Source organism: Marmota flaviventris, chromosome 5 (genome assembly GCF_047511675.1).
Source record: "Marmota flaviventris isolate mMarFla1 chromosome 5, mMarFla1.hap1, whole genome shotgun sequence".
NCBI classification, from domain to species: domain Eukaryota; kingdom Metazoa; phylum Chordata; class Mammalia; order Rodentia; family Sciuridae; genus Marmota; species Marmota flaviventris.
In genome coordinates, this window is record NC_092502.1 from 17,428,932 (window position 1) to 17,501,020 (window position 72,089).

General features: G+C 36.0%; 1 non-coding gene across 1 annotated transcript; it reads right to left on the reverse strand.

The window, feature by feature from the left end:
• Positions 1-24,234: 24,234 nt before the first annotated feature.
• Positions 24,235-24,341, reverse strand: LOC139705947 (U6 spliceosomal RNA). The gene has a single exon (XR_011707675.1). It is a non-coding gene; the product is annotated as a U6 spliceosomal RNA (small nuclear RNA).
• Between the last annotated feature and the right edge of the window lie 47,748 nt (positions 24,342-72,089).

The window sequence follows — 72,089 nt, forward strand, 5'->3', positions numbered from 1 at the left end:
ATTAACTTAATTTGCCCAGTCTCTGCTGAGATCCTGGGAAATCATTCTATTGTGGAAAAGCTTAAATTATAGGTGGCGGATTTTCCGTACAACGAACCTGAGTTATTAAAAGCACTAACTAATCTTATCAACCACCTATTGTTAGCCAAATTGTGAAATTCATTATAATATTTTCCCACAGAAAATTTGTTTTAAGCAATTCAACCAAATGAATTTATTTCAATTCACAAGCATTTATTGAGTGCCTATTTTTACTCTTACTGAAACATTATGGGGAATGCATGGTTGAATAAGATTTAGTCCTCCTAACCCGCCTTCAAGGAGTTTTCATCTAGGAGAGGGTCTTTCAATAGCAGCACAAAATACCTACAGTATCAGGCATAATAGGGAAAGGGCCATTATCTAAGCAGCTATGGGCTCCAGGACAAAGCCTTGGTCTCATACATCCATGTATTCTCTGCTCTAAGCAGAAGGCCCAACTTTTCTATTGAATGAATAAATAGAAAACTGAAGAAAAGATAGATAGATCAAAGGAGGGTATAAAATGACCAATGTCTCTAGGTGTGACTAGGGGAGACATTGTACAGAAGTTATTTGAGGCTGGGTTTTGAAGAAGGCAGAAAAATTTGACAGGCAGTTATTGAGGGAAAGAGTGTTTAAGTAACAGAATTCAACATGAGAAAATTCCTAAATAGGAGAAAGAACAAAATTACATTCAGTGAAGAGCAAGGGTCATCTTTGACTGAAAACACTTACAGTTATCTGCAAAGGTACTTCTGGACCTAACATGGGATGTTCATCTCAAAGAAGGCAAGGTAGCAAATATTTATTTGCTTTTGTTTCTATTCTTGTCTGACCATCCATTTACTTTATTCTGATGAGAGTTCTCCAATAAAATTAGAAATACTATCTTTTCTTTATATGTAAAATTGTTTGAGGTATAAGCTATGTTAAATATCGAGCTTAAGTGACAAGAAAATAAATTTTATATATAATTAAATGTGTATAAATATGTAATTATAAATATGCAATTACCAACTCGAACAAGATTTCTAGAACCTCAGAAGGCCCCTTGTACCATATGCCTATTGATATTCCATAAAAGTCGCTTAGATTCTCTTTTGCTGCCCTATATCAGTTTTGTCTGTTTTAGAGTATTGTATAAATACAATCTTGCTTCTTTAATTCAATCTCTTTTAATGAATTTCATCCATGTTGCTGAATATAGTGGTAATTTGTCATTCTGCACTCTCTCATTACGTACATGTACCACACTTATTTATCTATACCATGGGTGAAGAAAATTTTATCATTTCCACTTTGAATAAATCAAGCCAAACAGGAATTTTGTTATTAATACAATTTTATAAATCATAATACAGTGATCTTAATTTAGTAACAGGAATTTAGTTTTCTTAAATGCCAGTCTACAATAATTTTTCTCTTATAAATATTAATACTGTCCCCTTTACTCTTAAAAAGTAAAAAAAATTCAATATGACAAAATACATGGCAATCGTAGGCAAAAGTCTGATGATACAGTTAACAAATATATTTTTTAAAATAGAAGATCAGAATAGCCAACACTTATTTCAGGAACAATTGACTGGATCTATAAATTAATTAGAAGAGCCTCTCAGAGCTCCTTGGACTGTGTTTTTAAGTAAGTCATTGTTAATATGGATACTGGGTAGTAATTTATTTGAGAATAAATTCAGAACTTCATTAGTCATTTTATCTTACTAAAATTAGTGACTTAAGATAGTATGAGAATAGTAAAATGTATATTAAAACACAGCAAGAGCACAGAAGGCTTTCTTATCCAGAAACAGTTTTGGGGGCTCTGTGGAAGGATCCCATGTTTCACTTTATTTCTGTGTCCCGTTCATGTCCCACGTGCACACTCTGACACCAAAAGGACGGAGTCTACATCATGATATTCCATCAAAACCATGAACAACATTCACCTGTTTACTTTTTTCTGCACTTAAACTCTACTTAGAAACATCTCATGAATGGACTTGGTCATTTCTCTTTCATTCAGTAAATTTATTATTGATGATGTTTTAAACTATTAATGGTGCAGTTTATTTGATATTCTTAAGACTTTTCAATAAAAGGATTTTCCCCCTATCTCCATCTCTCCTCTAAGCACTAATTTAATCAATGATTTCCACACACATTATGCATTTCATTCATCACCAATAAACTTTACATTGAATACTTGTTTTTAATTTCTTCTTGAATATATTATATATCCTGGACCCCAAGCTTAAGTATTTATTATTTTCACTATTATTCAGCAGTGTCACGGATATAATTTGTTACCATTAAAATCATGTTACTAAGGATTACTTTTAAATCAGTTTGTGAAATTTAGCCCATACACACTAGAAGCCATGAAAAATTGGCAAATGGTAAAAGCCCGATGGTCTTATTTAACAAGGTGTTCAGGTGCATTCATAGCAAAGGTATTAAATGGATTTAGTGCCTCAAAGGGATGTCTGAAAGAGCCATAGATAAAAGCAGGAAGACTAGCTAGACAGAAAATTATAAATTATGTCTTCTTAACTGTTGTGTGATGAAAGAAAAAAAGAGAACTTGGAAGTGTCTCCTCAACAAGGGAGAGGGAAAAAATGCTTTTCTAATTTCAATAATACATTGTTGCAAAATTCACTGCATGAACTTGTAGAAATCCAAAAGAAAGACTTATAGGAAGATTTGCAAAATGTATACTCTTTGTTAGAGAGATCCTTTCCTAAAATGATCTGTCTTCTAAAGGCAGAATCTACCTTTTAACATAGTAATAGCAAAATACAATATGTATAGATACATGTAGATAATACCCCATATCATTCACTAAGACACTTTATTAAAATTATTTTGATATCATTTAAAATTATAATTTTTCTATTGCTGTTGCGCTCTTCTTTCTTAGAAAAATAATTACTTATCTTCCTAGAATCTTAAACTTTGAATCCAAATACACTATTTTGTCATTGACAGATTTCCATGCATCTAGTGTTAAAATTTTACTTTCCTTGTAGACTTTCACAAAATAAGCCGTGTGCCACTGTTCTACATTTTGAATATAATTAAGTGTGCCTCTGCTTAACACTCTTTTGAGTTAAACCTTGTGGTCAAGACCCCAACAAAGGATCTTGTGAATGAATTTGAGCACACATCCTATGCCATTCCCATTAAAAAATACAACACAGCACAATTATAAAAATTCTTTGAGTTTATGGAACACATTTTGAGGTCTTTCTTAAATATGTTTTTGTCGGCCCCATCTCTGCTTAACTTCAACCCAGTATTGCTAGGTTTGTTAATGGAAATTAAGAAAAGATACAAAACTTCAAGAGGATTTTTCATAGAAAATTTCCTGGCATAAGATAACTTAGGAAAACTATGTTGGAAAAGTGAAAATACCCTGGATAATCTTCATTCTTGAATTCTTATTTTTAATATAAGTTTATTTTACTTATAATTTATGTTTTTGTATGAGGTGCTAAAGATCAAACCCAGTAACTTACATTTGCTAGGCAGGCACTCTATTACCAACTCACAATCCCAGCCCTGTCCATGAATTCTTAACCTCAGCCATTCAAATATGACTTTGGGCTTTGTACAACCCTCCTTGGAAAAGATTTCAGTCATCCCTGATGTTGACTAACCTCAGAGGTCAAATCTTCTCTTGAAAAACCCACAACAAGTTCATTTTTCACCAAGAATGATTGTTCTTCCTTTAGGAACATCAGAAAAAATCTTCCTGAACTATTCCTAGCATTTCTAGAAAAGAACATACTTAATTATAACATTAGAACAACAGAAACAGAAAAGCATAATATATTGGTGGTGAGAACATGAAATCAGGCAGCCACTTTGGAAAGAGTCTTTCAGTTCCTCAAAAGTCTGAACACTGAGTTACCCCATGACTGAGCGAATCTAATCCAGATGTACACCCAAGAGAAATAAAGGCATGCATCTGTTGAGAGCCATAGCCGAAGGGGCCCCAGCAAACTTCCAGCTGCCAGCAAACTTCTAGCTGCTAGCTGATTGGCTCCTCTGTGGTGATGCTCATTGGGCTGTTTCCCTGCCCTTTCAGACCATGGAGCTGTTCATTGGGGGACTTTTTTTGGCTCCGCCCACATGACCCAGCCAATCGGCCTCAAGAGCAGGAGGAGTGGAGGGTTGAGAGGCTTGGGGGAAGCGGGTGGTGGCAGCTGGGCTCTGAGGGAATTCCTGAAGAGCTGTGTGGTGTGGCATGTGTGTTCTAAAAATAAAGTTCGTTTCTGTTTGATAAGTGGCTATTGAATTGTGCCCAGCCAGACTGCGGCATGTATCCATAAAAAAAACTTTTGTATTAAAGCAGTATGTATCATAATACCCCAAAAGGAGGAAGCAAGCCAAATATACAAAAAAAAAAAAAAAAACCCTGACAAATCAATAAATAGTACATCTACACAATAAACTCTTAGTTGGATATAAAAATGAAGTGCTAAGCATTCTGTAACTAGGATACCACTCACAAACATAATGCTAAGTGAAAGAAGTCTATCATAATAGATTACACATGTATGATTTCATTTGTATGAAGTATCCTCGTTATAATCCATTTTCAGAATACCTGAGACTTGGTAATTCATGAATAGACATTAAACCTCCCTCAACTGAAAAGGGTCCTGGCTCAGGAAATTGCCACCTGGACAGCAAAGACAACTAAATTATCTTCTAGAACATTTGGATGGGGTGGCGGGTATTTTTGACAATTGAAGCTTTTAAATTAAAAAAAATTAAATCAATGGAGAAAAGCTTTTAGAAATGAAATTAAAACCATTTCCTTAAATTCTAGATTCCATTTTTAAGAAATCTTTTTTCTCCGCAGCTTTATTGGGGACTAATTGATAAATGAGTGGGTCAAGAAAATGTTGCACACACATACATTCCATAAAATATTAATCAACCATGAAAGAGAAGGAAATTTTGTTATTTGTGATAATATAGATGACCTTGGAGGACATTATTCCATGTGAAATAAGCCAGACACAGAAAGATGGACACTGCTTGACCTCACTCATGTCGGAACTATCAAAATCAGAGAGGCAGAGAATAGAAGGGTAGTCACCAGGGGCTTGGAGGTATGGGAAATGAGAGGACTTTGGCAAAAGGGTTCAGAGTTTCTAAAATGGAGAATGAGTGAATTCTGGAGATTTAACATACAGCATGGTGATAAAGTCCATCTTACTGTGCTATATACTTGAAATTTACTAAAAAGACAGATATTAAGTATTCTTATCAAAACACAGAAAAAAATATGCGTCCCTTTAAAGATAGAAAATGGAAGAAATTCCTAACTGTACTCATCATGCTGTGCACAGTGCAGTAGAAAAAGTGAACCTCTTACCGAACTAGTGTCAAATTCGCAAATTCCATTTCTAATGTGTGTCTATAAACTGTGTTTTAAGATACTTTTTTTTCTATACTGATTAGTAATGAAGCAAATTTTCTTTGCCTCAAGTCTATTCATGTTTAATGATTGTTTTGGGGGTGTATTTTGTTTGTTTTTTTGTGTTTTGTTTTTGTGAAGCAACTTCATTTTCTACTTACAGAGCAGCACACTGACAGAATCACTACTCTTCATTTGCTGTTTGTTGAGTAGCACGGAGAAAGCAGTTCTGTGGAGTCAGACCTAGCACAGAGCCTGGGTCTGCCTTTTCTGTACCAGGTGATTCTGGTGAGTTACTTTATCTAAGCTAGTCTCATTGTTAGTGGTAGATGCTGAAAGCCATCTACTCAATATCCATTCTACTTTATCCCTGGCCATAAACCACAATTAATGTGCACATTTCCCTGCACATGGAGAAATAAAAGGAAGTTCCTCAGTGGGGCTTACAAGAAAGCTGTCAAAGAGGGGTGGTCCCCTGGTACCCATCATCACACTGTGCTCTTCAACCTTCTAGTTGGTTTGTTTGTTTGTTTGCTCATATAGAATGTAGATACTATTCCTGGGGGAACAGCAGCCACCCTGGGCATGAGAACATATACATACCACACATTAAGGAAATCAAATTGGGACGATCAAAAGATTTCTTAAGACACTTTGTGAAAAGCATGAACCCTGGACACTGTACCCATGAACAAAATCTTATATACTAAAACCTCTGTTTTCTGGTTTGCCTGGAACAGAACATGTTCTAATGGCTTCCCTTTCTGGTTTTACCTGAAGATAATGATGGTATCAATCCCTGTGTTTTTTGCTTAGCACATGGTAAGTACCAGTAAAGGTTAGCTACTGATGTTATAAGCAAAGATTCCATCATACACTCTAACAAATAGACAACTAATCGCAACACCTAATCTCTGATATAAGGCGGGGGTATGTGAACCAAACAAAGACTTTCATGATTATAGCTATTCAGTTTGATAGAATCCATTTGGTTCTCACTTACACCTTCATTCACCTAGAAAGGGCTTCTACACCACATGCTCAACCTGGGAGCTACTGCCATGTCCCATAGTCTCAAAGAAGTCAATAAGTAATTGATAAATTTTCTGTCACTCTGGGCAATTAATAGGAGTTACACAGCATTGGTTACATCAATTTTCTTGTGTCTGAGGAGCAAAAAAAAAATTGATTTCACAAACTTACTGGTGCATATTGATTCAATGCCTATCCCTAGGCCATTTCTATTTAACGCTTTTGTGCAGTCATTGAGAAAAGTCTTGGGTCTGTCAAATAAAATCTAGTTCTGTAGAGTTTTTATCTATGACACTGCTTTACAACTATTTCTAGTTTCAGTAATGCACTTTCATGCTGGAGGTTGTGCATATTTCTCTTAAAATGTTTTCTATCTGGAAAATAAGAATAGGATTCAGCTACTATTATTATTCATTTAAGTCTAAAATCTCAGATGACACATTTACAAAAGGTATCATGACTGTGTTTTGGAAAAAAAAAATAGGTTTTGTGAGTTTAAAGCCTCTCTCCTGGGTTTCAGTAGGTAGTCTAAGGTAAAAGAATAAAAATATATTTCTAGCATTTTATTGTTTTGGGTTACGCTGCTTTCTCATCTTCCTAGGGAGGGATGAAGTAAGGAAGACTAGCATTCAATGAAATGAAAGCCACCTGACTTTAGTGATACTAAAACTTAAAAGCAAATTAAAAATTTCTTTACTTCAATAATTCAATGTCTGTCAATACCTATGGACAAACTCTCAGTTCTGTATCAGATACGTTCTGGGTCCTAGGGATAAGGGAGTGATCAAGACAAATAGAAACCCTGCTCTCATGGCTTATATTTAAGAGAAGTGCAGATTAATAAGGAGACAAAAAAATAATAATTCCAGGTAGTGCTAATGCTGTTGGGAATAATCTACCAATAGATACAACAGATGATATGAGTGAGCATCTGCTAGCCAGGTTCACTGGCCAAAGGGTCTTTTTAAAGGAGGTGAAATCTGAGCTAAAACCTGAATAATAAGGAGGAGAAATCCATGCAATAAACTGGATGAAGAACAGTCTAGAAAGAAGGTAGAGCTTGTGCAAAGGTAGGAAAGCTTGAGGTAGTCAAGGAAGGCACAGTAAAGCTATTGGCAAGAGCAGGCTATGGAGAAATGGTGGAGAGTAAAGTGAGATCTTTCAACAGAGGCCAGATCATGAAAATCTACTGAAGAGACATCAATAAAGCTGTGCAGATTTTATTTGACACAGCATGAGTACCCATAACTGGGCTTTCGACATGGGAGTTTCTGAACATGGCTTGTATTTTGTTTCTTCAGTCCCTCTATCCCTAATTAATCTTCTACATCACAGAAATTAGTAAAGATTTTAAAAATTAAAGAACATAATTTTTATCATAATTCCTCAAATTTCAAAAAGTATTGAATTTTTTCCCCTACAAAAGAATAGGTTTCAACTGGGGGTGATTTTGCCTCCAAAGTTTGGCAATATCTGGAGACAATTTTGGTTTTCATGATCACAAGGTACAACTGACATCCAGTAGGTAGAATCCAGGGATGCTTTCGAACAATGCATAGCCACCCACCTACACACACACACACACACACACACACACACACATCTCATTAACCCCAATATCAGTAATGCTGAGGTTGTTAAATTCTATTTGTTATAAAAAAACATGAATAATAGATTTCAAAGTATGCAGCAACTTTACCTAATATACATAAGACGTGATTTTTGCTTGACTAGATGCTGGTTTCTTTATTTAATCAAAGTTTTGATGCCACCTTTGATGGAACATGCCAAGATTCACATATTGAAGGCCTAAATCCCAATTTGACCACCTGGAGACAGATCTTCAGGAAGTCACAAGGAACACGCTCTAATCTGAGAGGCTATGGTCTATTATGAAAGTCACCACCTATAAGACAGGAAGTGAGCCTGCACCAAAACCAAATTCTGCCCTTTTGACCTTGGACTTTACAGTCTCCAGAACTGTGAGAAAGTAACGTTGGTGTTAAGCCAGCCAGCCCATGGTATTTTGTTATAGCATTTCAAGCAGATAAGCACCCTTGAGCTTTCCAAACAGGAATCAATATAGAGAGACAAGAGAGCTTGAGAAAGTCACACTGACCCCTGGAATAGGTTTCAAAGTTATATGACTTTTAACCCAATGCTATGGCATTCAGTTTGATAGATGGATCAATCATTTTTCTAAACATTGGCCTGGAAATAGAAGATCTTCAGTGTTCCAACTCCCTTGACTTATTCATCACAGCACTCTCCTGAAACCAGTAATCTAGAAGATGACTAGCAAATATTCAAACAGGCTGTATTCAACGAAGTAGCAGTCATGCTATATGTATTTCCATTTTCAAACAACCACACTTGTGGTGTAGGATTTATTCTCTAATTGAAATTTATTATCACTTTATTCCCAGACATCTTTTTTCCTGAAGATGTAAAAGTATTTTGTTTCAGCAACTGCAACTTTATTCTTCATAATTAATAATCCAATTCCTCTGTATTTCTCATTTTTGATGCATTGCAAGTGTCTTAACAGCTGGAAGAATTTTCAAAATGCATTGTGCTGTATTGCTTTATTAAGTAGCTTCCTTATTAGGGGAAACTAACTTGTTTGTGAGGCAGTTCTGGTGGCTACATTACAGAGGGACGGTAGAAGGACAGTGGAAATAGGAAAAGGGTGTGTGAACTTACAAATATAAATAAGAGCCCCCCAAAAAGAGAATTTTAAGTTATTTCACAACTTACATGGTGATTGAGAATTCTGACCATCACAAGCATAAAACACAAGCACAAGGATGCATTCTTCTTCCTGTGAGATCTTTATAAACATCATCAAAGATTTTGATAGTCTTTGCCAGCCAGTATTATAAATAAATGCCACTAATATTTGTGAATATTACTCATTGACTTTTTTTACACTTATGTATCCCTAAAAATAAATAAGCAACTTAAATATTGTCAAGACTCTACCAGAACCTGTTCTCCTCTGTAAGAATAATGAAATAATCTTATTTCATTGTTATATATGACAGAGTAGAATGTTCATTGAATGACTAATACATAGCAGTCTTCTAGAAAATGTAGTCTAAGAAAATAAAGTGAGGGCAACAAAATATTGCTTGAGATATTCATTTATTTTTGGCTTTAAGATCAATTTTAATTTCTCTATTAATCTTTCTGTTCTTCCTACCATGTATGCATGTCTTTATTTTTAAATTTGTTCTAATTAGTTATACATGACAGTAGAATGCATTGAGATTCACTTTTACATTGAAATGTTAGCAAATTAAGCAAAGAATTTTCAGGCCAAAGGATACAAATCTTTCTGGTTCTCCAACAAATCCTTAGAGTGTTAAAGTCAATAAGTTTGGGTTTTGTTTTGTTTTGTTTTTGTTTTTTGAATGCTGCTGAGAAAACTTATCTTGTCATCTATACCCCTAAATAAAAAAAAAAAAAAAATTAGTTTCTTTTTCTCCTTCTCTCTCAAAAACACAGAGAAAAAAGAAAGAGGAAGAGGAGAAAAAAAGAAAAAAAAGGTGATGAGTAATAGGGAACTGGGAAAAACAACTTGGATATAGTTTAAAATTTGTCACTGAAAAAGAGAAACTAGGGGGCTGGGGATGTGGCTCAAGGGGTAACGCGCTCACCTGGCATGCGCCGGGCGCTGGGTTCGATCCTCAGCACGACATAAAATAAAATAAAGATGTTGTGTCCACCAAAAATTGAAAAAAATAAAATATTAAAAAATTCTCTCTCTTTAAAAGAGAGAGAGAAGAGAAGAGAGAGAGGAGAGAGAGAGAGAGAAATAGAGAGAGAAACTAGGGAAATTGTAAAGTCAGACTCTCCCTTTCAATAATAACCTCTGCACCAAATGGCTTGTCCAATTTTGCAACCCCTTGGAAGCAAAGATCCCATTAGCCATGATCAGATGTGTGTCCTACTGGGCCAATCTGCTTGCAGATCTGATAAACTGGGTCTCTGCACTTGGCTTCAGGGAGGTTGGGTAGCATAAGACTCAGCCTTCTTGCCACAGTAGCTTTTGAATCTCTTGCATTGCTGCACAATATGTCATTCTTTAAAGACACTATTCCCTCCAGCAATCATCTTTCATCTGCCCTTCAGGGCTCAGTAGAATTAGGTTCAAGTTGCCAGGGCCTGGTGTGAATGTTCCTTTGTAAGCATACCTTGGCTTCATGCTGTTTAATTATGTGGCTACTTGCATAATTTATAGCCCCCATACCTACCCAGAATTGTAGGCAATCTATGCCCACTTCTCACATTTTGCTTTTCCATTTGGCTGAGCATTTGCTTAAAAGAGATGATCTTAATAATACTCTATTTCCACTGTAAATTCCTTTTTTGAGCAAACAAATATTTAGTGCAAAAGGAAAGACTATTCTTTGTACATTTTGAGCACTACTCTTCTTTCCCTAGTCCTCTAGTCTAACAAAAATAAAAATTTCTCTTCTTCATGTCCTATGTTACAGGTGGAGTTTCGATCTTCATAGCACAGTCCCCTTAGCAAACAATGTGTGTCTTTGTATCGGAAATTACATTCCTGTTCACCTTCCATACATGTATTTCAAACTACGTGTTCTCTTGAAAAGTGCTGTGCCCTTTTGCCAACCCATTAAGAACTAGGGGAAGAAATTTCATATGTGGAGAATGAATAAATCTAGAGATCTAATGTACAGTATGAGGACTATGGTTTGTATTATTATTCTGACTACTGTAAATTTTTGTAAGAGATTAGATTTGAGATGCTCTTGTCACACACCTAAAAGGTAATTATGTGAGACAACAGATATATGAATAGAATTGACTGTGGAGATCATTTCACCATATTTATGCATATTAACAAATCCTGTTCTATCCCTTAAATATAGACATTAAAACAAGAAAAAAAGAGAGGAAGAACTCTAAAAATATATCCAGAAATTTCATTATGTTGAGGCATTCATTAAGTTGAGGCATTGCACACATACACAGTATACACGTATATATAACATTATTATATATGACAAATATGTTATTGGTATTATTATCTTGATTGTTATATATATATATATATATATATATATATATATATATATATATATGTATATGTATTGTGTGTATATATATATGTGTGTGTGTGTGTGTGTGTTTTATTCCAAGTACAGTTAGAAATATTGTCAAAACTATGAAATATCATTGATATCTTCCACCAAGCACAACATTTGTAATTTTGTTTCATGGGCTGTTTCCCTCCCATCTTAAAATGAATCTTTTTATGCATTTTATTGCTTTAATTATATTCTAAGAAACCACCTGAGAAAATGTTGAATAATGCAAATGTATGCATCTTTGATGGCAGAATGTCTGATATTCCCAAGATGCTAGTAGAAAAGAGAGTTCATATCAATAAGAACTCCATGTCTTCTCAAGAATAACTGTATCGTTTGAACATACATCAACAAATGTACCACTGATAACTGTATCATTTGAACATCCATCAACAAATGTACTGCTGAGTCAAGTTTTCAAAGTGCATTTACATATTATAAACTCTCATCTTGTATATTGTTCATGAGGCAGCTAAAATAAGTTATACAGCTATCAATATACCAATGAACATGAGTACATACTAATAAGCACTAATATAGGAGAATCCATTGTTCTTTTAGAAATTATTTTCCTATAAGATATAAAAGGTAGTAAACTACCTTAAAGACAAATTAATACGCAAAAAGTGCCACACTGTTAAACTTTCTCTAGACATTTACTACCGTGTCACTTTCACAGAAAAAAAAGTAACAATATAAGCATTGGCAAAATCTAACTTCTAAAACACCATTCCTGCAAAAGAAAGCTTTGCCATTACTTTCTTTCCCAGGTGAGGAAAACATCACCACTGCAGAATGTTCTGCAAGACGCCAGGTAAGCAGCAAAACTAGTTCTTACCCATAACTCCACAGCAGAGCAACTGATCACTTAGTATCCCCGTGAACATAGACTGGCACATGGTTTGATTTATTTTCACTACACCTGCTAGTCCCTTTGAAGAGCTGCACTTGACATGCAGTGACAAATCACCTTCCTTAAGACTCCTAAGTCACATATCACCTACTGCAGATGAGATTTAAGTCATGTGCCAGAAAACCACAATGCCAAAAACATGCTTTCCAAAAAGCCTCACAGCCTTCTGGAAATCCAAGCCCCTGTGTGACCAGATTCCTTGAGGGAGGCCTTTAGAACAGACAGAAAATAACTTTGACCTCCCATCTCACACACACACACACACACACACACAAAAAAAAAAAAAACCCTCAGTATAAAGTAGAATGCAAACTACATTCACTGGAGTGTTCTCGTAGTAGGAAAATATATATTAAGATGCTAATTTATACAAATAAAAAAAGATGCTAACTTATTATGTGTAAATTATTTTCCTTTGTAGGAAATGCATCCAAGTTAGTAAAAATCAAAGAATTTGATTTCTAGATAATTAATGTGAAATAAAACATCCAGGCAAATATATAATTCTAGGAAAGAAAAATCTTTTTGCATTTGTATGGTGGTGGAGGTGAAGGAAAAGCCATAACCTAAACTTATTCCTCTCTGTGGAAATTAGGGATGTATAGTTAGTGATGGAAATATGATCTTTCCAGGTTTTTTGTTATTGTTTTGGGTAGGAGCCTTCATAATGTTCCTCCTATTCTTCATAGTATGTGGGTCATTTGACATAGTATTTAAACAATTTTTATAAAAATATTCTGTCAGTCCAGGTATTCTTGGCTACATAGCACAGGTACCTTTTGAAATTTTGTGGATGGAGAAAAATGAGCCACCTACTATTTTTAGGTGAAATGGGCATTCATAGTGAGAGTCAGCCAGGTCTTTACAAACTGACAGCTAGGAGTTTCTGCCCTAGTGCTGACAGCCCCGCCTTCTCTGTAGGCAAGCTAGCTCACACTTGCAGGGTGGAGTTCCCCATTTCTGCACCCTAGGAGCATTTTATACCTGGCCTGATCATCTGTTATAACTTTCCCAAACCAATCTCTTTCTTATTTGTATGTGGTAGGAAGGCATTCCCTAAGGAAATATACAAAAATGAGGTGTTTTATGGGTGCAGTCAGCATGTAACAGATGACTTATGGCGATCATTGGAACTGTGGCAATTTTGCATTTTCTAAGTCCATTTACTATACCTCGGCTATACTCCAGAGACATACCTGAGACCCTAAATGTTTCATTGTGTCCGGAAGACACTAAGCGATGAACTTTTTTTATAAAGTAATAAGTTTCCTTGGGCATAGCTGTTGCTTCTGGGGACTTGTAACTATGATGGTCATTAATATAGGAGTTGGTATAAATGCCCTCCATGTCACAATTGCAATTAGAATAAATAAAAGGAACCCTCCTCAGCCTGGTATGTGTTTTGTGATATGTACCTCTGTCTTTGGTATGATAATTATATAAAGTAGGCAACTTTTTAAAATTAACTATTATTAACAAAATATAAAAATTGCACACATGTTTAACAGTAGGCAGAACATTAAAATAATGAAATAATACATTAAAATAATGAAATGCTATTTTGATCATGTCCTAGTTCATTCTTCTGCCTCCAATAGCATGAACCTGTTATTATTACTCTTCCTCCTGCGTGGAATCCTTTAGTGTTTCCTTACTCAACACTCCATCAGGTCCATTGTCCCTCACCCAGAAATCAAGATTTGACAAGTCTACCTGACCTCCCTCTCCAAATTTAACTCCCATTGTTCCACTGGATAAGTCCTCTCAGTCAAATTCTTGACTGTTCTTGACTTCAATACTCATTGTTGTTGTAAGGTCCAGCTGTAAATATTCCCTGGGGACTTTGCTCCTACCACTCTTCCTGCCTGCTTGTTCTGTATTTAGAAGCCCTGCCCATTCTTCAAGCCTTCTGTAGGTGCTGGCAGGGTTGCACAAGGAGGATGTAATCAGCTCCTCAATAAATACATAGAGCTATTCTTCTATGATGTGCTTGAAATATCTTCCTTTTCACCATTTCCACATTCAACATTAAGACACATTAAAAAGTCATTTCTAGTTTTCATAAGTTCTACTTACTTATCCAGTTCACATTTACTTATCAAGTGCCTATGGTACGATAATATAATGTTTACAGAGCAGGGACATGTGTGCTGCCCTTGAGGAAGGTATTCTGGGGCTGAGTAGGGATAATGGCTAAATGACAAAGCAGGTATTATGGTTAAATTTCAATGGTGGATAAACTGAGGCTTAGAAAAAAGAAACTTCACTGACTCTACACACTAACCACAAGTGGACTTCACTGTCCAGTTTCTTCCACTTGTTCAGCTTATTCTTTTGTCCATCATCTAAACTCAAATGGTACTATGTACATGCTACATTCATTCATGACTTACTATATGTTGTTTTGCATTGATATTTGAATTTAACATATGCATCCTTCCTTATCCAGTAAAGTATGAAAGCCCTTGAAAATAACAATCCACATTTGCATTCCTACCTGGAACCACCATTTGACCCAATTATCTCACTCCTAGGCATATATCCAAAGGATTTAAAATCAGCACACTTCATAACCCAGACACATCAATGTTTATAGCAGCACAATTCACAATAGCTAAGCTATGGAACCAACCTAAGTGCCCTTCAACAGATAGATAAAGAAATTGTGATGAATATACACGTGTGTGTGTGTGTGTGTGTGTGTGTGTGTGTAGTATTACACAATGGAGTATTACTCAGCCATGAAGAATGACTTTATGACATTTTCCAGTAAATGGATGGATCTGGAGACCATGATGCTAAATGAAATAAGTCAATACTCCCCAAAAAACAAAGGTTGGATGCTTTCTCTGATATGTAAAAGCTTAATCATAAAAAAGGGGGAAGGAGAAGAAGAGAATTTTAGCAATTACACAAAGGAGAACAAAGGGGTGAGGATAGAACTAGGAAAGACAGTAGAATAAATTTAACATAATTTTCCTATGTACAGATATGAAAATACCTAAGTGAATCCCATCATGGTGCCCACCAACAAGAATGGGATCCTAAGTAGAATGAGATATATTCCATTCTTGTATCAGTTTATCAAAATTGATTCTATTATCATGTATAACTAAGAAAAACTTAAAAATAATAATGCCATCAGATTTTTTTTGTATCCTTGAGAACCAGGGCAGCAGCCAATCTGCCTCATTTGGATTTGTGTGATGTTTTCCTATTATTAGGTTCCTTTTATGCATTTCTCGCAGGAACATCTCCAAGGGATGAGGTGATGTAAAGTTCCTTTCAAAGCATCACATCAGGAGGTATATGCTTTCAATTAGTACCCTAACTGGCACTGATTGGTTAAAATGGTGCCTGCCATGATTATCCACTGCAGAGTTATAATTTTGCCTTTTATAACTGATAAGAATCTTGTGAAGAGATAAATTGAGACTATTTATGTAAACATTTTGTTATTCTGTAAGCTTCCACCTACTGGTTTTTATATCTATTTATACTTTTTCATACATCAATTATGATGATAATGGCCAAATAGTAATTTTCTAATTTTTTCTACAGTGATTAGTGGCTTGAAGAAAACAAACTGTGAGGAATAGATTTCTCTTTAATTAATTTAGTTACATCCATTTGGATTTGCAGTATTGTAGTTAAAACTCTTTACTATTATTCTTTAATTTGGACAAATTATCCCATGTTGGGGCTCATGGGGCTCTCCTCAACCTTGCCCTGTGTTCTCTGCCAGTTCAGTAATTTTTGGAGAAGACCTTACCATTTGCCTCATGATACTGCAGATTCATATTGCATTTTCTCTGGTTGCCCAAACTCTGGAACCAGATGTTTCTCCAAAAAGCCCCAGTTCCTTTCAGTGGAGAATGGTATTTTTTTTAAACACCACTAATCCGGCTCTTTGAGACACCATATTGGCAAAGCCACTGGTCATTTCTCTTCCACAAAAATGCTCCAGCAAGAGCGTCTGTGTTGATCATCCCCTCGCTCAATTATCCACTCCCTCCATGGTGCTCAGAAGAGAACTTGAGTTCTCTTCTGACTTCACTGTTTCTTCTTGGTCTCCTCTTCGGGTTCTTCATTTCCCAGACCTTTATTTACTGAATCATCCTAGAGTGAAACCCTTAGGGTTCTTCTGTAAATATGCACCGTTGCAAGAGAATCGCATGGTGGGGGTGGGATGGGGTGGCACAGCAGCACAATTCTGGAAGTCTGTTGGCCTGAGTTCCCAACCCAACCCTACTACTTAATAAATGCAAGGAGATTGTGCAGAAGATACCTAACATGATATGCCTCACAGTGCTCACCTTGAAAATGGAAATCCTGATAATTCCTACTGTACAAGGCTGTTCTAAGCATTAAAACGTTCTGTGCCCCATAACATAACCCCTAAGTCATCACCGTCTACAAATCTCATATTTTAAACAGCATACTTGTATCTCTACAGCTGCAAACTCCCCTATACCCAGAAATACTTTATCTCTACTCAAAAGGTATACTTCATTATTCAAAATTAAATTTCAGTTTAACTCTGTCTCAACTACTTTCACAACTTCACATCTCTTCTTTGCCTCCCTCTATTCACTCAGGGACTCAGCAAGTCTCTGCATTCTGCCTAAAGTTCTCTCCCTGCCCAGATGCAAATATTTCATCCTCTCACAGGCTGGAAATTAGTCACAGTTCTCCAGAAAAACAGAGCTAGTAAGATATATGGGAAAATGTATAGATATACATGTATGTGCACACGGATGCTCCCCAACTTACAATGGAATTATGTCCTGGTAAACCTATCCTAAGCTGACAATATTCTACATTGAAAACATTCTTAATACACCTCACCTACTGAATACCATAGGACAATTTCTATTGAATGTGTACCACTTTCATACCATCAGAACTGAAGAATTAGAAATCAAAGGCCATTTGTTGGTATATGTGTGTGTTTGTGTGTGTATTAGCCTACTAATTAAAAGACAAATCTTATCCAAAACAGCCTCACAAAAATACCTAGAATGATGTGTGACCATACGTCTGGGCAACTCATGGCCCAATCAGGTTGGCATGTAAGTTTAACCATCAGGTACCAGGAGAAGAAATTTACCAAATTATGTTGTATGCATGTATAAATATGTAATAACAAATTCTACTGTTATGTATAGTTAAAATTCAGGAATGAAAATTTTAAAAATCCATCAAACGACCTTCCATGGGCTTGCTGAAACTTATATTAAATAGGACTTCTCTAACCATCTGTATAAAATCACAATCACCGTCTGTCTCCATTTCCCTTACTTTTTCTTTAGTTTTTGTTTTCAGACTTATCACCAAATGATACATTATGTGCTCTTTGTTGACTGTCTCTTCCTTTCTACCCCCTAACCAATGCATTTGATTATCATCTCCACCAAGTCAGGAACATTATTTCATTCACTCCTCTCTCAAGTACCTGGAACAAAAAAGGCAAAACACTTCCTGAATGGATGGCTGAATACCTTCCTTACCTGCCATATTCTCTCAAAGGTAAACTAGCCTGTTCTTTTATCACAAAGAGGAGTAATATTCCCAGAATTTAGTCACCCAGGTGTGAAGATAGAAAATGTTCTTCTATAAGGCAACCATTGGTGACATATAGAAATTGCTTTTTGTTTTAGAATATACACAGTATGTGGATTATCCTTATCACACTAAAAAAAATACATTTCTTTCTCAGCATTCAATGAGACGGTAGCAAAAGCTTTTGATGAGCTTTTAAGAGATTACCTAGTTCAGTGTAATTTGTCAAAACTGTAAAAGCATTGATTTGTATCTTAAAGTTTTTGCTCAACTTTTTAAAAAGAGAAATCTTTCAATGACTCAAATAACAGTTTACACCAAATAGTCCCCAACTGAACATTTGTAATGACTGCATTTCTAGATAAAATAAGCTAGCAGACTGACCAGCTAACAGGGAATAGACAAGATGCCGTTGACTCTGATTTTTGATGATTTCCTTCACAAGCATCTCCTTTCTGGTACTTATTCTTATTTTATAGATTAAAAAAATTATTATTTTCTTTCTTTCTTCTACTTGCACTTCTTATTTGATCTTATTCCATTTTTTTTCCGTTTGTTTGTTTCACCTCGGAAGTAGAATTTTCTGTATTCATTCTACAATACCCTGTTATCTTCATCAATTTTGACTTTATGATACACACATCTAGAAGCTTGTGACTGCAGCCTGTCAGAAGATAATTCCATAATAAGGAAGAAATTTCTATGGTTCATTTATACAGAAAGTTTCCTAATGAATTCATATATATATATATATATATATATATATATATATATATATATATATATATATATATATATTGTTCTTAGCATCAGTCTATTATTTTCATAAGCATTTTGGGGAAGGTATATCCACATGTGAAGATTTGATAACATCCTTTATTATGTTCTTAGCAAATGTAGAACTCGATTATTTCAAATCTGTTCAATTAATGCTCTGTTTCTTTTTCACGCTGGTCAGCCAGTCTTTTAAGCTCTTTGCAGAAATAACAGGAGCTTAAACCACGTAATGCTTCGTGTTTGAGGAGGGGGTATGCTTTGAAAGGCTCAATTCTCTACGTAAAGTAGTTCTGAAAACTGTTTTCATTTTCTTGATGATAATCCATCAATTTCTACAGTCCTTAAAATAATATAAAGCAGTTAAGCCATGGGGTTTCAAGACTTACCTGCCACTGGAAGTAAGCTTAAGTCCTGTTTGGAAGGCTGTAAAAACATTTTTATACAAAGAAAAATTAATAACCTCAAGCATTTGGGTAAGGACAAAATAATCCACATACACTAATGTTTTCGTTACTTGGAGAGACTTCAAATAGTGTCAAGATAGGCAAAAAGAAACCCAATATCCCAATGATACCTTGAAAGGAAAATTCTAAAAATGAAATTCTTTTCCTTCAGTTACCTTATCCATTCATTTACTGTGAAGATGCTTCCAAAAGAATTAGAATAAAAATGGACTGTCCCAGGACATGATCCCCAAAGAAACCTCTTGGTTTTATAATTATAAAAATGGTCCAGAAAGCTGAGTGACAGACACAATACTTATCTTTTTTTTTTCAAATATTCATTTCTTAGTTGTAGGTAGACACAATATCTTTTTTTTTTTTTTTTTTAAATTTTTATTGTGGGTTGTTCAAAACATTACAAATTTCTTGACATATCATATTCCACACTTTGATTCAAGTGGGTTATGAACTCCCACCTTCACCCCATACACAGATTGCAGAATCACATCAGTTACACATCCATTGATTTACAAATTGCCATACTAGTGTCTGTTGTGCTCCGCTGCCTTTCCCATCCTCCACCCTCCCCCCTCCCCACCTCTCCCCTCCCCTCCCCTCCTCTCTCTCTACCTCCTCCACTGTATAACCCTGAGGGTCTCCTTCCATTACCATGCAATTTCCCTTCTCTCTCCCTTTCCCTCCCACCTCTCATCCCTGTTAAATGTTAATCTTCTTCTCCTGTTCTTCGTCCCTACACTGTTCTTAGTTACTCTCCTTATATCAAAGAAGACATTTGGCATTTGTTTTTTAGGGATTGGCTAGCTTCACTTAGAATAATCTGCTCTAATGCCATCCATTTCCCTGTAAATTCTATGATTTTGTCATTTTTTAATGCAGAGTAATACTCCATTGTGTATAAATGCCACATTTTTTTTATCCATTCGTCTATTGAAGGGCATCTAGGTTGGTTCCACAGTCTTGCTATTGTGAACTGTGCTGCTATGAACATCGATGTAGCAGTGTCCCTGTAGCATGCTCTTTTTAGGTCTTTAGGGAATAGACCAAGAAGGGGAATAGCTGGGTCAAATGGTGGCTCCATTCCCAGCTTTCCAAGAAATCTCCATACTGCTTTCCAAATTGGCTGCACCAATCTGCAGTCCCACCAGCAATGTACAAGTGTACCCTTTTCCCCACATCCTCGCCAGCACTTGTTGTTGTTTGACTTCCTAATGGCTGCCAATCTTACTGGAGTGAGATGGTATCTTAGGGTGGTTTTGATTTGCATTTCTCTGACAGCTAGAGATGTTGAGCATTTTTTCATGTACTTGTTGATTGACTGTATGTCCTCCTCTGAGAAGTGTCTGTTCAGGTCCTTGGCCCATTTGTTGATTGGGTTGTTTGTTTTCTTATTGTCTAATTTTTTGAGTTCTTTGTATACTCTGGATATTAGGGCTCTATCTGAAGTGTGAGGAGTAAAGATTTGTTCCCAGGGTGTAGGCTCCCTATTTACCTCTCTTATTGTTTCTTTTGCTGAGAAAAAACTTTAGTTTGAGTAAGTCCCATTTGTTGATTCTAGTTATTAACTTTTGTGCTATGGGTGTCCTATTGAGGAATTTGGAGCCCGACCCCACAGTATGTAGATCGTAGCCAACTTTTTCTTCTATCAGACGGCGTGTCTCTGATTTGATATCAAGCTCCTTGATCCATTTTGAATTCACTTTTGTGCATGGCGAGAGAAAGGGATTCAGTTTCATTTTGTTGCATATGGATTTCCAGTTTTCCCAGCACCATTTGTTGAAGATGCTATCCTTCCTCCATTGCATGCTTTTAGACCCTTTATCAAATATAAGATAGTTGTAGTTTTGTGGATTGGTTTCTGTGTCCTCTATTCTGTACCATTGGTCCACCCGCCTGTTTTGGTACCAGTACCATGCTGTTTTTGTTACTATTGCTCTGTAGTATAGTTTGAAGTCTGGTATCGCTATACCGCCTGATTCACACTTCCTGCTTAGCATTGTTTTTGCTATTCTGGGTCTTTTATTTTTCCATATGAATTTCATGATTGCTTTCTCTATTTCTACAAGAAATGCCATTGGGATTTTGATTGGCATTGCATTAAACCTATAGAGAACTTTTGGTAATATCGCCATTTTGATGATGTTAGTTCTGCCTATCCATGAACAGGGTATATTTTTCCATCTTCTAAGATCTTCTTCTATTTCTCTCTTTAGGGTTCTGTAGTTTTCATTGTATAAGTCTTTCACCTCTTTTGTTAGGTTGATTCCCAAGTATTTTATTTTTTTTGAAGATATTTTGAATGGAGTGGTTGTCCTCATTTCCATTTCAGAGGATTTGTCGCTGATATACAGGAATGCCTTTGATTTATGCGTGTTGATTTTATATCCTGCCACTTTGCTGAATTCATTTATTAGCTCTAATAGTTTCTTTGTAGAGCCTTTTGGGTCTGCTAGGTATAGAATCATATCATCTGCAAATAGTGATAATTTAAGTTCTTCTTTTCCTATTTTGATGCCTTTAATTTCTTTCGTCTGTCTAATTGCTCTGGCCAGTGTTTCGAGAACTATGTTGAACAGAAGTGGAGAGAGAGGGCATCCCTGTCTAGTTCCAGATTTTAGAGGGAATGCCTTCAGTTTTTCTCCATTCAGAATGATGCTAGCCTGAGGCTTAGCATAGATTGCTTTTACAATATTGAGGTATGTTCCTGTTATCCCTAGTTTTTCTAGAGTTTTGAACATAAAGGGATGCTGTACTTTGTCAAATGCTTTTTCCGCATCTATCGAGATGATCATATGGTTCTTATTTTTAAGTCTATTGATGTGGTGAATAACATTTATTGATTTCCGTATATTGAACCAGCCTTGCATCCCTGGGATGAATCCTACTTGATCATGGTGTACAATTTTTTTGATATGTTTTTGTATCCGATTCGCCAGAATTTTATTGAGGATTTTTGCATCTAGGTTCATTAGAGATATTGGTCTGTAGTTTTCTTTCTTTGAAGTGTCTTTGTCTGGTTTAGGTATCAGGGTGATGTTGGCCTCATAGAATGAATTTGGAAGTTCTCCCTCCTTTTCTATTTCCTGAAGTAGCTTGAAAAGTATTGGTATTAGTTCTTCTTTAAAGGTTTTGTAAAATTCTGCTGTATACCCATCTGGACCTGGGCTTTTCTTAGTTGGAAGTCTTTTTATGGTTTCTTCTATTTCCTCAATTGATATTGGTCTGTTTAGGTTTTCTATATCCTCCTGACTCAATCTGGGCAGATCATATGACTTAAGAAATTTATCTATGCCTTCACTATCTTCTAATTTGTTGGAGTATAAGGATTCAAAATAGTTTTTGATTATCTTCTGTATTTCTGAAGTGTCTGTTGTGATATTGCCTTTTTCATCCCGTATGCTAGTAATTTGAGTTCTCTCTCTTCTTCTCTTCGCTAGCATCGCTAAGGGTCTGTCGATTTTGTTTATTTTTTCAAAGAACCAACTTTTAGTTTTGTCAATTTTTTCAATTGTTTCTTTTGTTTCGATTTCATTAATTTCAGCTCTGATTTTAATTATTTCTTGCCTTCTACTTCTTTTGCTGTTGTTTTGCTCTTCTTTTTCAAGGATTTTGAGATGAAGTATGAGATCATTTATTTGTTGGTTTTTTCTTTTTTTAAGGAATGAACTCCAAGCAATGAATTTTCCTCTTAGAACTGCTTTCAATGTGTCCCATAGATTCCGATATGTTGTGTCTGTGTTTTCATTTATCTCTAAGAATTTTTTAATTTCCTTCTTGATGTCTTCTATAACCCATTGATCATTCAGTAACCTATTGTTCATTCTCCAAGTGATGTATGCTTTTTCCTTCCTTCTTTTATCGTTGATTTTCAGTTTCATTCCATTATGATCAGATAAGATGCATGGTATTATCTCTACTCCTTTATATTGTCTAAGAGTTGCCCTGTGACATAATATATGATCTATTTTTGAGAAGGATCCATGTGCTGCTGAGAAAAAAGTGTAACTGCTTGATGTTGGGTGGTATATTCTATATATGTCAATTAGGTCTAGGTTATTAATAGTGTTATTGAGTTCTATAGTTTCCTTATTCAACTTTTGTTTGGAAGATCTGTCCAGTGGCGAGAGAGGTGTGTTGAAGTCTCCCATGATTATGGTATGGTGATCTATTAGACTCTTGAACTTGAGAAGAGTTTGTTTGACGAACATAGCTGCACCATTGTTTGGGGCATAAATATTTATGATTGTTATGTCTTGTTGTTGTATGGTTCCCTTAAGCAGTATGTAGTGTCCCTCTTTATCTCTTTTGATTAACTTTGGCTTGAAATCTATTTTATTTGATATGAGTATGGACACTCCTGCTTGTTTCCGAAGTCCATATGAGTGATATGATTTTTCCCAACCTTTCACCTTCAGCCTATGTATGTCTTTTCCTATCAAATGCGTCTCCTGTAGGCAGCATATTGTTGGGTCTTGTTTTGTGATCCATTCTACTAGCCTGTGTCTCTTAATTGGTGAGTTTAAGCCATTAACATTTAGGGTTATTATTGAGATATGGGTTGTTCTTCCAGCCATATTTGTTTATTTCTGTTACTAAACATGGTTTGTTTTCCTCTTTGATTATTCCCCCCCCCCTTTACTGTCCTACCTCCCACTGTTGGTTTTCATTGTTATTTTCCATTTCCTCTTCCTGTAATGCTTTGGCGAGGATGTTTTGAAGAGATGGTTTTCTAGCTGCGAATTCTTTAAACTTTTGTTTATCGTGGAAGGTTTTAATTTCATCTTCCATCCTGAAGCTTAATTTCGCTGGATACACAATTCTTGGTTGGAACCCATTTTCTTTCAGTGTTTGAAATATGTTATTCCAGGATCTTCTAGCTTTCAGAGTCTGTGTTGACAGATCAGCTGTTATCCTGATTGGCTTAAAAATATGGAACGCTTCACGAATTTGCGTGTCATCCTTGCGCAGGGGCCATGCTAATCTTCTCTGTATCGTTCCAATTTTAGTATATGTGCTGCCGAAGCGAGCACGACACAATATCTTTATTTCATTTTTATATGGTGCTGAAGTTTGAACCCAGTGCCTCTGATGTGCTAGGGGAACACTCTACCACTGAGCCACAACCCCAGCCCCAGACAATGCTTATCTTATTATCTCTAAGATGTTTCAACAAAAGTTTGTCTTAAGGCAATAATAATCACAAAGCTTTGTTAGCAGAGGCAAAGGTCAGAAGACACAGTCCTGAATTAAATCCAGCTATGAATGAGCTATACATTTTAAAGAGTTGGAAAAAAGGGAGAGGAAAGGGAGGGAGAAAAAGAGGAATATGCAACAGAAACTCTATGTAACCAGCAAAGACTAAACTAATTATTACCTACCACTTTATAGATAAAATTTATTGATCCTTGTTCTGAAGCATAAACTATAATTTTAATTAATTTAAAAAAATTTTTTTGTCAATGAACTCTATTTATTTATTTATATGTGGCACTGAGAAACAAATCCAGTGCCTCACACAACTTAGGGAAATGCTCTACCCCTGAACTACAACCCCAGCCCAGATTAAATTTAAAATTTATTTAAAATAAATTTAAAATTCATTTTTATTTCATCAGGAAAGAAACAAACCAGTACATACAGAACTAGAATAAGTGATAGGATAAGTGAAAAACTTCATTACACACACACACACACACACACAGGAATAGGTATTCAATTTAGTGGTTAGCATGCCCAAACCAGTTGTTAAATTTTCAGGAATTTTGTGAGTTAGCTGGTAAACCACTGATAGTTTGCAATCAGATATTTGTAAGAGGGTAGACACTGTGAAAATCAGTAAGCACTGTGAGAGTAGGACTATCGGCAGTTTTGTTTAATGCCTGCATAATAATGATTAAATGTCTTCCTTATATAAATTATGAATGGAAATGGCCTTGTTTAGCTCTCTGTATATTCCCAGTGAAGTTGCTGCCAGCCTTGCTTCTTGTAAGGTGACCATTCAATTTGAGATGGTGTAACCACCACCGTGAACTTCCATTTATATGGTTTTGTTGACTAAAAAATCTTCCTGCTACCAAAAAGCAATACCTTCTTTCTCAGATGAAACAAGGATATTTGGATGATTATTAAGTCAGTAAATGTAAATAAGTGCACCCAGAGGTTTAAGGATAAAAGAAGGAAAACTCAAGGTTGGATTCTGATTGGGAAAAAATCCGCTTCCATGAGAACGCTGATGCCTGGGGTTCAGATTTAAATCACCTGCTAGATCAACACATGTCCGAGATGGAAGGTGAAGGTGAAAGGAGTGGTAATAATCAGAAAAGGCATTTGGCAAAAGCAATTTCAAATCCCCAAAGAATATGCCTGAACGGAGAGAAAAAGGCTTCCTAGAGAAAAACCCAGGGAACACAAAGCCCTCAAAGAAACCACAGACCACAAGGGAAGTCAGCAGACCCCACAAACACAAACTTCAGATAAGAAGCTATCAGGTAAAGCAAGCTTGAGATGAGTGTGTTAAGAAAGGAAAGGGAACACCATGGGTTCTAATCCCAAAGACTAGCTCAAATTATAAAAAATATCTGAGAAATTAAGAAGAATCAAGCTAAACTTCTGGGGGTGGGGGAATGACTGAAGAGAGATTTAGTAAAATGTGTATGTGAAGAAAGGAGTGAGCATACATAGATAATTGGAAGAAAAGTTCGGAGACATTGATGATACAGTGAGAATTCATGTATTTTCAGTATTATGCAAACAAAAGAATTAAAAATGGGAAAAGTAATATATTAAAAATGGCTACAGTCCAAGAATTTCCCATAACTGAATAAATGCAAGAATCCTAAGATTCAGGAAATATTCAGAATATGATGGAAAAAAATAAAACACAACAAAACCCACAACTAGACACAATGAACATAGAGACAATGAACAGCAATAAATCCATGGCAAAGAAATAAGTTACTTTATTTATAAAGATAATTACATCTTTAATGAAACTTTAAGTAGCAACGGTGGTGTCTAGAATATACTAGAATAAAAAGCTAAGGTGTTGAAAGAAATCATTGATGATCAAAACTCAGTTAAACTTTTACTCTGAAACGAGGGGGCGGAGGATGAAGAATTTTCAGTCAAGAATAAAAGAGACAGTCTTGAGGGAAGTGTCTCTATAAGAACTACCCAAAAGTACGCTCCATGGAAGAAGTTAATCTCAGAAGGAAGGAATTTAAAATGAGAGGAGCTTGCAGACTGCTGAATTGAAGGAGCATCGACTGTATATATTAGTCTGTTCAGGTTGCTCTAACAAAACACCATACATTGGATGGCTATTTTAGATACCTTTTGCATTGCTGTGACCAAAAGACCTGACAAGAACAATCACAGGTGGGAAAGGGTATTTTGACCTCTGAAAATTCTTGCCTTGCCTAACACAAGAGCTCTGGGGGACACGGCATACCTAAACCGTAACAGTGGCTTCGCCAACAGACTTTTGGCGAATGATATAGACTTATCATAAGTCTAGAGGTTGAAAGCACCAGCTTCAGAGCCAGTAGGGCTGGTTCCTGGTGGGGCCTCTCTCCTGGTCTTGAAGATGGCCATCTTCTCCTGTCCCACACAGGGCCCTTTTTGTGGTGCATATGAGGGGCACATACATAACCGGGGATACTGATCCCATTGGATTGGAGCCTCACCCTGTGGTTTCATTTAACTGTAGCCACTTTTATGAAGGACTTATACCCCAGTCACATGGTGGTATTAGGGCTTCACCCTATGAACTTGTAGGGGACACAAATCAGTCCATGACCTTATGTTAGAACACAGGTGATTTCCGGTGGGAAGGAAAAACAAGGTAAAAATCAAAATATCCTCAAACAAATAATATGTAAAAGCTTTCATTTTTGAATCCTCCAGGAAGAGAGGAAGTAAATTGACTTTAGATCTCCTGTTAAATATGCATGTTAAAAGGTAGATGCAGTGTATAAAACTTTCAAACAAAGGAAGAAAAAGAAAACTGTTCAACCTACTAGAAAAAAAAAAGAAGATATAATCAGAGATAAAAGAACACATTTACATTTACCCTGAACAATCTAGAGAAAATTTTAAAATATTCTTCAGCCTATGGATGATTTCCAAGAAAGTAAGCACTATTTAAGCCAAAAACTCAGGAAAGGCAGGAGCCTAGACAGATAAAAAGAACACTGATGCTCACTTTTGCCTAGAAGGCTTTATGTTTTACATAAGCCGAATCAAGGGAATTTAAGCTTTGTTTTTTTTTTTTTTATTGCTACAGGAGACTCAAAGTAAAGAAGAATTGAAACTAGAAAGTGTGGAAGGGATGCCAGAAATCTAAAAATCACAATTTTGCAGTTCCAATATACTCGATTCAGACAGGGTTCATCCAGCACACTGGATGAAACATTGATGGAGAACAGGATGCTTCCATCTTGCCAAAGTATCATCCAACAGAGTTGTTCATTTCAAAATATAAAGTAAAATAAAGCAGAAATGAGCCTTAACAAATGCAGAACATGGTGATCACCACTGTTACCAAATGAGGCTTCATATTTACCTACCCTTTTGCTAGGACAGAGCAAGTTCACCCAGTGGAAACACAGTGATGGGTATAAAAGGGAGACTTTCTGACTGTCACTTCCAAAGGTCAGTATCATTTAAAAGAAAAAAAAAGTGCAGGGATCATTACATATTAGAACCAAAGGAGAGGGGGAATGAGAATAGAGCATATTTTGATGATATTAGAGAATAATTGTTTGTTTCTTAGATGTAGGGAAGTGTATTTATTTTTGAAGGATGTACACTATAATACTCAGGAATAAAGTTGTTTGATATCTATCTACAGCTTACTTGCAAATAGTTCAGCATGGATACATTAACATACAGATGAATGAAACAAATATGGAAAAATACTATCAATTGTTAAAGTTAGGAATGCAGGCTTTAAATTCACCTCTTCCTAGTCCTATGATCTTCAGAATTTTTAAAAATTACATAAGTATTTAATTTCCTCTTATGTAGAGAGAGGTTTATAATGATAGAAGTTTTACAGAATTGTTGAAAGAATGAAATAAGAAGTTTGTATTGATTATCAAGAATACAAGCAACAATAAATGTTGGCGAGGATGTGGGGGAAAAGGCACACTCATACATTGCTGGTGGGACTGAAAACTGGTGCAACCACTACGGAAAGCAGTATAGAGATTCCTCAGAAAACTTGGAATGGAACCATCATGTGATCCAGCTATCCCACTCCAAAGGACTTAAAATTAGCATACTATAGTGACACTGCCACATCAATATTTATAGCAGATCAATTCACAATAGCTAAATTATAGAATCAGCCTAGGTGTCCTTCAATAGATGAATGAATAAAGAAAATGTGGTATATATACACACAATGGAATATTACTCAGCCATGAAGAGAAATAAAATTTTGGCATTTTCCAGTAAATGGATGGAACTGGAGAACATCATGCTAAGTAAAACAAGCCAATCCTAAAACCCAAAGGCTGAATGTTTTCTCTGATAAGAGGATGCTAACTCACAATGCAGCAGTGGGGTGGGGGGGAGTAGAAACGAATAGAAGTTCATTGGATTAGAAAAAGGGGAATGAAGGGAAGGGCGGAGGAATGGGGATAGGAAAGATAACAGAATGAATCAGACATTACTTCCCTAAGTTTATATATGAATACGCAACCAATGTAATTTCATGTTATGTAAAAGGGGAGAACAGAGAGTTATACACCATTTATGTATAATATGTCAAAATACATTCTACCATAATATTTAACTAGAAAAGAATAAAAAAATAAGTTTGTATTAGAGTACTTGGATGGTACTGATCCATTTAATTTTACTAATAATGATTATTATTAACACTAATTTTTATTACTCTATGCACTAACAATAAAAATTGCTAAAGACATTAATTGAAGGCAATTTTATCAATGAAGAAATAAATAACCAACTTATACATATCCAATTAATTCACACATTTCAAAGGTTAAGGTACCAATACTAAATAAGAACAAATGACAATGTTCAATTACATAAAAACCACAGAAACCAATTAATATATCTTGAGCTTCTGGTGTCTGCCAGGAATGAATCACTAGGAATATAACACTGAACAAATCAGATGAAAATCCTCACCAACCAATACTCCAGCATATAGACACAGGCAAGGACTTTCTCAATAGCATGCCTACAGCTTGGGAAGTATTGACAAGAGTTAATAAATGGGGTGACATCAAATTAAATAGCTTCTGTAGAGTAAAGGAAGCAAGTAGGAATGTCAAGAGAAAACCTATACAATGGCGGAAAATCTTTGCTAGCAACTCTTCTCACAGAGGATTAATATCTAGAATATATTAAAAACTCAAAAAACTTCACACCTAAGAAAACAACCCAATTAATAGATGGGCAAGTGAATTAAACAGATACTTCTCAAAAGAAGAAATACAAACGGTCAACAAATATACATACAGAGGTTCAACATCATTAGCAATTAGGAATAATGCATATTAAAACTATAATGAGATTTTATGTCAGACAAGTCAGAATGGCAGTCATTAAGAATACAAACAATAACAAATTCTGGAGAGGGTGTGAAAGAAAAGGAACACTTTTATACTGTTGCTAGGATTGTAAATTAGTATAAGAATGGTGGAAATCAGTATAGAGGTTTCTCAAAAGGCTAGGCATGGAATCACCATATGACCCTGCTATAACACTCTTCAGTATTTATCCTAAGGAATTAAAGTCCGCTTACTAAGCGATCCATCCATGCATACCCATGTTTATAGCAGCACAATTCACAATGGCCAAACTATGGAGCCAGCCTAGGTGTCCATCAATGGATGAATGGATAAAGAGACTGTGGTATATACACACAATGGAGTTTTATTCATCTATGGGGAGGAATGAAATGGTGTCATTTGCAGGAAATGAATGGAACTTGAGAACATTATGTTCAGTGAAATAAGCCAAACTCATAAAGTCAAGGTTCATGTATTTTTTTCTCACAGGCAGATGCTAAAGAAGAAAAAGGAATGGTGGGGAGATATTATAAATATTGAAGGAAGACAATTAGAATACAGGAAACGAACAGAGAAAGGGATGAGAGAAGGGAAAGGGGAAATACTGGGGTATGATATTGGACAAATTATATTGTCATATTGTACGCTCATATGAATATGTAACAACAAATCCCACTATGATGTACAGCTGTAATGCACCAACAGATAATGTGGAAAAGAAAATCAGTGAATGATTAAAACAAAGAAAAGACAGAACAAAAATCTTTACCCTCAAATAATTTATAGTTTAATGGTAATTCACAGCCCTGCCTCAGTTGTTCTGGAAATGATCCGTCCTCCTCTCATTTCTCTCACACCTGGGTGTGCAGTCTGTTGTTCCTGTCCCCAGGTGCTCCTGACCAATGAGTTGAAGGATGAGGAAGTGTCTAATGCCAAACAACAGGTTGCAGCTTAACCCCAGAAAGGGGTTTGTGAGGGACACAAAGAAATGCACTCTTCATGGAGAGCAGGGCGAGAAAGAGGAGGGACGAGCTCTCTCCAGATAACTCCCTCCAGACGACTGAGGTGGGCAGGCAGGAGTCTCTCAGGCCTGAAATGTGGGAGCAGAAGAGGCCAATCCACAGTTCTGCTCTGGAGATGAGACAACGTTCAGTGAAAAGGGAAAGAGCCTGCGAGACTGGTTGAAGTGGAGAAATGAGGCTTTGGGGTGGAGGATGATTCAGTGGAATCTGTGGGCAGATGAGTTTAGTGAGAGGGGGCTTTCTAAGAGTGGGGTAGGGGTCAGGTAAGGACCACCTTCCCTTGACTATAAAAGCCCTAAGAGCTGGGGCTCAGTTCTCATGTTCTCCTCCTTAAATAACCCCCCAGAGCACTATTAGTTATAAACAATGTGACTGTCTGTCTAGAACTCTTCTGAGTTCTTTTTATTCTTTATGAATTAAAAAAAAATTCTATTCTTCCTTCTCATAAAACCTCAAATAATTGCTAAATGCTCTGCTGTTGATATTCCAGACCATACTCCTCTGCTGAGGACAGGCACAGAATCTCTCGGTTTGCATGAGGTCCATCACGTAGGATTCTGCTTCCTGAAGACAGCTCAGATTTTAGCATGTGATCACAGGCTTTCAGAGACTTGACTGCACTCTCCAGATCAGCCCTAAACCAGGGGCTGAGTCCAGAGACCCTTGACATGGGGAGCAAAAGGAATAGTAATTATTGTATGATTCTCTGCCCCAAAGACACATCTTACCTTCTCTTAATAGTCTGTTTCAAGGACACTGAGTCAGTGTTTGAAATTCTACCCTGAAATTTTCTGACATTCCCAAATTAATCTGTGATCATAGATAGAATCCTTCTGCCACTTCACCTGTTTCCTTAAAGGAAAATGTTCTCATTTTAGAGTTTTGTTTGTGGTAACAGTTGATTCAGAAAAATGGGAGAAGGAACTGAGAAAATAGGAGCCCATCTATGCCGAGGGTGTGAGTTAGGGTTTCTTTGTCTTGCTTGGGAAGACTTGGGCTCTGACCTCACCTTCTACTCCAACTGATAAGATGGGCTTGAGGACATGGAACTTACGCACGGGACCTGGAAGTTTCTCTGTATTTCTACAAATGGGAACATACAATTTTGTAGGTTCACCTCTCTGGAGAAATCATAAAAACAAAGTAAAAAAGGGCTGGGTCTTAGCAAACACTTAATTTTCCAGATTCAGATTCCCCTACTAATGCAAAAAAAAAAACAATCACCCACAGCTCTTGACCTCATGAAAGGCTGGAAGACTCAGGGGTACTTCTGTGAGAAGCACTGCTATTTTCTAACTTTATAAGTTTATATCACTTTTCTGTTTTTATTGAAAACACATTAAGAGTGAGTTTCTGGGCATGGACATTATTTCACTTTTAATGCTTTAGTAGAAGATAGTTTTTACCCTTTATTTAAAAAATTATTTTTAGGTGTGGTTAAAAAAACTAATATTTACCACTTTTATCATTTTTATGTGTACCTTTCATGTGTAAAGTGTTCATATTGGTGTGGAACAAACATATAGAATGTCACTACTCTCTATTCACCTTTCCCCAACCCCTGGCAACCAGTATTATACTTTATGAGGTAGACTACTTGAGACACCTCAGAAAAGTAGAATCGTATATTATTTGTCCTTTTGTGACTGGTTTATTTCACTTACTATATTTCCTCATGGTTTATGGGTGTTGTCCATGTGACATATTTTCTTCTTTTTAAAGTCTGAATGATGTTCTATTGCATGTATATATTAATTTCTTTATTGATTGGAAATTCGAGTTGCTTCTACCTCTTAGCTAATGTGCACAATATGGCAGCAAACAAATGTGAACAAATATCTGAGACCCTCATTTCAGTTCTTTTGGATATAAACCCCAAAAGTAGGTTTGCCAGATGGTTTTCTATCTTAATATTTTTGAGAAAACCTCCATATAGTTTTCAGTGCAGCTGTCTTATTTTAGATTCCCACCTATAGTGCTCCAGAACTCTGATTTCTCCACATCGTCTCCACCATTTTTTTTCTTTTCTTTCTCTGTTTTTTTAAACAGTGTCTATCCCAAGTAGCAGAAGGTGATATTGCATTGTGGTTTTTAATTGCATTTCTCTAATACTTAGTGATATTGAGCATTTCTTTTTCATATGTTTGTTGGTAATTTGTATACCTTCTTTGAAGAGATGCCTGTATAATCCTTTTGCTCATTTTTTTAAGAGTGTTATTCAGGCTTTTGGTCACTGAACCATTTTTTAATATATTCTGAATACTAAGCCCTCATCATATATGATTTGTAAAAACTTCCTTCTATTCTTTCACTATTCCTCCAAGACACAGAAGTGTTTAATATAGTCCTATTTGTCTAGTTATATTTTTATCGCTCATATACATACTTCTGATGTCATATACAAAAAATCATCAACAAATCCAATGTTTTGAAGCTTTCTCCCTATGCTTTCTATAAGGAGTTTTACAGTTTTCAGTTTTGTGCTTAGATCTTTATATTAATTTCAAGTTAATTTCCACTTAAGATAAAAATTAAACGTCCAATTTATTCTTTTGCATATGGATAACAAGTTTTTCTACCACCATTTATGGAAGAGTATCCTTTCTCTGTTGTATGGTCTTGGCCTTTTGCCAAAAATAATTTGACCATGTACATGAGGTCTTAGTTCTAACCTTTCTGTTCTCTTCCACTGGTCTCTATTTCAGACTTCATGATAATGCCACATTGCACATTGCAGTAGTTTTGCAATGTTTTGAAATCCAGCAAGTCTGAGACTCCCCAATTTCTTCTTTTAAAATATTTTTTTGATTATTTGGATTCCACTGAGATTTCAAATAAATTTTACATTTTTTTTCTATTTGTGCCCAAAGAAATGTTGATGGGATTTTGATGAATCAATAAACTCTTTTCAGTATGTTTAAACATGTCTCACAGTCAGTAAACATGCAGTGTCTTTTCATTTATTTGAATCTTCTTTCATTTCTCATACACTAGTTTCCAGTGTATAAATCTTTCATTTCCCAAATTGTTTATTTCTAAAGTATTTTTATGCTATTATAAATGGGATTTTTTTTCTTAATTTCTCTTGGAAAATAGCTATTTTGCAAATAAATAAATAAATCTGAGTTCCATGTGATTTATGTAACTATCTATGTAATTATCAAAGACCAGACTCAACAGTCCAAGAACAAGTGGTTTATTTGGGAGGGGACCATGAGAAGCACTGTCAGAGGAGTGGAAATGAGAAGTGTCCATGTCTTACAGAAGTTAAACACAGAAGGGAAATGTACACTGTTCTGTCAATTCACTGGGTTTTAGTCCCCACTGAGATGAAGCTGGGAGTCAGCGTGGACCCAATTCTCAGAGCATCTCACACCCACCAGAGAGACCATGGCCTTAGTTAGTCCCTAAAAGGATTAATTTTGCAGCCTCTCCAGGCTGCACTGAGCCTGGGGAGAGCAGATGTGGGCTGCTGGAGAGACTTTGCAGGGAGGGGGAAGCCAGCATTTTGCTTAACAATCACACTGCCTCTTTAGTGGTGGCAAGAATCTTCCCAAGAACATCAAATACCTTGAAGCTTTGTAAGGTAGTATTGCACTAACTTCTGCTGTTCCCAAGCTTCAAATACCTCTCCTTTCTCTGGGCCCTGATTGGTATACTCGTGATTGCTGTACCTAGTAAGAACTTTCAAAACTGTCTCTGGAAGGGGAATAAGGCCAGATACAGAACAGATGCTTCTTAGATGTGGCTGGAGTAGATTCCGCTTTTATTTGCCTACATTCTCAGGTTTTGAAAACATCCTAAATTTGTATTTGGGGAGCTACCTCCATGCTCCCCATACATACTCTCAGACCACATGAGTCAGGATATTAACATGCAGTTTAATTCAGATATTGAAATAAAAGAAAAAAAATCAACTAGAGCAAGCATCAGCAAAATTTCCTATAAAATATCAGCTAGTAAATATTCCCGACTTTGTAAACCAACAGGCAAAATGAAAGACATTATGTAAATAATTATATAACAATAGAAAACACATTTTTATTGACAAAGTTCAAAATATAATAGTTGAGCTTGTTTTTTTAATTGAGGTCTAGTAATGTCATAAATAAATTATTTTCTCCTTTTATTAGGGTAGGTATAATATGTTACTTAAATGGTATTAAAAATTAATATTCCTTATGGTCAAAATCAGCTGGAAATGTTTATTGGTTAATGGTCATCTGTAATGAGATTTTCTCTTTCATTTTTTAAAATGTATTTTCAGACAGATAGGTATTACCAAGTACATTAATTCATGAACATATAATTTTATTGCATATCTTCATCATTTGGAAAGCATTTATAAATTCTATTAAATTCTTCTCTTTGATATTTATCTTTGGCATGTCATAATGTATATTAATACTTAAAGATTATGTGGATGCTCAATTGTACAGTTACATGAATTTTCAAATGTGAAAATTCCCTTTTTGCTTATTTCGAGGGCTAAAAATACCGCTCGGACTGTATTTTGAGTTTGGAAAATAAATCCCCTACAAATGTGTTTGGGATTGGCAATTTCCTTATTTTAACTTTTAACAGAACAGGAAGTATGTGAAGAAGCTTGGCATTATTGTGATCTAAGCACAATAAATAAGTTTTTAGTAGTATAAATTTCATATAAAAATGCTGTTTTGCCTTGCAACTTTTAGGTTTAATTCATTATACAACATTACCAAGTATTCAATTAAAAATGAAATTAACGAACAAAGCATGCCATATTCCATAATAAAAGTTGCAATTTTTTTGCTGTTTAGAAAATCTTCAATCTTTGACATAAGATCAATTACATTAAAACTTTAGATTAAGTCATCGGATTTCTGTGATACGACAAGTTGGGATATTCAACAAGCATCTGTTCACAAAACTGATAATGATTAAGTCCAGAGACTGAATGGCATTTACCATTTAGACTTCCGATTTAATAACACATGATAAATTCGGTATTTTCTGTAAAGAACCAGTCAATTAATAATAAAAATGAATAACCCTGGTCTTAAAAATATCTCACATTTTTCAAGCATTCTAAATTTGTCTAATAAACTTATTTCTGCTACAAAATATATTTCCATCACTTTCATTTTTAACACATCTTAGAAGATTCCACTTCAAATTCTACTTCATGAGTTCCCTTAAATTCATTAAAAAAAATAATTCTTGCTTGCAAGTGTTCCACATAACGTGGGCCTGACTTATCAAATAAAAAACTAAGCAGTATGCAAAATAGTCAAGTCACTAATAACTAAAAATATCCATTCAAAGCCTTGCTTTTAATTTGACTTTTGGTATTGTTCCAGATATCATCAATTCTCCAAGAAGATGTTCCTCCAAAAGTCTGTAAGTGAGTTTATTTTTCCTAAACATATTTCTTTGGTTGTCACAATCAAACATGACTTAATTACCTCATCATCAGTAGGTAAATATTCTTGCTTAGTCATAAACTTAATCATTTGAAATTAGACATTGCTTGTACCTTCATCTTCAGTTTACCTTTTTTGAAGAATTTCTGTTGAGATGGTCTCTCTTAAAATTTTCTGATTTTACTATTTTCTGATGATTGCTTTCCTGTGCATTGGTAATATTTTAATATGTGCTGATTCTGATAATCTTATTATATGTTGCAGTTTTTTAATGTTTGTACAGTGGCACTGAATAAGAAAAACAATGTTTTGACATAAAAGTCAATTATAAAATAATTCATACTCCATCATGCCTTAAAAGTGTGGCATTCTGTATGAGATTCCTTTCGCTACTGTAACAAATTACCATACATGTAATAGCTTAGAATAATACACTTTTTTTATACTTATGGGAGTCATAGTCTTATTGAACTAATCCAAGACAGTAGCAGAGTCAGTTTCTATTGGAGGCTTCAAGAGACAACCTGTTCTACCCTAAACCATTTACACCGAAATCATTGAGTCTGGAGCCCAGATGTTAGTATTTAATGCATGCCTGATCATTTTAATGTAAAACCAGGTTTGAGAACCACCGAATAAGAGCAAAAGTATTATATCATGTTCTCTCATTCTGGGACTTATTCAGTCAAGCCAGTTTAGAGCTTTCAAACTGAAAACAAAACTAAACTAAAAACAAATGAACATACAGTAAACTAGTATTTATCTAGAATATTTAGAAATTTTTCATTTTCATTCAAGCAGAAGTTTTAAATCACCTACTATTTTTTATACACTATATTTGATTAGATAGTTACATATAATTACAATTTGTTTAGTTAATTCTCATTTGACCTGTGCATAATTCCTATTATATTAATAGCTACGTTTGCCTAGGTGGCTGATTTTGTGTCATGCATGCTCCATGAAGTTTTCAGTAAATTCCTATAGCAACATATGATTGTGTATATGTATGCACAGTTTTATTAGCTCTAGGATACACATGATGATGCTGAGGATAGATGGAGTTAGTCACTTCTCCATGGTTTCCTGACTAAAAATTTGTAAAGGATGGAATTTGAACTAAGATTCCAAAGCAAAACTCTAACACTGTTAACCTGCTCGATCATACGATAGACTATCACTCATACTGAATATAACATTTTGAATATTATAAAGCACCTTAGGTTCATGCAGTGCTTTAGGCTCAACTCTGAACAATAATTATCATTATTCATTGGGAGACTATATGTATGAGTTTGCTTGGAATACAATTGGTTCATGCCTACTGTCTGGGGAAAATATATTAGCAGACACACTAACCTTTCAAAATGTCCTGGTTTGGAGAATAAATTATATAGTCAACAGGTTTTGAAAGATTATACCCAAGTATAGTGCTTATAGAATATAGGCAGTCAAACTTTCTTTTGTTGTTGTTTAAAAAATAGATAAATTAAGACAATAACTTATCGTCTGTGGCCTGACAAGCTGTTTTTATTTCAGGAAAGCTATCCACAGTAGTGTGTTTCTTTTTCACATGCAGTTCTCAAAAAATTTCAGTTTAAGAACAATAAGTACTTGAACATTCAGAATAATAAAGTATTGCAATTAACACAGAAAAATTGCTTTACTTAATATGGCTACTATCCATGAAATAAAAGTTATTGACTAGCATTAAATTTTAAACATGATTTATTTTAGAATCATTTTGCCCTTTGGCTAGACTGATGCTGTTCTTAGAATTTCCCCATGTGAAACCACAGATTTAAAACCATCTCTTTCCTCTAGGAGCCAAAGAGACAAGTCAGTGGAGATGCAAGGTTTTCACTCAGCTGTGGCTTTCTGTCCTGGACCATACCTCATACTTCCATTCCCACCTTATTGTGTGAAAATGGGGTCAGGTCGAGGTATGAGTTCACCAATATAAGCAAAAGATATTTGCTATTAGTTACTTTAGTCACTCCTTATAATTTATCTTAGATGCTATTGGATCATTTGTTTAAAAAAATCACAAAAAAGTCTCATCAATGTATTCCTTTTTAAATTATAAGTAGGTTATGGTGGAAGGGAAATTGTATGTATCTATGTTTGTTCATGTTGTAGTTGTTTGTTATGCAATGAAATAAGCATATTTCAGAGTTCCAAGGGAGTCATCGATGCAAACATTTTCCCCATACTACATCTCTCCTAAAAAAAATATCCACACTCTCATTTGACTTGCATTTTCTACCCTGTGACTACTGTTACATATATATTAAAAAGTAATAGAAAATCATTCCCAATTGAAAAAAAAATACAAAAAGATAATGTTTCTCTCGTCACTTCTGATTAGCTCTAATCTGTCCCTCCAGAAGGTGAGGACATGACATTGAACATTGAGTCTCTATTCAGAAAGCTGATCCTTAATAGTGCTGAGGGGAAAAAAGGATTCTTTTGATCTTGTATTTTAATCTTAAATTTTAATTTGCACCATAAAATTTTAATAACTGTCCTCTAGGTTTCAAAGTGAATAGAATTAAGTATTTTGCCCACGCTGCACATTACACATGTAACTTCAGATTCTTTTGTATCTGCAAGAGCTTTGAAGACTGCTTATTAAATTAGTAATGACCACCAGTAAAGGGCTGTCAACCTTTTTGTACATTTGTGAGCCTTGACCACATATCAAAAATAGATGCTGAACTCCTTTATGTTCACAAGCATAATATAATGGTATGAACGTGATTAATAAACTCCATGTTTTACGTGGAATTGTAAATAATCATATCTCTTGCTTTTCCAGGCTCTGTATACTATATACAAATGAATCAATATATAACCAATTGATTATTCTTTGACAGATAAGATTCTAACAATACAAAATATAAAGTCTCTCCCTATCTGTGAGGAGTATGTACCACAGTCACTAATGGACACCTGAAGTCATGAATAGTACCAAACTCTTTGTATACTGTTTTTCTTATACATATGTACCTATAATAACGTTTTATTTGTAAAGTAGGTACAGAAAGAGACAAAAATAACAATTAATGATACAATAGAACAATTACAATAATACACTGTCAATAAAGTTTTATGAGTGTGGCTTTCTATCTTAAAATGGGTTACTTCACCTCAAACACTCTGACACAAGAGTTGATATGATAACAAAGGAAGCTAGTAAGTTACTAACAGGTGAGTAGTGTATACAACATGGATACATTGGACAAAAAGATAATTCAAATCCCAGATAGGACAGAGAGGTATGGCACGAGATTTCATCATACGACTGAGAAGGTGTGCAAGTTGCAACTCACAAATTATTTCTGGAATTTCTCATTTAATATTTTTAAGACTAGAGTTGATTGCATGTAACTGAAACTGTAAGAAGTGAAACTATATCAATTGAGGGATTAAAGTAGTATCTCTTCTGAGTAGCATAGCCCTATTCCAATTAAATTCCAATTTAAATTAATGTTCCTAAACATTATATCAGTATCTAAGCCTCTTTAGGTGGGGAATTTCACATTTCTTTTTTTAACCTAAAGATTAAGATTTAAAATTAATGAATGAATGTTTTAGACATTATGCCTTATATCCCTTCAGTCCATGTAATGGAAGGTAAGTCTGAGTGTATATATTTCCAGTTCAATTTGGAAGCACACACTAAAAACACATAACTGCATCAAATTTGGGCAATAGGTTTATATTTTCCTAAGAAAGTATATTTTTGTTCACTCATTCAAGCAAGAAAAATACACTGCCCCCATGCTATATGTTATTCACTGTATTAGGAGCTGAGGGGATAAAAATGTTATAAGACAAAGGGTTTTGTCCAGTGATCCAATATTTCCCAGGAAAGATTAACATGGAATCAAAGATTGACACCCAAGTTTGTTATGTGAAGAACAAGACCACAGAGCCAAGGTGACCGAGGAGGTACAAATGAGAAGGAGCTCACCTGGAAGATAGTGGAGCAAGGGCACCCTAAGTAAGTAAAAGACATAGAACATGGAATGTGGGGGTCACCAGAGTGTTTCTGAGTTATTGGCTACTGCTAGAAGACAAGTGGGAGAAATAGGAGATGAAGTCAGGATTCTCTGGGTGTTTGTCTGTGTCTGTGGACACTTGCCCATCTATGTGGGTAAGTTAGATTTTAATTGCAGAGAACCAGAATGGCTAAACTATTTATAAACATTTCAAACACAATCACATTGGGGGGGGATAAGATATTAGTATTATATCCTTTTTCTACCCTCAATGTGCCACTCTTCCTAACATACATATAAACTGATACATATAAACTGATCCATAATAAGGTATCTACTAATACTATGGTAAAATAAAAATTATAAGACTCAAGTTCTTATTAACATGATGATTGACACTAATAATTGATTGAACAAATTGCCTGGTATATTTTATTTTTAGAGTTATGATTTGCATGTAGTAAAATTAGGTCTTTTCAGTGTAAGGTTCTATGAGTTAGAAAAACATGTACAGCTGTATGGCTATGAAAACAAACCCTAACAACATTCCTATTTTCAAAACTTCTCTTGTGACCTTTGTAACCACTCCCATCCCCACTATTCCCCAACCTCTAGCCAGTGGCAACAATTGGTGTTTGACCAGTAGCCTTGCTTTCACCAGAATGTAACATAATTGGAATCATACTTTGTAGTGCTTTGATTCTAGCTTCTTTCATTTAGCTTAATGCATGTGAGATTTTCTACAAAAGATTTAACATAAATTCATACATCAAGAGTTCCTTCTTTTCAATTGCTGAGTATTTTTTCCACTGTATTGTTGTACCACAGTGTTTGTTTTACCCATTTCAATGCATTGGGTTTATTTCCAGATATTGTTATTTTTTTAAAATCCACTGCTAAAAACACCACCTAAAAGTTTGAGGATAAATATGTTTTCATTTTTTAGGTAATTATTTTGTGGTAAGAATGCTGAGCCATAAAGTCAGCATGATTTTAACTGATCAACTGACAATTTTCCAAAGTGGCTAAATCATTTTTAATTCTCATTTTAATTCTCAGCAAAGTTGGTGAGTTTTAATTATCCTACATTCTAACCATCATTAGGACCTGTCAGAATGGGATTGGCAAGGCCATTTCATCAGACACGTAGTGTCATACTATGGTTTTAATTTGTATTTCTAATCCTGTACTAATGATTACTGATGTTGAACATCTTTGTATGTCCATTTTGCCATCCTCACATTTTTGGGGGGTAAAGTTACTGTTGGAAATCTCTGCTAATAATTTTTAAATCTATATATAAAAACTGAACATAGTTATGGGGAACCATGTGCATGTTGGGTAATATTCTAATCAGGGTAAGCACATTATCTCCTCAAACATCTATTATCTCTTTGTGGTGAAAACATTTAAAAATTCTTTCCTCTGTTATAACTTCCTTGTTCAATGTAGCTCTCACCACAATAGCCAAGAAATCAAAACCTAAGAGACTATCAACTGATGAAGAGAAGAAAAAAAAGGTCTGTATACATAGTGACATACTATTTGGCTATAAAAAAGGAGGAAATTCTCTCATTTGTGACAATATGGATGATACTTGAGGTCATTATGTTAAGTGAAAAAAGTCAGGCATAGGAAGACAAATGTCATATGATCTCTCTCATATATGCCTGTATTTCTAAATAAGCTCTTTTGTTCAAAACCTGTCCATATCTTTAAAAGAGCTGTTTCTCTATTATTGTGCTTCGAAAGTCCTTCACATGTTCTCAATAAAAGTCTCCTTTTCCACATATGTAGTATACAAAGATTTCTCTCAGCCCATAGATGTTTACTTAAGTGTCTTTCATAAAGAAAGGTTTCTTATTTCGACAAAATACAATTTAACATTTTTTCTTTCATAATTGTGTTTTGATGCCATATCTAAGAAAGATTTGCCCAACTCAAGATAACAAATATTTTACCCTATATTTTCTTATGAAAGTTTCAGAGTTTAAAAGTTTTTAATTGGCCAGCAAACTAGGATTGTTTTCAAACTACTTAATATACTTTTTAAAAATGAAACTAAGAAAATGATGGAACTCATGAATACTGAAGTTCTACGAAGCAAGCTACCCAGAATACACATGGAGCATAAGAACCCCCAAATAAATGCTTGAAGACATTGGGAGAAAGAGGCTTCACAGAACCTGAAGTCTCCATAGTCATATGATACCCCAGGCACCCGATTTTGCTAAACCATTATTTCCAAGTACTTGAGCCACCTTTCTATTAGAAATGCTAGGGTCTCTAGAGGACTGGGGTTGTGGCTCAGCAATAGAGCGCTTGCCTAGCATATGTGAGGCACTGCCTTCGATTCTCAGCACCACATAAAATAAATAAAGGTCCACCAACAACTAATAAAATCTTAAAAAAAGAAATACTAGAGAAGATTTTTTTTTTTTTTTTTTTTTTTAACAATTCGATGGCTTAAGTTGAAGCTGGCACATTACCCAGGAAAACAGTGGACAGGAGGCTACGATGCAGGGTGGACAGATCCATTAGGAGGCAACATGCATCTCAGAACCCAGGATGAACCAAGAACAGCTTTTCACAGCCCTGTGCACAGAACCTGCAAGGTGATGCCGTGTTTTCACTTTGACTCACTTTACACACACACCTGTAACAGAGTCTCTCAAGGAGCACTCAACTGGAAGGAAGTTTCCAGATTTAGAGCTTTTGTTCTGAAGCCACTGTTTTTGATAGTTTAACTGTCCTTATCCAAATCCTCAGCCAGCTCCTGTCTGCACACCATGTTCTTTTGTGTGGTTAAGGACATAATTCATACAAAAATAATCTCCCTCTGTCACGTGCTATAATTCTTCTATAATTTAGATTGTAATTAAAACCAAATAAGGAAACATGCAGATGAATAACTTTGTTAAGTCACCCCTCCCCCCCAGAAATTTTTTTTTTATTAATAAAGCCTAAAATAGATTCAGAAAATGGTTTTGTGCATTTTGATACTAAAACGCAATTGTGTCTATGTGTTGTGTGTTCCCTAAAAAGCTCTCACACAGAGCATTTTAATTTTCCATGGTATTGCTATATTGACCTCTGAGACCTTGCAAAGTAAAGTATTTATGATCCTGGGCTTTTTTATGGTATTGTTTCAATATTTTTGTAACATTTGTATTTCTTGCTGATGTTTTTGGCATTAAAAATCACTCAAGCTGTGCTGAAATATAATGGTATTCACTGAACCATACCATGGCAGGATAATTCAGTTCAGTGAGGTTATTCTAGCTCATCATGTACACAAAGGATTGAAAGAAATTGTAGAAGATTCTCAGTTCTCTGCATTGTGCCTTTTTTTTTCACACTCTCTAATAACTTGACATAGAAAAACCTTGACTTGAATATAGAAATATCTAGCTTTAAGTCTTTGGAGAAAACCAAAGGGATAATACAACAGCCCAAGGTATAAGGAAACCAAGTAGTGGTGATCTGTTGTTCTGGATCACTAATACCCTTTACCTGTGACCCAGAGAAAAAAATCAAATCTCAATAAAGAGTGAGCTTTCACTCCTAATATCACCATATCCACATGAAAGTCCCCAAAATGATGTAGTCTTAAACCTGACTGGAGTAATAAAATGTACTATTACAGATACAAACCAGGGTGATTCAACTCCACATATTTAATGGATTCCTACTTATAGACATCCTAATACCTGAGTTTCACTGCTGTGTTTGTGCTATTTTTTATTTATCCTGCATTTCCTATGCCAAGAATAGACTGCCTGATATGTTAACTACATAATAGCACCCAATATTATTTGACCTTTGTTCTATTTTCTCTTTTCTTGGCTGACCACTCAAGTTTGGCCTTGATTATACCTTATAAACACCTAAGGGATAAAGTATGGTCAAAACACTAATATTTACATGGCTTAGATGTCTGTTCTTCAATTACATGGGCAAATATATCCTGAACTACAAATAATTAAGAAAGAACTTAAATGAATCAGCCTGATAAAAGTCCAAGGCTCCTACTGAAGATAAAAGCAGATATTGGAGATTTTTCTGTGTGTAGGTAAGTACAAGGAAATATTATTGCAATATTCAAACCAAAAGAATGCTTAACCCTACTAGCTCTGGACTCAGACACTCCTGGGTCAATGGAGTTACTGCTATTTAGTTGCTTGGTGACTTTGGGCGAGCTACTTACTTTCTCTAAAGCTCAACTGCGTCATCTACATAGTGGGATGTTGTCAGGTCAGTTGCCATAGCACAGATTATAAAATAATACAGATTAAAACAAATAGACGTTTACTTCTCACTCAGAATAACCCTGAGAATCACACTCTAATATCACAAACACATATGCTCAGCTAAAGCCAAAAGAATCTATCCCTTGACCTCAGCCCAAATTTCCAATTTGCATAAATGTGAACAAAAATAAATTGTTTCAACCACTAAATTTTGGTGTGGTTTGCTCGGTATCAAATGACAAAGGAAAAGGATTGATCATCCCACTTCTAAGAATGTGACCCAGCATCTGTACCTATCACTTCTGCTCTTGTGTTATTGATAAGAATGTAGCACGGCCATCCTAACTGGGAGGCAAGTCATAAGCATGCTGGTTGGCCACATGTGGTCCTGTGACTAAATTCCTATTACTAAAGGAAATAGAAGAATCTATATTTGGATGCAACTAGTGGTCTCTGTGGCCTCTGACTCTTTGGGTGGTTGTGACCATTAAGTGGGAAATAAGTGTAAAGGTCTTGGCATAACAGCTGGACCCACAAAGGGCCCCAAAATATTTGCTGTCATTTATGTTCAGAATCAAGAAGAGTCAACATTCATTTAAAGAGTCACCAAGAATAGTCAGAAGTACCCAATTCTCTGTACCTATCTGTGGCTTGTGGAGTCTCCCAAACTATAGTCAAGAAACTTTGGAAGAAAACCTACGGAGAGAACAGAGTAGAGCTGGACCGTTGTGCCCTGATGCGATGCAAGCCAACCCTCAGAGTCATTAGAGAAGATTCCCGAGGGTGATGGCATTGAACCAGGGGACAGGACAAAAGGACATCCTTTCAACCCTATCTTCTGTCATGGTATGATAAGTGTGTCACTGGGAAACTCAAAAATCAGGAGTGGAGGTGGATTTCTTTTTTCCTTTTTTTGGTCTATTTTTTTGGTACTAGAGTTTGTTAAATAAATATTCTTGAAGAAGCAGGATCTAGTAAACTCTCTTTGGTATTGAAGAGAGAAGGCATAGGGGGAAAAAAAGTTTCCCATTTCCTATAGCCAATTTATGTGTCTTTCCCAGTGTTAAAGTACAAGCAAGGAAAGACAAGAGAAGAATAGGAGAAGGGCTATGGGAAATTGACAGAAAAGAAATGTGAAAAGACAGCTTGGAAAACAGGTTGGTGGATATGTATAATGCCCCCCCAATAAAAGATGACCACTGCTTACCACCCAGGTAGATATCACCTAACAGTAATGCAAATCTAAGTTGGCAGTCATTGAACAAGCCTCAGTCGGGAGCACATGTTGCCCTGTATTTTGAAATCTGATGTTTCAAGTTATCCCCTAGACTACTGGATGGCCTTGCATTTGGAAAACAGTTATTACTGTAGAAATCCATGTGAATCATCTCTCTCTTTCCCGAGTTGCTACCAATTCAGAATTTGCTATTACAAGTCAAATCCTGAAACCACCTGAGAAAGTATAACTTTGCAGGACCCTGGATGGAGGAAAGATTAAATAATCAATAACTAAAGTGACACACGCACAAAAGAAAGAGACAGGAGTGAGAGGCAGGGCAGGTGTGGGCCATCTTGTGAGTGGCAGCATTTACAGGATATGTCCAATTGAGAAGCAAAGAAGGGCTCAAGGTCAACAACAACTAGAAAAACAACCATAAGAAAGAGTGCTTTGTCAGGAGTCACCGATAGGTAAAGCCTGAAAGCTGACAGCGGGGTGCTCAAAGGTGAGCCAGAGAATCCAAATGACTTCCCAAAGGAGAAAGAATTCAACAGTGGGAGAAGGACCATCAACCAGGATGGCAGCATTACAGCAGCACCTTGGGAAACACTGCTTTTATCCCAATTTATTAAGCAACAAACACCTGAACCACACATAGTAGTTATAAATTGTGTGCGTGTGCACGCGTGGGTGCATTTTGAGGACTAAATCTAGGGTCTTGCTTATGCTAATCATGTGTGAGCTGCCTACCCCTAAACCCATAATAGTTATTTTCAAATCTGAGAAATTATCAGGATGATCCTTTCAAAGAATTAGGACATAGTAATGTAGAACATAGGAAGAATCAGATTAAAGATTAAAGATTGATATTCAGGAACTAGATCATCATTTCCAGAGGGCACTCAAAGATCTAGTGGTTTACCTTCAGGATAATATAAACAGTTAAAAACAAAATAAGTGAAATGAATTGGAACTGGAGGTCATTCTATTTACCGAAATAAGCCAGGCACAGAAAAAGTAGTAGTATGAGATCTCAATCATGCGTGGAATCCATACAAGCTGACCACATAGAAGTCAGCAGCACCATGGTGGATACTAGAAGCTGGGTAGAGTGAGGGCCAAGGAGGGTTGGGAGGAGTTGGTCAAGTGAGTTAGCTAGGATTCAAAAGTGCTGGGGTTCTACCACACAAATTTCCAAAAAAGCCATAAAAGTACTTTGAATGTTTTCACCATAAAATATAAATGTGTATATATATATGATAAGTGTTTGACGAGCTACATATGTTGACCCTGATTTGAACATTGTGTGATGTGTACATGTGCTAAATCATCACATGATAGCCCAGGAATATGGAGAATTTTTGTTTTAATTAAAAAATAAACTATGAAAAAGGCTAGGTTAAATGATATGTTTCTATGCCCAAAACAACGTTCAGAACCAGTGAGCAGGGTGCTGTTCCTAAGGAGAGGGCAGTGGAGCTTTCCTGTTGTCTTCCCCCCTCATTACTCCTTCTCTTGTGTGAAACCACATGCTGCTTGCATTGGGGTTTTCCATCTCAGTGCTCTGGTTGATTCCCCTCAAACTAGTGAACGTCTGACTCCACGCAGGCCAGTGAGGTTCTCCCCCCAAGAACATACCACATTTTAGCAGATGGACACATTTTTAAAAGATCAGTGCCATGAAGCATCTCTGCTTTATTGCTATCGGGTTTCCCCTCCTTCCTAGGGCCTAGTGGTTCAGGTGTTTTTTTCCATGTCCCAAACTACTTCACAGTCTTCCACTGAATTCCACTCAGGCAGGGTAGCCAGAGTTCTTTTGTTTGTAAATAGCTTTGAGTTTGTAGCATTTTACAAACACATTTGCCTGTGTGTGTGTATATGTGTGTGTGTGTATGTGTGTGTTGGCAAAATAACCCACGACATGTGGTATTTGCAGAGCACATACTGCTCTGGATATTAATGGTGGACCTTTGGAATATATTAAGGGGAATATAAACTGCACTCAATGTTCATATTCACTAACTGGAAACCAAATAAGAGCATTATTACATTCCTCTCTGCATGTTCACAGCACAAAGGATATTAACATGGCTTTGATAAGGATGGTGAAGTCACCTCACAATGGTGACTGGCATTAAGACCATCGAGGGTCTGATGACTCTTAGTCCAGGAAGAAATATAATGTTCTCAGCAAAGAATTGGGTTTACCAAGGCATTTTATTTCAAAATGACGACAAAAGACAACCTCGAGCTTACCACAAGGCAGGAAGCTCAATGGAGGGTCATCACCTTGGTCAACTGGCAACTTCCTCCACCCTAGCAGACTGTGAAGGGGTAGGGAGATTCTTCTCCTGAAACCTTAAAAGGAGGCTTGTTTAGTTTTGAAGAAAAGCTCTTACAGTATATTTAATTAAGAGAAATAAAATTAGCCTAATATACAAGCACAAAAAAGAAGTATCATTTCATAGGAAAATGGGGGTAGGGGGTAACCTGCCTGGAAAGAAGGATTCAAAGATTGCTAAATCCACCCCACTTCTGGTCCTATTAACACCGTCCTCTGTGCCCTACATAAAATACAATGTAATACAAGGGCTGGGGTTGTGGCTCAGTGGTAGAGTGCTTGCCTAGCATGTGTGAGGCACAGGGTTTGATCCTCAGCACCAAATAAAAATAAATAAATAAAATAAAGATCCATTGACAACTAAAAAAATATTTTTAAAAATGCAGTATGATACCATCTACAGTAACAGTGGTGATGCAAGGGAACTGTGAATAGATTACGTATATATGCATGCCCACATGCTCCTGCCCACACATATTCAAAAGGCTGCAGGAAAAGGAATGACTAATGAAGGAATGAACTATCAATGGAGCGAGGTCCTGCAGGGGATGGAAGTGAGAGAGGAAGAACAGACTTGAGGAACACTCAGGAACATTTCTTTCTCTAAGCCAACAAAATGGGAAAAATAGGCAAAAATATGTTTTGTGGTAGGTATCAGGAATTTTGAGGTAATTCAAGCCTGAAAGCAGTTCTTGGAGACACAATTCAAGAACAGCTATATAAAACAAAACCAAAAACATGTTTTTTTGTTTGTTTTAAATTTTATTTATTTATTTTATTTGTTGATGGATCTTTATTTTTTATTTGTATGCCGTGTTGAAAATCTAAGCCAATTCTAGGCAAGTGCTCTACCACTGAGCCACAACCCCAGCCTAAAAAAAGTGGCTTCCTTTCCCCAAAAGTTCATCTAATATCCAAGTAGGATATGGATATTTGCTGAATATGGACATTAAATGGATGTACACAAAGCAGATCAGTTATAAGTACTATGCTTACACATATTCTAACAGCTTTCACAGCAATACTGTTTACAAGTTTTACAGTTTTATTATGAACGTTCAATTGGTTCAGGCTATGTCAAGAGTTCCAATGTCATTCTTTTACTTTCCTATTGTAAAGTCCTGAAGAATGTTTCCAAATTAGAAGTCACCTGAGGCAAGGGACCCAAACTCAGATGATCCCAGATTGAAGCAAAAAGCAGAAATGAATGAGGTAGTCTGTGAAAGAAATGGGATGGCCATCTTGGCCTCCCTCTCAGGTGCCCACTTTTCATAAGGGCATGGGTGATAAAAATAGTCTCCTAAGAAAAGGTACAAAGTGCAATAATGACAGACCCACACTGGTCTTAGTCTCACAGAGGTATGAGAAAAGGGTAGCATTGTCACAAATTGGCAAATGCACGATCACCTTTATCGAGCAACTGCTACCCAGCTCACCTATTAGTGCCATACCCAAAATATGATTCTCAAATTGTCAAATAGTCTTGTTCCTATCACCTGTGTTGGTCAACAGAATAATTAACGTACAAGTGATGGTGTGCCAGTTCTAAGCCTAGCACTCAGGAAGTGCACCATGTTTGCGCATGCTCTCTTCTCCTTCCATCAGTAGGCAGACACACAACTAGCCTGATGAGTGTAAGAGATGAGGACATGGAGAAAGGACACACTGACCCAGTGGTCAGCCAGATGTGTGAGCCAAAGTTGGGAAAACTAGAGAGCTCACCAGACACATAAGCAACAATCATGCTTTTATATACCCCCAAATCTTTCAAGTTTTATGTAATGCAATATTATCATGGTAATAAAGACCTTATACCAAAATCCATGTTCTTAAGTGAAATTTGATTTTAAAAGTTAATAAGTAATTCATGTTTTTAAATCCATTTTGTCCTATCATCTCAGAGTGGAACACCTACAAAAAATTAAATTGAGTAACAAATATAGCACATACGATAATGTTAAAATAAGTATGTTTTTAGAAGTCTATCCTTTTGAGGAAAGTAATAGGTGAAAAAATTAGATCATTTAAAAATATAGATGTGTATTTTCATTTAAAAAATACAAAGGATTCATAAGCTCTAGATTATGATTTCCACCCTATTTTAAATTGAAATTGAAACAGTTTCATTGAAATAGTCACAGAATTGAAAAAACTTAGGTCTTTATGTGTTAAAAACCACAACATTATTGAAACACAATCATTTGTATGGTTCTGATCTAGATCCTAGGTCACTATTTGCTATTCTCCATCCCAATCTAATCCCTTATTTTATAATTAGAAAAAGACTTTCAAAGAGAGAATGTTTCTTTCCAAAAGCTAAGGAATTGGATGTCAATTTGTTCATCTGTCTAATTCAACCCATTTTATAAAAATTTCTTAGTGTCCTCATTTGGGCATGTGGCTATTTCTAAGTCACCTGGTCCTTCCTCCCCATTCTTCCTGTCACTTTAATTTTGAGCATAAACTAGATTCCCATGAAGAAAGTGCTGGATTCTTCTCTCCAAACCTCCTCTGAGCTCCGACAGTTACCACCTTTTCAGCAGGAAATTTGAATTCTATTCTTCTTGGAAAAGGTAATACTTCTAAAAATATGCTTGAGGCCACAAACTTGGTATATATTTTCTGCATTAAACTCACACCTCTTCCCTCCACAAAACAAATGAATAAATGATGCTTCTACTTTAAAATGGAATAATTTTTTTTTTTTACAGTGCTGACTAAGGCAAAAATCCCGCCCCCCCCCCCCCCCCCCGAAACCCAAATAATGTTGGACTTGGACAAATAAAAACAACCTGAGATAAAAGCAGACAGGCGAATCCTAGCAGGGCATGTGTCACTTCATTTAGAGAAAGCACAGTTTCTCTTTCACAGAATTGCTGAAGGAGAACCCATATTGAAAGTTGTGATTATTGTTTTAGCTGGGATTCATAAAGAGACTGAACAGCTGCACACTTTATTAGATCTAATCTAAATACCTGCTCCTTGTATTTTTGTGCTGGGAGATATTTATGTTATCAATTCAAGTTTATACTAACCATCAGGAGGAATACTCCCTGTAGCTCTGCTGACTCAAAATAATGACTTGTAAGGGAGCTCTAATGACAGAACAAGGGGCAATTATAGACACAGTGTGAGACTTGGAATAACTGTGTGATGTATTCTGTGCACTTGATTGACCTCATGTTCAAGTTCGTTTGTGCCTCACTGTTGTAGATATAGCCTATGCCTCAGGGTATATGCCTTGTTAATTTCAATATAAGAAGACAGAATGGATTAGATCAGATGGCTCAGACAAAAAACACAAAGCTGTACCCAGCCTTGGCAGCGAAGTGACAACACATTGGGTTCTACCAGAAGGAACCATCAAATTTCTTTCAGGGAAGGATGAAAAGTTCGAATAATCAATGTGGAACATTAATTCACTCCTACTCTGGGGTAACGAAAACAATGTGCATGTCCTTTGTGTCTTTATGTAATGGTGGTGGCGGCTGGGGAGATTTGGAATTCATTATAAAGTGAGAGAGGCACAGGAAAAACAAGGAAAGGATAAGAACTTCTTATAAAATAAGGTGACTGTGAGATGTTCATCCATTGCATAGCTTTGGAGTAAAACCATTTGGCAGTCTCCTCCCTACATGTCACTTGGAAGTGCACCCTGCTGTGCCGTAATTCACTGACTGAGAAATCAGGGAGATGACTTCTCTGATGGATTGTCTATAATCCCAAAGCCACACAGGCTTCCTTTAAGGATGTGGGTAAAGGAAGGGGAGTATAGGAGAGAAACTGTTGTTTATGTTTTTATCAATGTTAGTGTTTACAAAAAAAAAATGAATTCTCTTGTTTCGTTGTGTACAAAATGATAGAGGGAGTTCAAGCACATAACGATATTTGAGACTGCCTTGGAAACAACATGGAACAACTGATACTTATGCAATTTCTCAGAAATATAGCTTTGATGCTAAATTGGATGAAAAGAGGCGTTCCAAAACCGTCATTTCATCAGCCTTGGTTGTTGGCTAATAGTACCATCTAGTCAACTCCACCTACCCTTCCCAAGTGGTTGTTAGAGAAGCCCACAAAAGCCTTAGTAAAAACTCAAAATCAATGTTTTCTAAATGATACTGGGAAGCACATCTTTGCTCTTCTATTGTTAGCCGTATAATCTTTGAAAAACTGCATAAGTAATATGTAATATTGAATGAGGAAGTTTCTTCCTCAGAATACACAGATAAAGTGCCAACAGAGCAAAGAAGATAGGCAAACACAGCCAAGTGATGGAAAGCTGGAATGTGGGAATCTATCCCATATTTATCTGTCCTGAAAACTTTAGGCTGAAGACGGATCACAAAACTGAGACCACATGAATGTAAGAGCTATTGTAGGAAGGAATACGATTTTGATGTTTTCTAACCCTATTTTTGCCTCAGATGTAAGGGAAAGAGTGAGATATATATGCTCAAGCATGGAGCACTTTTAAAAGCATTGATTTTCAATAAGTTGTTGGAAAAAAAACTGAATATTTTTAAGTTCTCTTTAAGATACTAGTCAGAAAAAAATACATTGATTTTAAACTATGTAGAATAGTCAACATGTGAATTTCAGATTTCTTTGAAATAATAGATTTCTGGCTGAAAGCTCTTGATGCAACAAAGATTCTCTCTCTGACATCTTTCAGTAACTTAAGATACACAATCTGACACAGACAATTCTAGCCAAACAAGCACGGCACAGGGGACTAACCAATGCTAAGTCACCACTTTCTAATTCTATTTTAATCACACAGCCATCACTTTTCTTCAAATTAAACGAAGAGGGAACTCTCAGAAATAAGATAATGGTATTATTTTATTACTGTATGTTTTTAAGAAGTAAAAATTCACTGATTTTTTTTAAAGTCAATAAATTAGACAAAGGAAGCTGTTCTCATGGAAATTAGACATCAGAGGATCCAGGTAGAGGTTCTGTCACATCCTTCAATTCAAACTGTTTCAGCATTTTATCCATGTAAAGTTGAGGTTTGCTGGATTAAAAAAAAAAAAAAGCCTATGATTCTAACATGTTTAGGCTAAAAAGCTTCTATTCATCCTTTCTCCAGTGAGGCCATTCCTCTGGACGTACCTACCAAACTTCCAACTCATGCATTTGGGGCTGTTCTCAATCCCATCCTGGCATGTGACTCAGGTCTGGACAGTTACCATCTCCTTATTTTGTACAGGAGTATCACTGTTTCAAAGCAGAGTGTCTGACATCATAAGATTCATGAGTGAGTCACACTTGAAAATTCTCCTTCATTATTGAGAGAGGCCACGGACTTACCACTGGAAGATTTTTGGCCCGGAGCTCTTTGCAGCCATCCAACATTAAACAGGCCTGAGAATGACTCCATCAAAATAGAAGACAGCGCCACAGCATCAAGTGAAGGGAAATTCCCATGCATCTGTGTAGTTATGAGTTTATTTTTTTCCACAAATATTTTTTGAGCATTTATTATGTCTGGGCTATTTGTGGTAGGGATAAGAGTAATAAAATTTTGGAGAACAATTTCAGAGTGAGATGGATTCTTGAAACAACTAAAGCTAAGTAGACAGTTGAGGTGGGTGTGCTTCATTATCAGAAACAGGGGACAACAAACTGTGTCCAAGAACCAGATCTGCATTTTTCTTTTTTGTAAAATTTTTTATTGTTGGTTGTTCAAAACATTACATAGTTCTTGATATATCATATTTCACACTTTGATTCAAGTGGGTTATGAGCTCCCATTTTTACCCCATATACAGATTGCAGAATCACATCAGTTACACATCCATTGATTTACATATTGCCATACTAGTGTCTGTTGTATTCTGCTGCCTTTCCTATCCTCTACTATCCCCCCTCCCCTCCCCTCCCCTCCCCTCTTCTCTCTCTACCCCATCTACTGTCATTCATTTCTCCCCCTTGTATTATTTTTCCCTTTCCCCTCACTTCCTCTTGTATGTACTTTTGTATAACCCTGAGGGTCTCCTTCCATTTCCATGCAATTTCCCTTCTCTCTCCCTTTCCCTCCCACCTCTCATCCCTGTTTAATGTTAATCTTCTTCTCATGCTCTTCGTCCCTACTCTGTTCCCAGTTACTCTCCTTATATCAAAGAAGACATTTGGCATTTGTTTTTTAGGGATTGGCTAGCTTCACTTAGCATAAGCTGCTCTAATGCCATCCATTTCCCTGCAAATTCTATGATTTTGTCATTTTTTAATGCAGAGTAATACTCCATTGTGTATAAATGCCACATTTTTTTTATCCATTCATCTATTGAAGGGCATCTAGGTTGGTTCCACAGTCTTGCTATTGTGAATGCATTTTTCATTTTTAAAGAACTGTTTAAAAGAGAAGGAGAGGGCTGGGGATGTGGCTCAAGCGGTAGCGCGCTCACCTGGCATGCGTGCAGCCCGGGTTCGATCCTCAGCACCACATACAAACAAAGATGTTGTGTCCACCGAAAAACTAAAAAATAAATATTAAAAAAATTCTCTCTCTCTCTCTCTCTCTCTCTCTCTCTCTCTCTCTCTCTCTCTTTAAAAAAAGAGAGGGAGAGAATGTACAACAGAGATGGCATGTAGCTATCAAAGCCTAAAAATCATGCTGGTCTACAAAGGCAGCTGCCAAGAATTCCACCTGCCACTCTACAAGCATGCCACTCATTCCACCAAAAAGTTTACATGTTTGCCCCTTGTTTTTTGGCTGAGTTTGTGAATATTTCGGCCAATAGAAGTGACATTCTGAGTTTCTAGGCTTAGATCTTAAGAGATCTTGTAACTTTCACTCTTGAAAACCAGACTCTATGTAAAAAGATCTAGGCTACACAGCTAGACAAGTAAGGCTGTAACAACAATTTAAAATATAAAGCATCACCTTTGCAATTGTGCAGCAGGCAGAAGGTTGATAGGAGAAGGGGACATGACAGTTTGGAAAGCACTGAAAAATATTCTACTAAAAACAGAAGAAAGAGGACCCATGTTGCATAGTGGTGCAATATTCAATGACACTTGTGAATCTAGCAACTGGCTTCTTAACACTTGTATATAATAAAGTATGAGAGAGAAAGAGAGAAAAAAAAACAGACATACTCCATTTTAAAGCAGAATTTAGAGTAAACAGAATAGACCAGGGCAGTTTTATTCTTAAAGTAAATGATGGGCTCCAATTAAAGAAGAAAAAGGGAGTACAGCCATATGACCTACTGTTAAGAACTCAGAGGATGCAAAGTGGTGTTCATTACCCCTTTGGATAAATTAAGACAAGAAAGTGTGAGACTCTTAACACATTGTCTCACAGCAACCTGACATATTTGAATTAAAGAAAGGTTTGTTTCAAAATAAAAGTTATCATTGTATATTGGTGGGGGTAGCAGGGTGGATAGAATAAGCCCTACAAAGATGTGAAAAGTCCTCAAATATTTTAAGGGAGGTATACTGGCAGAAGCACTGCCAACTTGGATTAAATGAAAGTGAAATAGTTGAAAATAAAGAGTCCTCTGAGCCTCCAACTTTCTATGAGTCAGAAGCAGAGGGAAGAAGTGGCTAAATTGCAAACGTAGATATTTTCAGTGCATGCAGCCACAAGTGAAAGAAGGGAAACAGTGTAGTGGAGAACCCCATTAAGTTGCAGAGCCAGGCCCTGATGAAGAAGCCTTCTGTTGAACAGGGGAAATGTTACGGACATGTGTCCACATGGATTTTAGAATTGCTGTGGACCACTGGTGACCACTGGTTACCACTGTTGAAATGCGAGCATCCATCTATGGCAGCTGGCCTGTCACCCTCTCACCACTGTATGTCTTGAATTTTAATCAACAAATCTGTAGATAAGGAAAAACTACATTCAAGGAAACTTATCCTCTCCATAGCCAAGTGATTATGAGACAAAATGTTGGACTTGATCCTATATTTTTGGATAGGATTTTAGGGCCTTGAAGAAATGAATTTATTTTGCATATGAAAAAGCATAGTTTTCCCAGCAGCTCGGGAGACTGAGGCAGGAGGATCATGAGTTCAAAGCCAACCTCAGATAAAGCGAGGCACTAAGCAATTCAGTGAGACCTTTTCTCTAAATAAAATACAAAATAGGGTTGGGGATGTGACTCAGTGGTCAAGTGCCCTGATTTCATTCTCTAGTACAAAAAAAAAAAAAAAAAAGAAAGAGAAAGAGGGGGGGTGGAATAAGAAAGAGAATCATAGTAGGTAGACTTTGATAGATTATCTGTATAAATATCCATCATCAACTGCCTAATACGTATACTCACATGTCCCACCTCCCATCAAGAGGAAGAGTCTATTTCCCATCCTCCTGAAACCATGGTGGTCTTGGGACTTGTTTTGACCAATAGAATGTGGTGCAAATGATGTTCAAGAGCTCCCAAACATAGGCCTTTAAGTGCCCTACAACTTCAACTTTTGCTCTTGAAAGGCACAGTACATTTTTTGATAGACCACCTCAACAAGCTCTGTCTTAATCAACTCAGATTGCCATAACAAAACAACACTCTGGGTTTTAAACAAAGGGTATTCATTTCTTATAATCCAGGAAGCTGGAAAATCCAAGATTACCATGCCAGTAGTTTCAGTCCTAGGCGACGACCTGCTTCCCGGTTCATAGATAGCAGCCTTCTTGCTGTGTGCTCATGTGGCCGCTGGTAAGTGCATGCAAAGACCGAGACAGAGGCAGAGATGCCTTTGTTTCTTTTCTCATAAGGGTGCAAATCTTATCATGAGAGTCCTACACACGACAAGTCTAAACCTGATGACCTTCCAAAAGTTCAGCTTTTAATAGTTACCACATGGAGGGTGAGGGCTCACTTAGTACATTTAGGGGGAATGCAAGCATTGATCCTCAATAAGCTCTGAGATAGTGGCATGTGAGCAGAGATCATAATGACACAGAATAAGGAACTATGTTCTAACTACTTTTACCTGTGTCTCTTGCTTAAAATATTTTTGAACTTTTCACATATCTCACTAAAATTAAAGAAACTACTCTACCACCTGGAGACAAAATTATACACTATTAAAAGACCAATAGAGAGCATAAGAAATCAAGGGAGAAATTTTTAAAAATACTTAGAGGTAAATGAGAATAGCAACACAACATATCAAAATCTCTGGGACACTGTGAAGGCGGTACCAAGAGGAAAGTTCATTGCACTGAGTTCATTCATTAAAATAATAGAAAGTCACCAAATATATAACCTAACATTACATCTTAAAGCCCTAGAAAAAAAGAAGAACAAATCAACACCAAAAGCAGTATAAGACAGGGAATAATTAAAATCAGAGTCGATATCAATGAAATTGTAAGAAAAAATTTCAAAAAAATTATTTGAAAAAAATAAATAAAATTGATAAACACTTAGCCAAGCCAACCAAGATCAAAAAGAAAAAAACTCAAGTAATTAAAATCCATGATGAAAAAGGAAATGTCATGACAGACACCACCAAAATACAATAATAACCAGAAACTATTTTAAAATGTTATATTCCAATAAAATCTTGAAGATATTAATAGATTTCTATAGACATATGACCTACCAAAATTAAATCAGGAGGACATAGAAAATTTAAACAGATTAAGCAATGAAATTGAAGATGCCACCCAGAGCCTAACAATAAAGAAAAACCCAGGACCAGATGAATTCTCAGTAAAGCTCTACCAGACTTTCAAAGATGAACACCAATCCTCCTCAAATTATTCTATGAAAAATAAAAAAGGTAACCCTTCCAAACTCTTTCTATGAAGCTAGTATCACCTTGATATCAAAACCAGACAAAGACACATCAAGGAAAGAAAACTTCAAACCAATATCCCTGATGAACATAGATGCAAAAATTCTTAATAAAATACTGTCAAATTGCATATAAAAACATATTAAAGAAAAATATAGTGCACCACAATCAAGTGGGGTCAAGATATCCAATGTTCTTGGAAATGCAAAATTAATATTATCAAAATAGCCATGCTATCAAAAGTGCTAAACAGATTTAATGTGATTCCTATTAAAATCCCAATGATGTTCTTCATAGAAATAGAAAAAGCAGTCATGAAATTCATTTGGAAAAATAAGAGACCTAGAATAACCAAAGCAATCCTTAGTGAGCAAAGTGAAAACAGAAGTTTTACAGTACCAGACTTTTAATTATACTACAGAGCTATAGATACAAAAATGGCATGGTATTGGCACCAAAACAGACATGAAGACCAATGAACCAGAAAGGAAGACACAAAAACAAACCTACATAAATATAGTTATCTCATACAAGACAAAGGCACCAAAAACATACACTGGACAAAAGATAGCCTCTTCAACAAATGGTACTGGGAAACCTGGATACCCATATGTAACAGAATGAAATTGAACCCCTATCTCTCACCATGTCAAAACTCAAAGAGGATCAAGGACCTAGGCATTAAACCAGAGACCCTGCACTTACTAGAAGAAAATGCAGGCCCAACACTCCATCAGCTTAAAAACTGACTTCGTCAACAAGACTCCTGAAGCTTAAGAAGTAAAATCAAGAATCAATAAATGGGATGGTATCAAACAAAAAAGCTTATTCACAACAAAGAAAATAATCAATAGCATAAAGAGAGTGCTAAAAAATGGCAGAAAACTTGAATGGGTATATAACTCAGTTGCTGGAGTGCTTGCCTCACATGCACAAGGCCCTAGGTTCAATACCCAGCACCACACACACACACACACACAAAAAAAAAAAGGCAGAATATCTTTTCTACCTACACCTTAGATAGAGCATTAATGTCCAGGACATATAAAGACATCCAGGACATCTAAAAACTTGCTGCCAAAAACAGAAAAAGAAAAAAAAATCACTATACAGGCACTACACAAAGAATTGGTCAACAAATGCATGAAAAAATATTCAACATCACTAGCAATTAGAGAAATGCAAATTAAAACTACACTGAGATTTCCTCTCACTCCAGTCAGAATGGCAATTATCAAGAATACAACTAACAATAAATTTTGATGAGGATGTGAGGAAAAAGGTTCAGGCATATATTGTGGTGGGACTGCAAATTGGTGCAACCACTATGGAAAGCAGTGTGGAGAGTCCTCAGAAAATTTGGAATGGAGCCACCATTTGACCCAGCTATCCTGATCCTTAATTTATACCCAAGGGACTTAAAATCAGCATACTACAGTGATGCAGCCACATCAATGTTCATAGCAGCTCAATTCACAAGAGCCACGCTGGAACCAATCTAGGTATCCTTCAACAGATGAATGGATAAATGAAATGTGATATATAGATATACACAATAGAATATTACCCAGACAAAAAGAAGAATTAAATTATGGCATTTGCCAGTACAGGGATGGAACTAGAGACAATGATGCTAAGTAAAACAAGCCAATCCCCCAAAACCAAAGGCCAATTGTTCTATCTGATAGGTGAGACAACATACAATAAAGGAGTGAAGGTGGGAAGAATAGCAGTTCATTGGATTAGACAAAAGGGGATGAAGGGAAGGGAGTTAGGATGTGAAGAGGAAAGACAGTAGAATGAATCTGACATAACTTCTCTATGTTCACATATGAATGAATACACCACCAGTAAAACTCCACATCATGTACACCACAAGAATGGGATCCTAATTAGGATAAGCTATACTTCATATATGTATAATATGTCAAAATACATTTTATTCTCATGTATTCTAAAAAATCCAGATAAAAGACATACCAGGATATTCTCATGTCCAGACAAATCAACATAACTATAAAGTTTAAATGACATAATCTATTCTAGTAACTTTCAAAAATTTCCCGAAGCTACTACAGTGGTGTTAATAAAATGAGGACTGGAAAAACATGAAAACAGGCTTGGGGATGTGGCTCAAGCAGTAGCGCGCTCACCTGGCATGCGTGCGGCCCGGGTTCGATCCTCAGCACCACATACAAACAAAGATGTTGTGTCCGTCGAAAACTAAAATAAAAAAAAATAAATATTAAAAAATTCTCTCTCTCTCTCTCTTTAAAAAAAAAAAAGAAAAGAAAAGAAAGAAAGACAAGAAAAACATGAAAACAGGGAACAACAGTCCAGACCTCACAGGAGCTGAAAAGTATTAAGAAAGGAATTGGAATCTGATCCTAAGCATGAGTTCAAGGGTTTCTGAACTAAGAACACTACTCAAAAACTTTTAGTCTTATGAAGAAATTTTATCTAAGTTGGTTTAATTTGCATTTGAAAGACACCTAACTAAACAATTAGATTCACTGAGATGATTAGTTACCCAGTAGCAATATTTTAATACCTTACATTGAAATTCTAGGATAGTCTTCCGTTGAACATAAAAAGCAAGATCAACTTTATCCAAATATCTAAGCTCTGCAAAAAACTAGGATCCAATAAAAGGAAAAATAAAATAGTGGTCCCCAGTGTGTTCAGATTTGTTATATTATGTATTTAAGTATATCCACACTTTAATTGCAGTTTTAACAAATATTTCTATTAGCATCTGTGGCTCCTATAACAGATTGTCACAAATTCGGTGTTTTTTGAAGAAACAGAAACTTAGTCTCTCACCTCCCAAGGCCAAAATTTCAAAATTATGTTTCTGGCAGGACAGTGCTCCCTCCCTACTGCTCAAGGAGAAAGTCATCCCTTGTCAGGCACAACTTTTGGTGTCCCAGGCCCTCTGTGTGGCTCCATGCCTCTGACTTAGTCTCCATCCAAATAGCCTTCTCTCCTTTTTTAAAAATTACTATTTATTTAAATTAGGTATATATGACAGCAGAATGCCTTTTGATTCATTGTACATAACTGCAGCACAACTTTACATTTCTATGTTTGTACACGATGGAAAAAATTGAGGAACTTTGGGCAAAGTAGGGGGAAAGGAGGAAAGGTGTAGCGGGGGCAGGAAAGCTGGTGGAATGAGATGGACATCATTATCCTTTCTGTCCTTTTAAATGATGTTTGTCATAGGACTTAGGATTCAACCCTGTAATTCAAGATCATCTCATCTAGAGATCCTTAATTATAATTATCTGCAAATACCAATTTCTTAAATAAGATCACATGTCACATTCACAGGCACCAGAGGGTTTTGTTTGTTTGTTTTTTTTTTGTTTTTTTTTGAGGGGTGGGATGTCATCATTCAAGTAACTAGTAAAAATAGTAAGAATACATTTTTAAAAACAAATAAGGAAAGTGAAACACTATGGAATGTCTGAAGCTCCATTTTTATGGTACCAAAGTTATTAATTTCAAATCCTGGGCTATTTGATTTGATTTTCAATGTTGGAGTTTTACAGAATGATGAAAGATTGAGTTTAAGAGGGAAGAGGGACCAACAGATAGAAGATATCAGTTTATACTTTATGTGTTGGATACCCAATGCACCAGTCTTCTTAAAACATTTGAAACTGTTGGAAAAAAAAATTTTTTTGAAAGGCCCAACACTTCTATCTCCACACACAGAAAAAAAAAATCTTATTTTCATCTTGCTTTCACTGAGCCATCCTTACTCCATTTACAATGTGAATTACAATTTAGATTGCTGCCCTGAATGTCTGAAGGTGACTCAGGAGGGAATAGGAGCGGGAATCACTGTGATATAGACAAGCTTGACGATATCTGTAAAGCAAACAAAAAGAGCATCCTATGAATGCTACCGACTCCTTTCTTATGATGCAACCAGTTAAACAGTAGAATAAAAGTCACGTTAGAATAAAAGAGATTCAAACAACACAGCAAAGAAGTGTGACATGATTATGCCAATTAAACATTTTTGTCTCTAATAGCGAAGTTTCATTTTGGACTACAAACGTGAATAATGACTCTATGTTCTTGGCATCAGGAGTATTTTCACATTTCTTTGCCCGTTTCTAATTCTTATGCTTAAAAATATTTTTTAGTCATAATGATTTCTGCTATAAATTCAACTCAGATTTGTAAAAAAAAATTAAAAAAGAAGAAGGAACCAACTCATCATCTTATCTATTTCGTGCTAACAGAGTCATTTAGGAAGAACAGAAAGTTATTCTCTCACAATTCCAGAGAATGTGCAGTCCAAGACCAAGGCACCTGGAGGTTAGCACCTTGTCTCTCTGCTTTTAAGATGGAGCCCTGAATGCTGTGTTTTTCAGAGGGGAGGAGCACTGCCTCAAAGCATGGCAGAAAAGACAGCAAACCATCCCTGAAAACCCTTTCCTTAGCATATCGATCTATGCGCAAAGACTGTGTGCTGAAATGAAACCCTCCCCATGAGGCTCCAATTCCAAATGCTGTTGCATTGGTTTTCCCAGAACATGAATTTGAGGGGAGTCAAACACAACAAGATGACAGCAGCAACCTTAGTAACTTGCTTAATGAAAGAGGCGGAATGTCACTTATGGATAGAGCCAGGTCCTTAAGTGAGTCTCTTCATATTTTAAATCTTTTTTCCTGTGTATTAAATCCTTTCTCAAAAAAAAAAAAAAAGTTCTGAGGGGTACTCCTGCAAGTTTTGGTTATATTTTTTCATGTTCACGTATGGTAGCAAAGTCAATATTTTTCTCTATTCTTTTTTCTTTATGCAATACAGAGATCTTTAAATAAGTGAACTGGTTTTCTGGTATGATTACAGATTAGTGACCTGGTATGCTTCATGAATAGATCCTGATGAAACATTTTGGGCAAAAATACTGCATATGTGATATAAGTGTATCTGTCATTATGGCCTATAAGTTCTGTGTGGTCCATTATTGGTGATACTGTTATATCACTTAGTTAAGGTAGTATATGCATCTCTGCACTATAAATGTGCATTTTCCCCACTTTTAAAAAAATTAAGACATTTTTACAGTGAGTTTAGGTTTACAGAAAAAAAATGAGTAAAAGTTCTGGAATTCACATAAAACCCCCTTCTCCTTTTCCAATCTAGTTGAGCCTATTATTAAAATTTGCAAATACCACAGTGCACCTGTTACATTTGATGAACCAATATTTATGAAGTTATTAACTAAAGTTCATATTTTACATCACAGTTCACTTTGGGTTTTAACAAATTTCGTGCATTTATCATAACAACATACAAAACAGTTCCACTCTCCTAAAGATCTTCTATGTACCTCTTACTCATTCTTCTTCACCCCCAACCTGTACCAACCACTGATCTTATTATTGTTTTCAGACAGATTTAACTTTAGCATCATAATTATACTTCTCCACGTATTCTCAGGGCTTTATAAGTCCATTTCTTGTTTAATCAATGAATAATATTCCATTGTGCATATGTATATTCCTGATTTTTTGTTCATTCACTTATTGAGGGACATCTTTGTTATTTATACATTTATGCAATTATGAATAAAGCTGATGTAATCTTTTGCAGGTTTTTGGTAGATACACATTTTCAACTACTTTGAGTAAATACCAAGGAGTAGGTTGTTGGAATGTATAATAGGAGCATGCTTAGCTTTGTAAGGAACTGCCAAATTGTCTTTGGAAGTGATTGTACATAAGCTTCCCCCACTCCCTAGAGATGAGAGAGGATTACTGTTACTCCACATCCTTACCTGCATTTAATGTCTTTGGTAGTGTGAATTTTGGAATTCACATTGCAATAGATGGAGTGATATCTCATTACTTTAAGTTATATGCTCCTAATTACATAGAATGTCAAGATCCTTTAATATCTTATTTTATATATGCATATCTCAGCCTTACAGCTAGACAATGAGCTCACAAATGTTTTTATAGATGGTTTTCCCTTAAGTGGGATAGGACAGCTATAGGTGGAGTGGAGATCAGAATTTCCCTTCCCTAAGTGGGAGGGGTGATGGCTACAGGAGGCTGCAGCTGAGTACACCCTTTCCCCATATAGAGGGACTGGAGTTGGTACTTCTCTTCAACCTGGTTGGTTAAGCTCTGAACCTAGCTGGTAAGTATAAACCTCCAATAGTTCAGACTCTGGTAAATAGTTCTCTTGAAGGCCTGGATTTTTGAGAACAGGATGCTCTGGTAACTTCAAAATGGTTTCATTTCTTCCCTCCCTTCTAGAAGCAAAAAGGGATTTTTCTCTAATATTAGCTATGAGGATTTGACTGAGCTCCTGGAGGTAAAATTCACAAAGGTGTAGGGATCTCTCAAGGACTGGGTCCCGAGTTTTTAACTGCCAGACTTGTCCACACTGAGCCTCCACTAATTCGTTGCAACAGAGCTTGCTTTTCTTGCCCACCACTAATTCCCATAGAAGTTTCTACTTGGATGTTTCTGCTTCATTAACTTATAGCCCTTCAACAGATGAATGGATAAAGAAACTGTGGTATATATATACAATAGAATATTACCAGCATAATATTACCAGAGAATGAAATCATGGCATTTGCGGATAAATGGATGGAGTTGGAGAATAGCATTCTAAGTAAGCCAATCCCAAAGAACCAAAGGCCAAATATTTCCTCTGATAAGCGGATGCTGATATATAATGGAGGAGTCATAGGATGAGTGGGGGAGCTGTGGACTGAGCAAAGGGGAGGGAGGTGGGAGGCGGGGGTTATGAGGGTAGGAAAAATAGTGAAGTAAGACAGATATCATTAGCCTAGGTACATGTATGATTGCACGAATGGTATGACTACTTTATGTACAACGAGAGAAGTAAAAAAATTGTGCTCCATTTGTGAACAATGAATTGAAGAGCATTTGCTGTCATGTATAACTGACTAGAATTAAAAAATACGTTAAAAAATTTTTAAAAGTTATATTCACCTGCCATTCCGATTTTTGGAGCAGTGGTTTGTACAGTTTTTTGCTTACTATTATAACTGAATAGCAACTTCCAAGATGTGTAAGTACTGGAGGAGAAACTTGAAATCTCAGCGTTTTCCAGTTCATCATTTTCCTTATTTCTAATATCTAAGCTCAGGTTTAAAATGGATCCAGGATATGTTCAGCAACCTCCATGATGAAATGTTTCCTCTTGGCACATAGCTCCTGAAATAATCCAGGAATTTGCTTATACTCAACATCTTTATGGTGGAGCTGACTTTTTCTCTTCTTTAATAGTTTCTCTTAGTTATAATTTCTAGTATTGAAAGAGGCACCTTTACATACAATACCAGCCCAACTACGCAATAGAATATTTATACAGACAAGTGGATAATGTAATGTACATGTGCTCAAGTAGCTCTTCTATCTAGAGTTGTGCCTGTGGCCTCATGGAGAATGAAGGCTGTTCTTGGTTTGCTACTTCCTTTACTGCAGATGTGCCTCTGCATATGGCACAATGTTCTCATTCTTCTGTCAGCAATGTCTACAATAGTTCAACTCCAGGATCTGCTGGTATGTTGTAAAGTTATCACCATCTCATATGAGAATCTAGCTTCTTCCCTGCAATGAACTCTTGAAGAGCAACCATTTTTTTATGTGCCTTATTCATACTGACAGAGGATCTTAACTACAATTGACAGAGACAAAAAATTCAATGATCTTATGTGAAAATGTATTTATTTGCTTGAAATGGGGAGCAGAATTACAGAGCTCATATCAGGCATGGTTTGATATTATGCTCTTCCAACCAGGCTCCACTCTCTTCCCTGTTGATAACTTTGCTCCTAGACAGTTCTTCTCCTGTGTTTTTCCACAACCATATAAAATTTGCATCTCCTTTTCTAACCTATAAGTCCATGAAGAACCAATGAAAGACCTCCCAGGATTTCCAGAAATGTTTTATTGCCACACTGGAATTGAATTGTTCCAAATAGGTCATGGGTCCTCCCTTATCCAATCGTTATCGTACAAGGAATGCAGCAAACTTAGGAGCTAAGGAATAGGCTCAACTACCTTGGAAACCCTTGGATAAAGAGCTGGGAATGGTAGGGAGCCTGGCAAAGAACAGGGATGCAGTTAAAAGATGATACGAAATAGCTACCATGCAGCCAACCTACTGTCTGCACTGGGAAGAAATGAGCTACTCTGTGGTGACCCATATCACCTGGTCTTAGATAAACAATTCAAAACCAAATTTAGGTTTTGGTCATTTAAATGTATTATCTTTCTCTCAGATACTATTTACAGAATCATACCAGAATTTTAGTTTTTATTTAGTACTCATTTACTTTGGATTATTCCCACCTGTAGTCACAATATTCTGATAGCACAATTAATTAGCTACTGTAGAGGAGACTTTAATACCTTGAGCTGAAGTTTATAACTATGGGTGTAAAGTAAATAATAGGAATATGAAAGAGAAAGAAGAGAGACCCTGGTTTCATAAAAATGCCCCTTCCCTCAGACTGACATTTTAAAAATAAATCTTAAAATGTGATTTCTGATTTATTGGTACCTTAATTTCAAAATACACACTTTCATACACCGACACTTTTCTCCATTTTCCCCAAGGGTATGCACATGGGTATTTATAATGGTTAATGATAATTTATAAATTTTGATTTTCATGAATTTCAATTCCACTATTATTTTGAACATGGTGTAATACATATGAAATTGCTCTATATTGATATAATTGTTTGTGTTAGATAAATTACAGGGTTGGTGAAATGAAAAGTAAATTTCATCTTATATATAATCCCTAAGTAGTAACTGCTATATAATAGGTGGTATGTGCAAGCAAAGATTAAACATATATCCCCAAAATCAATAATTCTGATAGGTAGGATAAGAAACAGTAATCCAAATAAAAAGCCTTCTAATATACGATGTCACTTGCATGGTTATAAGTTGCAGAAATGATGGCTTATAATAAAAATTAAACTGAAGAAATCACATCTGACAAAGGAAGTCCTGAGTAGGGGTCATTAGTGTTAAATAAATATTCAACATTCACTTTCCAGACATATAGAAATGCTGGCAGGCTGAATCCCAATGGTTCCAGAGGTTTGACTCTCGCAGAAGTGCAGTTTTGAATTAACAAAATATGTGGAACTCAGTAAAAGTACCTTAGTCCTCACGCCCTGGGGCCATAAGAAGAAAAGTTGAAGAGGTGCTGAGATATCTTCAAGTATTATTTCCTATCTCATCTATCCTAACAGAAAAAAAGTGAAAATTGTGTTGCATCTTGCTAAAAGTCTGAATGTCACCAATATTTATATGCTGGACTTTGCAACATCAGGATAGGTAGGAGGTAGGACCTTTTTAAAGTGATTAGACCATGTGGGTATGGCATCCAAAAAAGAGATTGGTGACCTTATAAGAGTTTCCAGAGATCTCTCATTTTTCCTCCAGGTGAGGTTAGAATGGGAAGCTGGATATCTAGAAAGAAGGAGACCCCCACCAGGTACTAAATTTGTTGGTGCCCAGTCTTGAACTATGCAGCCTCTGGAACTAAGAGAAATTTATTTGGTTTATAAGCTTCCCCGTCTATAGCATTTTCTTATAGCAACCCAAATGAACTAAGACACATCCTCTATAAGTCAATGAACTCTGTGCACTCTACAAACATTTATTGGTTCCTAATAAATGTTAGGTGCAATTTTCAATGTGATTTAAAATGTTAAAAAGTACACTATAACCTCTACCAAGAGCTCAGAATGATTTTCTGGATATGTTCCTTATCAAGATATTAGCTTGGCAAAAGAGGAAGAAAGAAAAGATGGCTTTAGCTCCAGGAGCAGTCTTCTAAAAGTAATAAAATTCCCAGTGTGGTGTGGTAAAGTGGGAAGAACATGACATTTAGATTTGGGAGACCTAAGTTTGAATCTGGACAGACACCAGTTTCCAATTATAGACTTTTCTCGAACTTCTCTGAGATTGAGGGTGATCATGCCAACTTGGGGTGATCATTTTAACTTCACAGGTTTGCTTAGAGCAAATATTCTTAACCTAAAATTTGAAGAGAATTCTTCATTCAAGTGATGTGGTGTGAAATAAAAATATATATCTGCATATATATTGTGAAGATGTCATTACTCATATTGATAGAGTAGTGTCAAGCAGAGTAATAAACTAGCATTTTATGATTTGCAAATCTTTAGATTTGTGGTATTTTAAAAATTATATTGTGTATACATGTGATAATTTGCCATCTATCCCTCTATTTCCAGGACATAAAAATAAATTATCATCTTACTGTCACTTGCTTTCAGAAAATTCCATGCATCTCTGAGTATCGGTTAGGGATTTGGAGAGAGGATTGCAAGGAAGTATCTTGCTTTTTTACCTCAGTACCCATGAGATCATTTTCACTAAGTCTAAAATTTCTTATCCTGCAAGAGGAGAGGGAAAAGAAACTTTTCCATTTAATTGCTTCTTTGATTTGTATCAGCTTCTTTAGTTTTGTTGCTGATGCCAAGCATAGTTATAAGAGTGGGAAGGTGAGAGATAACAGAAAAGTAGCTTCTCTGTGGCTTACAGATGCAAAGCAAAGCATCATTATTGATATTCTTTTTAAAGAGTTCACTGAGGTGCAGCTCACAGTTGTGGAATGGAATGGAAAACAGAAATCCCTTTGAAAATAAGAGATAGAATTCAAGGTCAGTCTCCCACAAGCCAGTCTTCCCTCTACCTCACCTTTTTGGAAACGGCAAATCATTTATCTGGGTTTGTTCGCTGCATGCTGATAGTATCGTCCCTTATCACTCCCTCAAAGAACACTTCACTAGCATATTTTAAAACAACAATTTATCTTCTCTTGTTCCCCAAGCTAATCTGAACCCCAAAAAGTCCCATTGGGAAAAAAATTTGTAAATTGTAATGCTTTTAGTCCAAGTTAAAACTTTCTTGTATTTGTCATTCAAAGTTAAGTTCCAGCAGGTGCATTTTCTGTTCGATGGGCCACTGTGCCTACTATAATTATGAATTTCAGAAAACATTCACAGCATTCAGGACAAGAGGAGAATTATTATATTCTTCCTATGAGAGTGGACACATGTTCTTTGTCATTTTTTTCCCTATTATTTTCATGCTGCATCTCTTCAGAGAGAACAGACGTGATCAGTTACTGGGACCATCATGTTACCATAGCACAAAATGATTACACTAGAAACACTGAGCTACAAGTTTGAGATTCAATAGGTTAAGGATGTGCACTCAGAACCCATATTTTTAATAATATGCCCAGTGATGCTGCTGGATGGGCATCACACTATAACAAACTCTTCAGCCATCAGCATTGGAGTCTTAAGTATTAATTACTGGATATATAAAGGGTTTCTAAAAACACCTAAGCTGCAAACATGCAGAATAGAACAGAGCCAAATCTATCCGTATCTATAACAAAATAAGTTTGGTGTGAATGATATTTTGAGACCATTAAAATATGGGCTTGTTGCCAAATGTAAGATTATATTTTCTGCCGGCAGGCAGGCATTTAAAACATAAATTATGTTCAATTTTGGAAAGATAAATTATGTTTTCTTGCATACCTATGTTTTATGGCCTAAAACATTGTAACTATTCCATTCATTTTTAGGGGGCAGGTATTTGGCTTGTGTATTCCTATTAACAACTAACAGTGATTTTCAATCTCTGTCCCAAATTTATATTTGCTTTGTCAAGTTTCGGTCCATGTATAAATTTTATACTTTCTAAATCTGAATATTATTAGACAATTTTGAATATTCTCGTGACTTTTTTTCCCCTGAAGAATAGATAATTAGCAAAATGGAACTCTAAGTCAGAGCCATAAATTAGTAACCACCAAAATAACTTACATTTACTAGAGTACAGAGGTGCTTTGTTTCACTAATATGCAGGAAAGTACTGTATGTGGCATCAAACTGTTCTCCTTTGAAGCAAAGGAGATCATAAATAACAATAAAGAGAATGATTCCTGAGGATGTCTAAATTAAGAACAAGAGAAAAAGAAGTGATGAATAGATCTTCCACAGTTAGAACTTAATGTTTTTCATCTTTTAATCCCTTCAACCTTGCCTTAACACAGAATCTGGTATTATTTAAAGTGCCCCAGGAGCAAAAACGATGAAAACTATAGCTCTAGAGTTGAATTATGGAATTTATTTATTTTTTTTTAAAAAAAGGATTGGTAAAATTGACACCTCTCAACTTTAGTATTGTTTATGAACATGATGTTTGGACTTTACTCCCCCGAATCTTATTCATTAATTTGGAAGCAGTCTCAGGGATCTACTTTACAAATGATTACAATGAGAAATAATTTTTAAAACCCTAGGACAGAGGGTAAATCTTCGAAGTTTCTTTTCTCTTCTATGTCTTGTGTCTTACTCAACAACAGTCACATTCCTCAAAAGGATTGCCTGAAACAACTTACTGCTGACCACTACACATATACTTAGCTACATTGTTCAAATGTTACAGTGTATACATGGCAGTCTTGTACATACTCCACCAAAGGAAGTAATTACACATATACATCAGCTTCACATTTGAGGACTTAAGTTGTTCAAAATGGCCTTTTCACAGAAAAATGCCAAAGACTGAGGAAGACTATCAGTTTTTGCATTGCAAATCCTACAGCCAGGGAAACCCCTTAGTCTTGGGCTAACCATGGCAGGTGGTACCCACCCCTCAGTAGTTGAATTTTATCTTTCATTCCCAGCCACCTGTTTTGTCACTGAAGCAATGAACACAGATACATCAACCAGAAACCTTCAATCTAGAGTTTTCTTCTCATTTTTCAAATACATTCTTTCTCCTTTTTCTGTTGACAACCCTTCAAATATTTTCAAAACAAGAAACAAAACATCAAAGAGCCATCAAATCCATGAGTGACAGGAGGATTTCATCATATCTATCTCAGTGACTGATACTGTGAGAGGTATTCAATGAAATTTTGATGAATGAAAGAGATAGGACTTCAAAATATAGCTTTCCATATGCATCAAAGAAATTATTTCCTTCTATGACTATTCTCATAGCTAGTTCTCCTCATCCCAACTAACAAATATGCTTTCACCAGTTTTAAGCTGTGTTTCAGCTGTATGCTTCATTAGCCAAAACAAGGTTTCTCTTCCAGATGTTATTCATAAAATAACAGCTCTCAAATTTATCTGTTAGAAGAATTATTCAAATGCTAGAGAAAAGTTCCTTTACCTGTTGTGATATTTGCAGTGGAGAAATAAAGAAATGGGTGTTTACGAAAGTAAAGATTAGGACATTCATCCTAGTCTTTCTGATGTCTATCAACAAGGATGTGAGTAAAGTCAAATTAAGTCCAGATACATTTTCCCTGATTTCTAGTGACAGCTGGGAAGCACAAGACAGCCATTATGACAATTGAAAGGTGTTTGTTTGTTTATTTGTTTCCTGAAAGAAAAAAAGACAAAGAACAAAATACCATGGTCAGACACCAAAGTGAGTACTCTCATCTTTCTCCAGGTCTTTTTTCAACAAAGAAGATATTCTGACTCTTGTTTGAAATGCAAATCACAGATACCCCAACAATAATTAAAAGCTCAGGAACTGTTATATTCATTTTACCACTTTTATGAATTCAAGTCAAGAAGATCCCAAAATCCCAGGAGAGAGAGAGAGAGAGAGAGAGAGAGAGAGAGAGAGAGAGAGAGAGAGAATGCAATGCACACACATGTGCACACATGTGTGTATTCATCTATGAGACTCAAACCATCCCTGATAACTAATTTTGCTCCTCAGTTTCACCTACCTAGCTTCTCTTTCAACCATGCTGTCTCAACAGGAACCAGGGCAGAAGGCCAGATGGACAGCTAAACAGGAAACCAGCCCAAGCCAGAAAAAAATTAGAGATGGTACTGGTGTAGTACGTGCAAAAAGGACTGTGTTCAGAATGGCCAAGAACAACAACAACAAAAAAGGCTCTGTGCATTTCTACTTCTTTTTCTTCTGCCTTGAAGGAAGATGTCTGTCCCCTTCCTAGTAAAAGGAACCTCCCTAACCCTAACTAGGGGAGAACATGTCTTTAGAACACGAGCTCTCCTCCATTTTTAACCAAAGAACACGCTTTCTGCTCAGCCTTCCCCAACCCAAGTATATTCTATGGGTGTGAGTGACATTGGGCAGGGAACCCTCCAGGGAGGGCCAACATTTGTGTGCACACA